The sequence below is a fragment of the Eumetopias jubatus genome, unplaced genomic scaffold (assembly GCF_037043125.1).
Source record: "Eumetopias jubatus isolate StellerSeaLion01/CBP00866 unplaced genomic scaffold, mEumJub1_p1.0 scaffold_13, whole genome shotgun sequence".
Taxonomy (NCBI): Eukaryota; Metazoa; Chordata; class Mammalia; order Carnivora; family Otariidae; genus Eumetopias; species Eumetopias jubatus.
This window is the reverse complement of record NW_028274819.1, coordinates 10,815,908-10,874,901: the sequence shown is the minus strand read 5'-3', so window position 1 is coordinate 10,874,901 and position 58,994 is coordinate 10,815,908. Positions and strand designations below refer to the sequence as shown.

At 38.4% G+C, this 58,994-nt stretch overlaps 1 protein-coding gene across 1 annotated transcript; it reads left to right on the top strand.

Annotated features, from left to right (window-relative positions):
- Positions 1–22,370: 22,370 nt before the first annotated feature.
- On the top strand, positions 22,371–38,912 carry LOC148162599 (membrane-spanning 4-domains subfamily A member 3-like). The gene is made up of 5 exons (XM_088017469.1): positions 22,371–22,415; positions 24,865–25,008; positions 27,014–27,070; positions 35,265–35,384; positions 38,784–38,912. The coding sequence occupies exons 1-5, from the start codon at positions 22,371–22,373 to the stop codon at positions 38,910–38,912; spliced, it is 495 nt and encodes a 164-aa protein (XP_087873595.1).
- Positions 38,913–58,994: the final 20,082 nt, after the last annotated feature.

The following is a 58,994-nucleotide window of genomic DNA, read 5'->3' as shown; positions in this document are numbered from 1 at the left end:
ATCATTTATTTTTTGTGGCTGGAATAATTAAAAGTAGTCTCTAAAATCATCACTCAAATAGTCAAAGACAGAAATAATGCTCTTGCCAAAAGCAAAACAAACAGCATATACACAGCAACAACAAATGCCCAAGTCTGCCAGCAAATTTCAGTCTGTGGGTTCCTAAGTCTTGACCTTCTGGAAGGAGAGGATCAATAGAGAATGGAAAGTGGCAAACAAGGAGAAGAGAGGGATCAAGAAAACTTTGAATATGAAATTGTGTTTTGTATATCACTTATAGTTACACCACAACAAATGACACTGGATAAAATAGAATTTTATGTTAATTATAATGAAGTAATAACCTACTTTAAATGTATTCTAAATTCTTTCCTAACATAGTAACCATTAAGCATAGCATTAAATTCGTAAGTTTAAATTTTATTAGTTTCACTAGAAAACTAAACATTCATGTATGTTTAGTCCAGGTGTTTAGTGTTTATGAATCTTGGTCATTAGTTTCTAAACTAAAAAAAAAAAAAAGAAAAGAAAAAAACACCAAAAGCAAATGTGTTGTTGGAAGTAGGGGGAGGAGAGTCCTGAATGGTGAGAATATTCCTATTAACATCCCTTCCAAAATGTCCACTCAAAATCCTGTGGTCTGACATAGACAGTCCTCTTCAATCAGTTTTTCAGATATGACTTGTCTGCCCAGAGAAGAGATGATTCAAGAAGTGTGGTATCTCTCAGAGTCCAAGAATTAATATTCTTATTCAAGAATAACCTGACAGAGGCCTGAGAGAGGCCTGGGTGGTTCAGTCAGTTAAGTGGCTACCTTTAGCTCGGGTGATTATCTCAGGCTCCAGGGATCGAGCCCCATGTGGGGTTCTTTGCTCAATGAGGGGTCTGCTTCTCCCTCTTCCCCTGTGCTCTCCTTCTCTCTCTGTCTCTCTCTCTCTCAGATAAATAAATAAAATCTTTTTAAAAAAAAGAAGAAGAACCTGAGAGAAGAGTAGAAAAGAAAATATGCCAAAGTCAGTAATGTTTATTTCAACCTGATTGTGTCCTTTCTCTGAGTCCTTGAATGCTATGTCTCTGAGTCCACTACCAAGTCAGAGTAGGTGTTTAACTGGGAAGATTTTGGAAAGTCATTTAGTAGAAAAATTCAATGACATAGATAGAATAAGACCACTTTTAAAAATGCATTAATGATCAATTTACTAACACTTCACTTATCTCAGGTTCATGATACAAGAGAATCCTTTTATTACATATTAAAGAAGAGAACCATCATGGCCTCAGTCCAGAATGAAAAATTTTAATGGTGAATGAAGGAAGAGCATCATCATTTTGTTCAAGCAATTTCTAGAAACACATTTTAGTAAAGTTTGTCCCAATGTTTCTTTTTCCCAGTTCTGTAAATAAAAATTAAAATGAATGACTCTGGTTATATTTTCTGTATGGGGGATGTTGAGTGTAAAGTTTTCTCCATTTGGATCTGGTTGTCTTGAGTTAAGGAATTATTTTACTTCTTTATTTCAAGAAAACCCAAGGGGCTGCTGCCCAAGGTGTGCCCAGGACCTTCCCCCAACAGGAGTCCCAAAGTGAAAAAGAGATGCATTTAGAAGACCCCATCAGATTCTGTCCAGAGGAAGAAAGAGAAAGTGAACAAATGTCTTTCAGCAATCAAAACCCCAGGTAAGACCAGAAAGGGGGCTTTCTCAGCTCCTTAAAAAGCTCTTTAAAAGAAAAATGGGAATGCAACCAGTAAAGATTTCTGTAGTCCTTGTGGCTGGTGGTGACATCAAAACTTTCCCATTTCCAAGTTTAAGTTTAATGGATCAGAATACAGGTTTAAAAAAACTCATGAGAAACCCTCAATGGATCCTTCACCCACCAAACAAGATTTCCCCAGAAACCTACTTGCTCTTGCAGATAATCTTGACCACCACACAGTTGTGTAAAACAACTGGATTTTCAAGTGGTAAAATGAAGATAAAAAATGTATACATCTGAGGAACATTAACATAAATACCTACAAAACTAAATCAACATACAAGGCATTGAGGAGATAAAGATTAGTCTGTGGTTGAGGGTTGGCTTTTTGAATCTCAACACTTGGGAAAAGGGAAGCAAAGACTTTTCACAACATTACAGAGAACACCATAAATTTGGAGGAAAATAAACGTTTGGAACAAAAACTTCTAGCTTGAAGTCATTCCCCCAGTAGAGTATTGAGCATGTTTATATTTAACATGGATATGAATTTTATGCTTCCTAGGCATTTACTTTATTAATTCATCCCTCTGTTCTTAGACTAATATACACCATGTGAGGGGCCAATTCTGTCTTGCCAGTGTCTTTCCAAAACACAAAGTCATATCTAACATCCCTTAAGCCAAAGGATCAATTAACAGAATTGTACTTTACAAGTTGCACATCTGAGTTGTGAAGAATTTGTGCTTTAACCATGATACAGAAAAGTTTCGGAGCTTAAAGACACACTGATCTCCAGGAAGAGAATGTGAGTACTTCTTTTGTTTTTGACAGGAAACAATGATTTTTCTCAAAACTGGGGGGCCAAAGAAACATTTTCCTTCATGTGGGTTGTGCTGCCTATGGAAGAGTCCAGAGTCTGTTTTTCTTAGTATTCAGGATTTACAGATCCACTGGTGATCCCAAGTGTCACAGACACTCATGACCAGATGGACTTGGGAAAAAAGCACTGATTTAGCCCATGCCCTTAAAAAGACTTTCTTCAGTCTGGAAAGAAGGTGGCAACAGCATCAAAGCTTTAATGGCTCAAACACAGTGGTTGCTACAAACACCAGATCAGAATGAAAACTTAGAGCTAGCAGTACCTTATTCTGTTTTCCAGAAATAAGTTGTAAAGAAACAGAGTTCTTAAAGCTTAGACAGAGGAATTATTGCAATGAGGCTTGCCTGAATATGAAGTAATAACATGTGCTTAAATTCCACATGAAAAAAAGAAAAAAAAAGGAGGGAGGGAGGAAGGAAGGGAGGGACGGGGGGAAGGAGGGAGGACAGAGGGAAGGAGGAATAGGGATAGGGACAGGGATAAGTCCTCCAAAGTAGTCCTAATCATAACAAGATTGAGGCAGGGAGGAAGCACAATGTTGATGGGGTAATATTTTAAATCCTGACTTAAGGGAATCATTATTTCATTAATAAGAGTAAACTTAGCATAAAGTATAAGCATCCCATAGCCTGAGTAGTCTTTTTTGGGGTCCACAATAGTGCTAAACATATTGTATTCTAAATACATTACTTCTGTGTGATTTCTCCTCAGTGAACACCTGAACTTTGCATAGCCTGCTACTAAGGAGAAGGCATGTTTCAATTATCCATATTTTTATTGAGATTGTATAAATTAGTGCCCACTGGCTTAACACCAAACCTTCTCTTAATAACAGTGTAGCCTTTAGTTTTCCAGAAGGTCCATGGAGTTATGGCATCCTTTATGCCTAATACCCTAACCATAAATCACAGGGGACCATATAGTTTTATCACAATATGAACCTTATAAAACATTTTACTGTAATTACATCACTAGATAATTCCTACCCCTTTTTTATTAAATATTTTCTTTCATCTCTACACTCCACTCTCAGTTGTCTCCCCTCACGAAGAACCACTGCCTTCTGTTTAATGTATAAGCTTTTAGTTTGTAACCATTTTTTAAAATGCATGGTGTTCTTTTGTATACATATTTTTTTAATTTTTAAGACATTTTATTTTTTTTATTAACATATAAGTTCAGGGATACAGGTCTGTGATTCATCAGTCTTACACAGTTCACAGCGCTCACCATAGCACATACCCTCCCCAGTGTCCATCACGCAGCCACCCCATCCTCCCACCCCCACCACTCCAGCAACCCTCAGTTTGATTCCTGAGATTAAGAGTCTCTTATGATTTGTCTCCCTCTCTGGGTTCATCTTGTTTCATTTTTCCCTCCCTTCGCCTATGATCTTCTGGCTTGTTTCTCAAATTCCTCATATCAGTGAGATCATATGATACTTGTCTTTCTCTGATTGACTTATTTTGCTTAGCATAATACCCTCTAGTTCCATCCACGTCATTGCAAATGGCAAGATTTCAAGTTTTTGATGGCTGCATAATATTCCATTGTATATATATATATACACAACACCTTCTTTATCCATTCATCTCTTGATGCACATCTAGTCTCTTTCCATAGTTTGGCTATTGTGGACATTGCTGCTATAAACATTGGGGTGCAGGTGCCCCTTTGGATCACTTCATTTATCTTTGGGATAAATACCCAGTAGTGCAATTGCTGGGTCATAGGGTAGCTCTATTTTCAACTTTTTGAGGAACCTCCCTACTGTTTTCCAGAGTGGCTGCCCCAGCTTGCCTTCTCGCCAACAGTGTAGGAGGGTTCCCCTTTCTCTGCATCCCCTCCAACATCTGTTGTTTCCTGACTTGTTAATTTTAGCCATTCCAACTGGTATGAGGTGGTATCTCATTGAGGTTTTGATTTGGATTTCCCTGATGCCAAGTGATGTGGAGCACTTTTTCACGTGTCTGTTGGCCATTTGGATGTCTTCTTTGCAGAAATGTCTGTTCATGTCTTCTGCCCATTTCTTGACTGGATTATTTGTTCTTTGGGTGTTGAATTTGATAAGTTCTTTATAGATTTTAGATACTAGCCCTTTATCTGATATGTCATTTGCAAATATCCTCTCCCATTCTGTCTGTTGTCTTTGGTTTTGTTGACTGTTTCTTTTGCTGTCCAAAAACTTTTTATCTTGACGAAGTTCCAATAGTTCATTTTTGCCCTTGCTTCCCTTGCCTTTGGCAATGTCTCTAGGAAGAAGTTGCTGAGGCTGAGGTCAAAGAGGTTGCTACCTGTGTTCTCCTCAAGGATTTTGATGGATTCCTGTCTCACATTTAGGACTTTCATCCATTTTGAGTCTATTTTTGTTTATAGTGTAAGGAAATGGTCCAATTTTCCCCATACCATTTTTGGAGAGACTGTCCTTTTTCCATTGGACATTCTTTCCTGCTTTGTTGAAGATTAGTTGACCATAGAGTTGAAGGTCCATTTCTGGGCTCTCTATTCTGTTCCACTGATCTATGTGTCTGTGTTTGTGCCAGTATCATACTGTCTTGATGATGACAACTTTGTAATAGATCTTGAAGTCCGGAATCGTGATGCCACCAGCTTTGCTTTTCATTTTCAACATTCCTCTGGCTATTTGGGGTCTTTTCTGGTTCCATACAAATTTTAGGATTATTTGTTCCATTTCTTTGAAGAAAGTTGATGGTATTTTGATAGGGATTGCATTAAATGTGTAGATTGCTCTAGTTAGCAAAGACATTTTCACAATATTTGTTCTTCCAATCCATGGGCATGGAACAATTTTTCCATTTCTTTGTGTTTTCCTCAATTTCTTTCAAGAGTATTCTATAGTTTTCTGAGTGCAGATCCTTTGCTTCTTTGGTTAGATTTATTCCTAGGTATCTTATGGTTTTGGGTGCAATTGTAAATGGGATCGACTCCTTAATTTCTCTTTCTTCTATCTTGTTGTTGGTGTATAGAAACGCAACTGATTTCTGTGCATTGATTTTATATCCTGACACTTTACTGAATTCCTGTATGAGTTCTAGCAGTTTTGGGGTGGAGTCTTTTGGGTTTTCCACATAAAGTATCATATCATCTGCAAAGAGTGAGAGTTTGACTTCTTCTTTGCCGATTTAGATGCCTTTTATTCCTTTTTGTTGTCTGATTGCTGAAGCTAGGACTTCTAGTACTGTGTTGAATAGCAGTGGTGAGAGTGGAGATCCTGCTGCATTCCTGACCTTAGGAGAAAAGCTCTCAGTTTTTCCCCATTGAGAATGATATTTGTTGTGGGTTTTTCATAGATGGCTTTTATGATATTGAGGTATGTACCTTCTATCCCTACACTGTGAAGAGTTTTAATCAAGAAAGGATATTGTACTTTTGTCAAATGCTTTTTCTGCATCTATTGAGAGAATCATATGGTTCTTGTTCTTTCTTTTATTAATGTATTGTATCACATTGATTTATTTGCAGATGTTGAACCAACCTTGCAGCCCAGGAATAAATCCCACTTGGTCATAGTGAATAATCCTTTTAATGTACTGTTGGATCCTATTGGCTAGAATTTTGGTGAGAATTTTTGCATCCGTGTTCATCAAGGATATTGGTCTGTGATTCTCCTTTTTGATGGGGCCTTTGTCTGGTTTTGTGATCAAGGTAATGCTGGCCTCATAAAATGAGTTTGGAAGTTTTCCTTCCATTTCTATTTTTTGGAACAGTTTCAGAAGAATAGGTATTAATTCTTTAAATGTTTGGTAGAATTCCCCTGGGAAGTCATCTGGCCCGGGGATCTTGTTTGTTGGGAGATTTTTGATGACTGCTTCAATTTCCTTAGCGGTTATGGGTCTGTTCAGGTTTTCTATTTCTTCCTGGTTCAGTTTTGGTAGTTGATACATCTCTAGAAATGCATCCATTTCTTCCAGGTAATCTAATTTGCTGGCATATAGTTGCTCATAATATGTTCTTAAAATTGTATTTCTTTGGTGTTGGTTGTGATCTCTCCTCTTTTATTCATGATTTTATTTCTTTGGGTCCTTTTTCTTTTCTTTTTGATATGTCAGGCCAGGGGTTTATCAATTTTATTTATTCTTTCAAAGAACCAATTCCTAGTTTCATTCATCTGTTCTATTGTTCTTTTGGTTTCTATTTCATTGATTTCTGCTCTGATCTTTATTATTTCTCTTCTCCTACTGGGTTTAGGCTTTATTTGCTATTCTTTCTCCAGCTCCTTTAGGTGTAGGGTTAGGTTGTGTATTTGAGACCTTTCTTGTCTCTTGAGAAAGGCTTGTATTGCTATATACTTTCCTCTTAGGACTGCCTTTGCTGCATCCCAAAGATTTTGAACATTTGTGTTGTCATTTTCATTGGTTTCCATGAATTTTTTTAAAATTCTTCTTTAATTTCCTGGTTGACCCATTCATTCTTTAGTAGGATGCTCTTTAGCCTCCATGTATTTGAGTTCTTTCCAAATTTCCTTTTGTGATTGAGTTCTAGTTTCAAAGCGCTGTGGTCTGAAAATATGCAGGGAATGACCCAATCTTTTGGTATTGGTTGAGACCTAATTTGTGACCCAGGATGTGATCTATTCTGGAGAATGGTCCATGTGCACTAGACAAGGATGTGTGTTCTGTTGCTTTGGGATGGAATGTTCTGAATATATCTGTGAAGTCCATCTGGTCCAGTGTGTCATTTAAAGCCTTTATTTCCTTGTTGATCTTTTGCTTAGAGGATCTGTCCATTTCGGTGCAGGGGAGGTGTTAAAGTCCCCCTACTGTTACTGTATTATTATCGATGTGTTTCTTTGATTTTGTTATTAATTGGCTTACATAATTGGCTGCTCCCACGTTAGGGGCATAGATATTTAAAATTGTTAGATCTTGTTGTTTAAGTATGATGTAATGTCCCTCCTCATCTCTTATTATAGTCTTGGTTTAAAATCTAATTTGTCTGTTATAAGGATTGCCACCCCAGCTTTCTTTTGATGTCCATTAGCATGGTAAATGGTTTTCCACCCCTCACTTTCAATCTGGAGGTGTCTTTGGGTCTAAAATTGAGTCTCATGCAGGCAGCATATCGATGGGTCTTGTTTTTTTTTTATCCAATCTGATACCCTGTGTCTTTTGATTTGGGCATTTAGCCCATTTACATTCAGGGTAACTATTGAAAGATATGAATTTAGTGCCATTGTATTGCCTGTAAGGTGACTGTTACTGTATATTGTCTGTGTTCCTTTCTGGTCTATGTTACTTTTAGGTTCTTTATTTGCTTAGAGGACCCCTTTCAATATTTCTTGTAGGGCTGGTTTGGTGTTTGCAAATTCTTTTAGTTTTGTTTGTCCTGGAAGGTTTTTAATCTCTCCTTCTATTTTCAATGACAGCCTAGAAGCATATAGTATTCTTGGCTGCAAATTTTTCTCATTTAGTGCTCTGAATATATCATGCCAGTCCTTTCTGGCCTGCCAGGTCTTTGTGGATAGGTCTGTTGCCAATCTAATGTTTCTACTGTCGTAGGTTACAGACCTCTTGTCCCAAGCTGCTTTCAGGATTTTGTCTTTGTCTCTGAGACTTGTGAGTTTTACTATTAGATGTTGGGGTGTTGACTTATTTTTACCAATTTTGAGCGGGGGTTCTCGGTGCCTCTTGGATTTTGATGCCTGTTTTCTTCCCCAGATTAGGGAAGTTCTCTGCTATAATTTGTTCCAATATACCTTCTGCTCCTCTCTCTCTTTCTTCTTCTTCTGGAATCCCAATTATTCTAATGTTATTTAGATATCTTATGATATCGCTTATCTCACTTTCTGCCCTCATGATCCAGTAGTTGTTTATCTCTCTTTTTCTCAGCTTCTTTTTTCTTCATCATTTGGTCTTCTATGTCACTAATTCTCTCTTCTGCCTCGTTTATCCTAGCAGTTAGAACCTCCATTTTTTATTACACCTCATTAATAGCCATTTTTATTTCGACTTGGTTAGATTTAGTTCTTTTATTTCTCCAGAAAGGGATTCTCTAGTATCTTCTATACTTTATTCAGGCCCAGCTAGTATCTTCATAATTGTCATTCTGAACTCTAGTTCCAACATCTTACTAATGTCTGTATTGTTTAGGTCCCTGGCATTCGGCACTGCCTCTTGTTCTTTTTTTTTTTTTTTTTTGAGGTGAGTTTTTCTGTCTTGTCACTTTGTTCAGAGGAGAACAGATGAATGAGAGAACAAAATACTAACAGCGTAAAAACAACCCCAGAAAAATACACACTAAACAAATCAGAAGAGACCCGAAACTGGGGAGAAAAGAAAGGGAAAAAAAGAAAAGAGAATATGATCAGGCTGGTGAAGAGAACAGAGCCACACACTAGACTTTGGGTGTATTTTGGTCTGTTAGAAGAAATCACCTCCCAAAATTTTAAAGAAAGAAAAACTTATATATATACGAAAATAAGGGTAAATAGGATGAAGGGGAGGAATATGACTGTAAAGATGAAAATTAAAGAAGATTTTTAAAAAAGGAATTGATAAAATAAGTAATTGGTTGAAAAAAGAATGAAAAAAATTTTTAAAAATGTGATCAAGCAGGAGACTATGACAATGTCATACACTAGATTTAGGACATATTTTGGTCTGTTAGAAGAAACTATCCCAAAATTTTAAAGAAAGAAAAACTTACATATATAAAAAAAATCAGGTTAAATACAATGAAGAGATAGAATATGACTGTAAAAATGAAAATTAAAAAAGATTTTTTAAAAAGGAATTGATAGATGTTGGTTGAAAAAGGAAAGAAGAAAAATTCAACTAAAAAAATAGAAAAAGAAAAAATAAAGGAAATTTAAAAAATTAACTTTGAAAGACTAAAGAATCATGGGGAAAAAGCCATGAATTCTAGTGCTGTATTCCCTTAGCGCTGGAGTTTTGCAGTTCTCATTGATGGGTAAACTTAGTCTAGGCTGGATGTTCTTGCTGATCTTCTGGGGGGAGGGGCCTGTTGCAGTGATTCTCAAATGTCTTTGCCAGAGATGGAATTGCCCCTGCGTTGCCAGGGCCGCGCTAAGTAATCTGCTCGGGTTTGCTCTCAGGAGCTTTTGTTCCCTGCAAGCTTTCCGTGCAGCTTTGGAGGACGAGAATGAAAACTGTGGCCTTCCAATCTCTGGTCCTGGAGGAGCCAAGACCTCGGGGCCCCCAGAGAAAAGCAATCAATCACTCCCATCTCCCCGGTCTCTGGCCGCACTCCGTGCCCACCTGGCCAGTGACTGAGTGTTTCTGTCTCTGGCACCCGACCCCATGTGGAGTCTCCAAACCCAGCAGATCCCCGCGGTGCACGCCTGCACCACTCCTCCTGGGGGAGGAAGGGGAGTCTCCCCGGATCTGCCCTTTGTTGGGTCCCTGCTGGAAGAGTGGGGCCGCCTGTCCTGCAGATCACAGTTTATGGCAACCCCGAGCTGAGAGCCCACTCCTCGGCTCCATCTCTGCAGCCGGCTTTCCCGCTCCAATACCTGGGAGCTCTGCTGCACTCAGGCACCCCCGGTCTTTCTGTGACCCTGAGGGTCCCAAGGCCACACTGTCCCAGCAGGGGTTCCACCCCCTGCTTAGCCACTGGATCGACTTCTCAGCGGAGCCAACTTTTAAAACGACCGATTTTGTGCTCCACTGCTCTACCACTTGCCAGAAGCGGCTGATGGAGGCTCCCTCCCCCCGCCGTCTATCTTCCCGAATATCACCTCGGATTCACTTCTCCCAACGTCCTACCTTCCAGAAAGTGGTCACTTTTCTGTTCAGAGAATTGCTGCTATTCTTTTCTTGATCTCCTGTTGAGTTTGTAGGTGTTCTGAATGGTCTGATAACTATCTAGCTGAATTCCTGGGACCAGATAAAATTTAGGTCTCCTACTCCTCTGCCATCTTGCTCCTCCGAGCTGTGTACATATATTTAAATCATGTCAATGGTATAGTGTGTGCAGGCACACACGTGTGCTTGTGCACAAACATGTGTCCTTCTCTTAGTTACTCAGCACCATATTTTAAAAATCCATCCATGTTGCCAGTAGTACATCTTAAATGCATACTACTCCATGAAATGCACCTTTACATATTCACATTCTCAGTGATGAACACCCAGGTATTTCCAATGACCTGCCTCCTAGAACAACCCTACACTGTATATTCATCAATACTTCTATTACAGAAAATTTTCTAGGAGTGAAAGGGTAATTCAATAGTTTACATATGTTTAATTTACTTAAATAGTGCAACAGGGCTCTTCTAGAAAAGCTGATACAGTATATATACTGCCACCAAGCAGAGCATGAGCAATCCTAAACTCCACATCCTCTTTCACACAACCATCCACCTTTACAATTTGGGGCAGTCTAATAGGTCTAAAGTGTTGTGTCTCATTACTTTTCAATTTGAATTTCTCTGAGTATCAAGAATTTTGACCATTTCTTTATGTGATTAGCTTTTTCATTTTTCTCATATTTTAATGGACTTGAATTCTCATTACTTGCCATATGGTTTTATTTCAGAAGTCCTTCCATACATGTAGGACACATGATATTCTCCTACATTTCTTTCTATGAACTTTAAAGTGTTATCTTGTGCATTTAGATCTCTTATCTATCTAGAATCCCTCTAATATGTGATGATAGGTAGTGATCTAATTTTATTTATCTCTATTTAGCAAGATGGTTTTCCCAACAGTATCTACTAAACAAGTCCTTCCTTGCCATTGATTTTTGTCATTATCTTTGTCATACATTAATCTCTCACATATACATCTTAATAACTAATACAGCAAGCCCACCCTTTCTTTTTCTACTTTTTTTCATTTTTTAATTAGGTTTTTTGTTTTCATTTTAGTATAGTTAACAGACAGTGTTATATAGGATAGTTTCAGGTATACAATAGAGTGATTCAACAATTCCATACTCTACTCAGTGCTCATCATGATAGGTGTACTCTTAATCCCCTTCACCTGTTTCACCCATCCCTCCACCCACCTCCCAGCTGGTAACCATCAGTTTGTTCTGTATAGTTAAGTGTCTGTTTCTTGGGGTGCCGGGGTGGCTTAGTTGGTTAAGCATCTGCCTTCGGCTCAGGTCATAAACTCAGGGTCCTGGCATCGAGCCCTGTATGGAGCTCCCTGCTCAGCGGGGAGCCTGCTTCTCCCTCTCCCTCTGCCTCCCCTCCCCCACTCACTCTCTCTCTCTCAAATAAATAAATCTTAAAAAAAAAAGTCTGTTTCTTGGTTTGTCTTTCTTTCTCTCTCTGTTTTTTCCTTTGTTCATTTGTTTTGTAAATTAAATCTTGCCATTTGCAACAACATGGATGGAGCTAGAGAGCATAATGCTAAGTGAAATAACTCAGTCAGAGAAAGACAAATACTATATGATTTCACTCATATGTTGAATTTAAGAAACAAAACAAATGACTTTATTCCACTTTTTAAAGATTTAGTATTCATGAGCCTTACTCCTTATACAAAGTTTGGAGTTAATTTATCAAGTTTCTCAGAAAATTGAACTAAAAATTTTTCATCAAATATATTAATTTTGGAAGAATTCACATCTGTGTAATATTGAGTCATCCCATCCAAGAGTGTGGAATGTCTCTCTTTTCATTCAGATCATATTAATCATTTTCTGTGTCTGTTATTTGAGTTTTAAAGTTTTCTTCATAAAGATTTTATATACACTTGGTTAAATTAATCTCTGGAAACTTTATAGCTTTTTTATTATAAATGTTGTTTTATTCTCATTACATTTTGTAGTTGGCTATTAGTGGAGTAGAAAAATGATAATGGTTTTTGTAGGCTGATTTTGGATCTGAACACCCAGATAAACTATTTTCTTAGCTCTAATAGTCTTTTCGGCAGATAATGGTCATATCCTTCATATCATTTAATCATGTTCATTCCAAACTTCACTACTTAATATTCTTTTCTTTTAGCATTGGCCAGTTCAATGATAAATAATAACAGTAATAGTGGACATCTTTGGATTCTCCCAATCTTAAAAGGAATAAGCCTCAAGTTTCCCCATATTATATAATATTTGGTGTAAGTTTAGGTTATAGTTTTCACTGTTAAATAAGTTTCCTTTAGGCTGCAAAGACATGTTTTGGTAAGGGTCTGGAGAACATTCCAGAAATATAGGAATTTATTAGATCAACTTCATTGGTAAAGGGTGCACTTATCCCTGAGTTAAAATAATGTGTTAGCTCAAGCACCTGGGAATGACTTAGTAGTCTGTCATTTACTAACTGGAGCCTGGCTTGCAAGTCAATGGCATCTGACATACTAGAACTTCCTTTGCATATGTTAGAAGAAGGAATCGGAAGATTCAGGAAAATGGGGACATACAATGGAGCTATTATATACAACAATCCATCCTAATGACATCCTCTAGGAGGTTCCAGAAGGCACCACCTTCACCAAGGTATTAAGTCATGCATTGGTGAAAAAGCAGTGGCATACTGAAGAGTTTTGAGGTGGCTATTATTCGTAAGCCAGAGACAGCAGTGGGTGATGCAGCAACAGGCTCATGTACCCTGATCTCAGTGGGAATTATGAGATCCCAAAGTGGCAGAGGGCTGTTGTTGGCCCTTAATTATCAAAGACACTGTGGGTGAAATTAGAATCCCTTCCCACACATGTTCCCCAAACTCCTTCCAATACAGATTGTTGCAGTCTTACAAGTTTTCAGTGAATAGACTAAAATCAGAGAGATGAAATTGATAAGAAGGATGTTGTCTTATGTTTCACACTAGGCTACTGTGCTGCCATTATCTTTCCAGAATCCAAACCTGCAAGTCTTGCACGTGTACTTCTTCAGTTTAACAATAAAAATATGTGTGTATACACCACTTATTGGGCATTAACTGTGTGCTAGGTTAATGCTTTACCTGCATGCATTCATTCTGTCCTTTCTTTTCTTGGAAAATTATGCATTAGGGAAGCTATTCTACCCTTAAAGAATCTATACTCTTTCTCCCCTGCATCCACCCCGGGGTATCTAAGAGTGTGCGAAGTCTAAGGCCGTTTTCCACTAAACTGTTAGATTCCAGGAAGGGTTTTTGGATATGCCCATCTTCAGACCAGTCACAGAGTTTGGACAGAAGCACCAAGTGGAAGGTGTTGATAAGCAAACGAGATTCAGGACAGCTCTGCCAGTAGCCCGCCCACTCCCTTCTCCCTCCAATCTTCTTGTACCATTCTGTCTCTGCAAGCACCTCCCATGTAGAAATTCCAGAGTCTACACTGGCTCATTCCAAAATCATTTCAAAATGTGCCGCAAGTCTCCCCAATCCGTAAAGACCACCTATATCATTATTACTTCCCACAATGACATGCCCCTCTCTTGTTAGCAGATTTTGTCATCTCTATCTCTTGTATTTTCAATTCCTTAAAGGCAAAGCTTTCAAAGGATTTATGGTTTCTATTTCTAAAAAGTTTGAATCAGTGGTATCACTCCCAGACCCTTCTTTGATTTCAGAAGACCTGTGAGGCTGTGTCTTCATTAGCTCTTCCCTGTGCCTGATACTTGTTTTTTCCAGATTTCTGAAATGCTCTAACCACTATCTTCTTTGCGTTTTTACTCAAATATCACATTTGCAGTGAGGCCTCCCCTACCAGCATCATTTAAAAATGCAACCACACACTCACACCCTCCCTCTTCTTCTTCTTTTATTGTACATCATAGCACTTTTCTTTGGTCACATACGATATATTTCACTTGTAGATCTTGTTTATTATCATCAGTCCACTGGCCTCTAGAATGTAAGTTCAACTGAGGTCAGGAGTTTTTATATATTTTCTTTCTGCTGTATTCCCAGTACCAAGAAGAGTATCAACACATGTAGGTGCATATAAATACCTGTTAATTAACTAATTAATATGCAAAGCACAACAAATCCTTACTCCTACCTATGTTTTTAATAGTCCTCCCATGCAAGCCATTTAAACTTTTTAGGCAGAGCCAGAGGATACAAGAGAATCTTTAAATAAAGGGATGGTTCTATGGTTCATTCATTCATTCATTCATTCATTAGTTCATTCATTCATACTATGAGCTAGACACAGTGCTATAGGCTGGTAACAGCTGATTGCCCAGGGTTAGGGGGAAGGAGGGATGTAGAAGATTGTTGGTGGCAGGGAGCTTCCATGATGTCGCTTCTTCAAAGGGGTGTCTCTGCAGAGTTACCAGCCAGAGGGTAGAATCAAGCATGGCCTCTTCCACCTGGATGTTCCCACATCCAAGGACAGAGTATGATGCTGACACAACCAGTTAAGGGTGGCGTCACTGTTAGCCCACTCACTACCCCACCCTCATCAGGGGAGCTTGTAGGCTCAACGGAACTGCGGGGGTCTCACCACGCCCCAGGGGTCTGCACCGGCCTCCTCGCGCAGCCTCCCCCGCAGCCGCCCTCTTGGCCACAACTGCAACGTTGGAACCACACGCACGAGGCAGGAGATGAGGGCCACAACCGAGGAAGCAGCGCCCCACCTGGCTCCCCGGGCTGAGAGGCCCCGAATTGAGGGCGCACCCTGCAGAATCACGCTCCTCTGGCCCTGTGCTCAGGGTATGACATCAGTGTAGGGAGCTTTGGCCGGGTTGCCTCTAGGACCCAGACCCGGTCACGCTGAATCAGAGGTTGCCAGGCCCTGGTTCCCTGGACTGCCTCGTCCTGGGTTCTCCCATCGCTAGGAATGTTTTACTGGTAACAATACTTGAGTTGAGAAGATCCATGCTCATCCTACGCGATTCAGCCCCATTCAGACGTCTAGGTGGCTTACCAAGCATTGCCGGGGAGAATCTTATATCACTTGAAGTAAGTAACTGCCTGAGGGAAAGATGACCCTGAATGTTTTACTGGTAACAATACTTGTGTTGAGAAGATCCATGCTCATCCTTGCGATTCAGCCCCATTCAGACGGCTAGGTGGCTTACCAAGCATTGCCGGGAGAATCTTTTATCACCTGAAGTAAGTAATGGCCTGAGGGAAAGGTGACCTTGTGAGTTGCAGCACCATTATAAACCCAGGCCTGCAGTTCTCGGCATCCCCCCAATTTGGGCTCCTAGTTTGTTTTCTCTTTTTATCCTAATGCTTCAAATCTCCACGTGAGATATTCTTGAGTCTGGATTTCAGCTATTTTGTATGATCAGTGTTTATCACCTTGAGATGTGTCTCCAGGGTCCCCAAAGGGAATTTTGTATATTCACATAGCTTAGATTGAAGTCATTCTGTTCCAGACTTTCCATCCAAATTTGATGAAAGGCTATCTGGAGTTTGAGCTTGCTTTTTAGGACTGCAGTAATAATAATATAATCATGGCTATATTTAGTGTATACCTACTACATACCAAACACTTTTCTAATTTCTTTCTCTTTAAGAAATTGACTTCATGAATGGATAAGCCCATGTATCATATACTGAGAACTATCACCTAAAATACCATGAAGTGAAAGCCAATTCAGTTATGTTTGAAGAACATGTAGAAATTTGTTTGTATTATATACTTATTCAACAATCATTGAGCTCCTAAAATGTGCCATATCCTGTGCTTAAAGTCTATAGTTAAAAGGTCAGTATGAAATAAACTTACCAAAAAAATATGGCCTATTGGTGAAACTGAAACTAATCAGAAATGGCTGGAGTGTTCTTTGAGAAATCCATTTTGTTGCAAATAGCAAGATTTTTTTCTTTTTATGACTAAATAATATTCCATTGTATATGTATATACCACATCTTCTTTACCCATTTATCTGTTGAAGGACATTTAGGTTGTTTTCCTATATTAGCTTTTGTGAGTAATGCTGAAATGAACGTGGGAGTGCAGGTAGCTCTTCAAGATAGTGATTTCATATCCTTTGGATATATACCCAGAAGTGGGATTGCGGGTCATGTGGTAGTCCTATTTTTATAATTTTTTGAGGAACTCACATACTGTTTTCCATAGAGGCTGAACTAATTTACATTCCCACCAACAATGCAAAACAGTTGCCTTTTTCCATATCCTCACCAACATTTGTTATCTCTTGTCTTTTTGATAAGAGACATACTAACAGGTGTGGTGTGTAGTTTCAATTTGCATTTCCCTGATGATTAGTGATGTTGAATATCTTTTCATATATCTGTTTGCCATTTGTATGTCTTCTTCGGAAAAATATCAGTTCAGGTCTTTGCCCATTTTTTAAATTGAGTATTTGCTTTTTGCTATTGAATTGCAAGGTTTCCATATGTATTTTGGATATTAACCCCCTACTGGATATATGGTTTCCAAATATTTTCTCCCTTTCTGTAGATTGTCTTTTAATTTCATTGATTGTTTCCTTTATTGTACAGAAATTTTTGAATTTGATGTAGTCCCACTTGTTGATTTTTGCTTTTGTTGTTTGTGCTTTTGGTGTCAGACCCAAAAAACTCATTGCCAAGACAAACATCAAGGAATATTTCCCCTATGCTTTCATCTAGAAGTGTTGCAATTTGGGGTCTTATGTTTAAACCTTTCAACCATTTTGATTTGATTTTTTTAATATGGTATAAGATAAGATGTAAGATTCTTTTACATGTGAATATTTAATTTTCCCAAAACCATTTATTGAAGAGATTATTCTTCTCCTAGTGTGTATTCCTGGCACCTTTGTCGAAATTAGTTGACCATATATACATGGATTTATTTCTAGGCTCTTTATTCTGTTCTTTTAATCTATGTGTCTGTTTTTATGCCAATGCCATAATGTTTTAATTGTTACACTTTTGTAATATAATTTGATATCATGGAGTATGATGCTGCCAGCTTTGCTTTTCTTGTTTAATATTGCTTTAGCTATTCAGAGACTTCTGTGGATCCGTACAAATTTTAGGATTGTTTTTTTCTGTTTCTGTGAAAAAAATGTCATTGGAATTTTAATAGGAATTGCACTGAATCTATAGATTGCTTTGGGCATTATGGAAATTTTAACAATATTAATTCTTATGATTCATGAATATAAGACATCTTTCCATTTATTCATGTCTTCTTAAATTTCTTTCATCAACATCTTGTAATTTGTAGTGAGTGCAGTGCACTCACCTTCTTGGTTAAATTTATTCCTAAGTATTTTTTTATGCTACTGTTAAGTGGGATTGTTTTCTTATTTTTTTTCAGGTAGTCAGTGTATACAAACACAACTGATATTTATATGTTAATTTTTAATCCTGTGACTTTCCTGAATTCATTTTCAGCTTAACGGTTTTTTGATGGAGTCTTTAGATCTTCCTATATATAAGATCATATCATCTGCAAACAGGGACGATTCTACTTCTTCCTCCTAATTCGGATATCTTTTATTTCTTTTCCTTGCCTAAGTGCTCTGACTAGGACTTCTAGTACTATGTTAAATAGAATTGATGAGGTTGGGCACCCACGTCTTATTCCTGATCTAAAAGAAAAGTTTTCAGCTTTTCACTATTAAATACGTTTGCTATGTGTTTGTCATATGTGGTCTTTATTATGTTGTGATACATTCCATCCATACCTAGTTTGTTGAGAGTTATTATCATGAAAGAATGTTGACCTTTGTCTAATGTTTTTTTGCATCAATTGAGATTTTTTTTAATCTTTCATTTGGTTAACGTGATGTATCACATTTATTGATTTTATATGTTGTATCATCCTTGCATCCCAGGGCTAAATCCCACTTGATCATGGGGTGTATTTCTTTAATGTGCTATTGAATTTGGTTTGCTAATATTTTGTTGAGGGCTTTTACATTTATGTTCATCTGGGATGAACATAATTTTCTTTTCTTATAGTGTCCTTATCTGGCTCTGGAAATAGGGAAATGCTGGCTCATAGGAAAAGTCTGGAAGTGTTCCTTCCTCTTCCCCCCCCCTTTTTTTTTTGAAAAATTTATGAAGGATTTGTATTCTTCTTTAAATGTTTGGTAAAATTAACCAGTGAAGCTATTTGGTCTTGGACTCTTTTTTGTTGGGAGGTTTTTGATTACTGATTCAATCTCCTTACTCATTAATAGTCTGTTTATATTTCCTTTTTCTTCTTGATTCAGTCTTGGTAGATTGTCTCAAGGAATTTGCCCATTTCTGAGTACCTATCTCATAGGGTTAATGAGTAGTCTTTATGAGTTAGTACATGTATAGAACATAGAAAAGTACCTGGCTAAGTAAGCACTCTGTCATTTTTAGCTTCCCTTTTTCCTTATATTTTCTAGGGTAAGCAGTTTAAACAGATACTGGTGTTTTTTTTTAATTTTTATTTTAGTAATCTCTATACCCAATGTGGGGCTCAAACTCATAACCCCAAGATCAAGAGTCACATGCTCTACCAACTGAGCCATCTAGGTGCCCCCAGATACTGTTTTTAAACATACTCAGGTTGCAAATAATCTTACTAGACCCCCCCCCCAAAAAATACATTTTCTCATTCCAAGCAAGGTTGCAGTATATGGGTTGTCAGATCCATGGATTGTTGGTGGAGTTTTAGGACCTGGTTCAGCAGCCCAAAGTTACTTGTATTTGAGCACTGGTCATCAAACTGAGTCTCTTTGGAAAGTGAATCTCTGTTACATCACAGGACATTTAGTTCCTTGCCTCTCACATTAATAAGAAAGGTTTTCAGTTTTGCCTTGCCATCACCTCCTACTTACTCCTTTATTCCACCATTACAATATACTGACCTAGCTAACTAGAATAATTGGAAATGCATGAATGCCCCCTTAAACCTTCAGTATAATGGGGTTTACATTGAATAAGTGATCATAGACTGAATCTGAGCAGTTAATTCTCTTCTGTGGGACATTTGGCTAATTGATCATCTTGAAATGTAGTGTGGACCTATCCTTAAATTAGTGATTGTTTGTAAATAACATTCAGTGCTAATCACTGCCCATCTTTTCTACCTGGGAAATGAATGAAACTTGTGGTGCTAATCAACTCTTGCCTGCCCCTTATACCAGAAATAGCCACCAGTGGACCATAGAGCTTACTCATAATATTCAAGTCCATCTTTCATATTTATTCATGTAAATATCTATATCTTTATACACTTATTTGTGCTTTACAAATGGATATCCACTTAGGAGGAGAAATGAAATACACATATGTGGGGTGCCTGGGTGGCTCAGTTGGTTAAGCCACTGCCTTCGGCTCAAGTCATAAACCCCGGGGTCCTGGGATTGAGCCCCACATCAGGCTCCCTGCTCCTCGGGGAGCCTGCTTCTCCCTCTCCCTCTGCCTGCTGCTCCCCCTGCTTGTGCTCTCTCTCTCTGTCAAATAAATAAATAAAATCTTAAAAAAAGAAAAGAAATACACATATGTATACTTACACTTTCCTACCTCTCAAATCAATGAAAAATGAAATACATCCTAACATGTTCACATTTCGTAGGCATTATAATCACCTTTATTAACACTTCAAATTTTCCCTTTTGTGTATCATGATGAATTCATGGCCTTTCATAGACAGGTCATTTTAAACCGTCATGATTTTTATTCTTTTTTGGTTATTCAAATTGTCTCAACTCAGCCAGTGAAGGCCCCATTAACCTGGTTTCTTTGTCCTTTGTGCACTATCTCTAACATTCTCAACAGTATCCTTGCTTTCTTTCAAGAAGAGGATGTCCATACACATTATGCTTTTCTACAGTAACTACCCTCCTGATTCCTTGTGAAAGAAAAGACAGAGAACCAAGTGTGGGCACTAGAGTTACATAGGAGATTAAATAGTGAGCAAAAGCTCTACTTCTTCTGTTGGGCAAATTTTGGGAACCAAGCTAGAAACACTTATTTTGGAGGGGTCTGAGTTCACATATATTCTTATGGTTTGAGACTTTATTGACTATCAAAACCCCCTGCTCTATTGATTACATCTAAATTCATGGAATCCGGCCATATTCCCTGGAAGTGAGCCCCTCTTTTGCTGTCTTTGCCAGCCATCCTTCCCCCTCATACTAAGAGTATTCTCTGCAAAATTGTAGCTGCAATCTCACTTGTCAGCTCAGGGCCACCAGAGAGATCTTTCTCCTAAAACTTTATGCCTTCAACTGCAGTGTAGAGGGATGGCTTGGTCCTGGCCTTCTTTTTTTTTTAAGATTTAATTTATTTATTTGACAGAGAGCACAAGCAGGGTGAGCAGCAGGCAGAGGGAGGAGAAGCAGACTCCCTGCTGAGCAGAGAGCCCGACATGGGGCTCAATCCCAGGACCCTGGGATCATGACCTGAGCCAAAGGCAGATGCTTAACCAACTGAGCCACCCAAGCATCCCCTGGTCTTCTCTTTTTAAGCAGTCACTCCCTCCATGTAATTTCTCTCCAACTCTCTTTTCCTTTGCTTAGCCAACACAAGGGCAAGCCACTGCATCTGCTGGAAAACAGACACCAACAGAGAAATTAAAGTTAGTCTTGAAGGACCCCCTATTCTGAATGTGATTTCTCTATCTTCCCGTAGCTTTACCAACACTTCATTTCCCAAAATTCTGTCTTCTCTCCCCACTCCTCCTCTTAATAAACCAGAGGTGTTGGTTGGTGCCAGGGTAGTAGATATAATAACCACAAAATTTCAGGCTTATGAGAACAAATATTAATTTTTCACCTCCTGGAATTTTGTTCGATGTTGCAGGTCAGCTGTGGGCCTGCTTCCATGTGTCTTCATTCTGGGATTTACACTAAAGTACAGCAAAATCCTGGGAAATGATATCCTCACAACAGAGGGAAATGATAGAAACTTAAAATACCTCATCAGGTTTGGGCTCAAGCTTGGCGTCTGTCATGTCCCTCACATTGGATCTGTCAAAGCATGGTCCAGGGTCACATCCAATATCTGCAAGGTATAGAGATATATTCCTTCCATGGAGTGGAGGGTGGACACTGAAAGTCACAAGGCAACATGTGAAGGCGTAGAACTCTATAACAGAGAAAAGGGAAACAATAATTGAGGACAATAATTCAATTGACCATAACTACTTCTCTGAACCATCCATCACCTACCAATAAGCCCTTGGAGAAGGCTACTAGGCACAACCTCTGGCAATTTTATCAACTTAAGATGCAAAATACTGCCTTTATCCCAGGTTTTTTTAGTACCTAGCCTTATATGTTCCTTATTCTGGAACATTATGAAAATTTTCACTTGATGTATATCCTCTTACACTAGTTTTAACTAAAATAAAGAAGAATTTGTCTTAAAGATTTGGCTCATAGATAGGTCTAAAAAAGCCACTAGAATCAGGGAAGTGAGAACCATTAGAATCTTAAAGTAATATTCTCCCTCCATCTCTTTACTCGAGGGGTTCCTTCACTCTTCTTTCCAAGCCCAGATTGGGACTATATTGTCTTAGTGCTAAATGTAATTTCCTGGGAAGGGAACTATGATTCAATTACAATTACAATAAGATGCCCACAACTTATCCAAGCAGCTGTGGCTAGATTGAGAGATATTCTTGTGAAGACCAAACATGGCAACCAGGATCCCAAACTTGGGTGACCCTAGGGATTTATAGGAGGAGGTAATTCTTTAAAAAGGTGAAAATAATGAGATTGGGGCACTTATAGCAAAAGATAACTAGTCAGTCTCATTTAAAGACCATGATGGCAACATAAAACCTGAGAAGTAGTTCCTGGTTTTTGACAGAAAGTTATCAGTGAGTTGACTCAATTTTCTTTCAAGGAAAGTAGTGGAAAACCAGAGGCTGCAATATTAAGTGTCTTATCTCAAAAATAATTAGTTCACCTTTTCTCTGTATTTCTCTACAGAAAAGGAGCCATTCATTCTCTACAATTTCTATACCATACCTTAATTAAAATGCCACGAAGCTATACCCTGAAATTGGAGACCAGAGCATTGGGGGTAAGAACTAAGTGCTGTTTTGGTTAATAAATGATGGGTATTGCATCTTCCTGACATAAAAGGGAAGACATTGGCCACATCTACAATCAACTCCCCCGAGGAAGTAAAGTTGATTAAAACATTCTGAGGCCATAGCTAATTGGACACAAATTATAGATCCACAAACTGTTTCTAAATAGTTCAATAGCATCACAACCTACCCAGGATTTTAACAAATACACTCTGAGACTGGTTATGAATCTCATAAGCAATGAGAAGGCCCATTTTCTGCCTTTGTTTGTAAACAGTTTGAAACAAGCTTATAGATCATAAATGAGATGGTCAGGCTCAGGCGATGGAGCCAAAACCAGAAGGGGCTGGAGACACTGGGGCTCTGTGGCCAATGGCGATTTGATAACACTGGGCTCAAAACATGCTCCCCCTATATTTAGCTCTGAGGTCATATTCCATATCAATGTTCTCCCTCTCACCTCTCTTAAACCTTAGAATGCTGTACCCTTTTGTATTAACCACTAATATTTGTGGGGGCTCAAAACACACTTCGGTATAAGCCAGCAAAATTAAAACTTGTCCTTGAAAAATTCCCAGTATAACAAATCTATGATTATCTCCAGCTGGCTGGTGTCTATTTGGCCCATTGCTAGAATGCAAGGCACAACTTAATGCGACAAAGCCTCATGTAAAGCAGGGGCAGGACACTGGGCTTTCTCTACCTCATCCCCCAGCACCATGGTGTTTTACAGCTGATTGCTTGCTCCTTGTCTCTTTATCTGGCCTGGACAGCAGTCATGGCAATGTGTGTGAGAAAGGGTAGGCCTGTCACAGGCCATCCACTGGCCTACCAGTAAGATCCGCCACCTCAGAGAGGATGAAGGGTTTAGGATCTTCTACTGAGTTCCTCCTACTAAACCCTCCTGAGTCCTCCACTGAACTCAGAGTAAGTCAGTGGATTCATGGCCCAGAAAGGGGTTGATTCTGAAGAATGTGACAATAGTGGGCAAGTTCATTTGATCCCATCCCAAATGGCCATTCCCCATGTGCCAGAACAAGTCATGAGTAACCAATAAATGCATGCTTTTTTGTTGTCTCAGTGTAAACTTCAAGGGAGAGGAGTCTCATCACCCAATAGCCACTTCTTGACTTTTCTGTGACAATTAATTTTATGGGTCAACTTACTTGGGCCACAAGGTGCCCAGATAATCGGTCATATTATTTGGGGTGTTTCTGTGAATGTGTCTTTATTTTTTAAATTTTATTTATTATGTTATGTTAATCACCATACAATACTTTATTTTTTTATTTATTTATTTTTATTGAAGTACAGTTGACACACAATGTTACATTAGTCTCAAGTGTTCAACGTAGTGACTGGACAAGTCTAGACCTTATGCTATTCTCACTGCAAATGGAGCTACCCCCTGTCACCATGCAACACTGTTATAATACCATTGACTGTATTCCCTATGCTGTACCTTTTATTCCTGTGACTTATTCATCCATAACTGGAGGCCTTTATCTCCCATTCCCTTTGGTCCATTTTGCCCATCTCCCTACCCCCTCCTGTGAAGATGTTTTTAGAGGAGATTAACGTTTAAATTAGTGAACTCTGAGTAAGGCAGATTGCCTTCCATAATGTGGATGTGCCTCATCCAATCAGGTGAAGGCCTGGCTAGAACAAAAGACTGACCTTCTCCTGCCCGCTTCGGTAGTTGCAGGCACCCTTGTGACTGGTGTGTGTCCATGGCTCTACACCATCTGGAGAATAAGGCCTGCCTCCACACAAGGCCCCTGAGAATACTCCACATAAGAATTATAGAGTCAGGGGTCATTGGAGAGTCTACCTTCATGCTTTTTTGAGCAAAGCCTAGGGCTCTGGTCCAGAGGATAGTTACAAAAGTCAGCACAGAAAATGAGACTGGACAGAGCAGTCTCCCAGACTGCTCAACTCTCAGACAAGAGAGGATGAAGAATGAAGGCAAGGTCCAAAATTACCTTTTTGGGTTAGTGGTAGAAAACAAGAACTCACCTGCCAGCCAGAGTTGATCTCACAGATCCAAAGGTATGAAGAGAGGGATGTCAAGACAGAGCCTGAGTGAGCCTCAAGGTCAATAGCCCTCCTTCGGGTCATGTGTCCTCCTGAACCAGACAAATAGGCCTCTGTTTTTTATTTAACCAGAGCCAACTGGAAAATTAGATATTAAATATCTCTGAAGATGTCCATGAAACAAAAGCACATATTCCCTGTTTAAATAAATGTGGAGACCTCACCATCCATTTGTGGCTGCCCTCTCTTTATCCATCTTGGTTCTTCCCCGACGTGTAGTTCTTTCATTGCTACTTCAGAAATACCAGGATTAGCTGGATATTGCCATGATGTTTCAGTCTCCATATTGTAATCATCCATAGTAGATTTTACTTGAGTAATAATGATGGCTCTCTCTTCTCACAGGCTGTGCAAATCATGAACGGCCTGATTTACAGTGCATTGGGGTTTCTCTGTTTTGCATTATTTCTCGAAGAAGAGGAGAGAAAACATACTGGTTATATCCCTGTCGTGGTTACACTAACTTACATATTTTGGTCATTGCCATTTGTGAGTAAACCGTGGTGCTATTGATTTTAATATATTTTTTTTTAATTTGTCCAGTAAACTGCTCAAGAAATCAAGCAATGGGTAAAGACCCAGTGTCTGGCTCTATGGAGCTCATTTTGCTATGGAAACAGCCTTAACAAAATGGTGGGTGGGGGTGGAGAGTATATACTTAGGAAAAGTCTTTTTATGTTTGTTGAATGTTTTGATGAGTTCCTTGAGAAAGTGAGGTGTGCGTGCAGATGAGATTTTGAGAGCTTGAAGAGCAATAAAGAGAGTGGCTATCTGGATAACTACAAGGCTTTTTTTTCTCTTTTTTTTTTTTCTTTTTTTTTTTTTTTCCAGAGTGAAAACCCAAAGGCCTGACTGAGCTTAATGTCTGGGGCTATAGTAGTGATTTTTAGAGAGGTTACATAAGGAAAGACAAAAGAAAAGACATAGAAGGGCAAACAGGAATTTGGGGAAATGAAACCAAGATTTCTAAAGTGGGTATTTTGAGTAACAATATTGTAATAATTCCATAGGCATAGTTGCTGAGGTGCCCAATAGGGACATGCCCAATTATAAGGCACTACACTCAGGGAAGCCCAAAGCCATGGCTTCCCACAAGTTATTATTTGCTCACAGTTATATCCAATCCAGAAGGAAATTATCCATCAGGGGTCATTATATTCATAAGCAACATGATGTAGTAACACAACTGATACTCCAATTGTATCAAGTGTCCAACTGAACAGAGCAAGAAAGTTAACCCAAAGCCAAATTTTCCCTTGGAGGAGAAAGGGTTTTATGAGCTCCTTACCCATCCTTTTGCACTCCTCAACCAAAAACAGGGCTTCAGGGAGAGAAGATTTGAATGTAATAACTTTTTGTGAAAGGGCTCTGACACATAGTAATAAGTGCTCTGGATGGGAGACATTTCCTTAGAGACTTTCCTACAGCATGAGTCCTCAAGTTGAGGGCTTTTACCAACACTAAGAAACTTCGGGAAAGAATTGTAGGTCATAAAGAGAAATGCTTTAAGCTGAAAGAGTACAATGAATCACCCATTACAAGGCCCCCAGAAAGGATCCTAGGTCCAAGATATAGAAAAGAAGCTCACAGCAGAAAGTAACCACAACTAGTAATTATTCAATTTCATACTAGGGTGTATTGGGCACCTTCCAAAAGTGCTTCAGGTCTGTTTTATACAATTGTCCCAGCAACTCCATGATTGCTATTATTGATTCCCATTTTACAGATTAGGAAACCAAGACTTAGAAAACGTACGTAACTTCTACAGAGTGACCCAGAAGTAAAGTGTCAGACTAAGGTGCTTTTGCTTCCAGGACAGGAACTCATTTTCCTGGACTGCAAGATTCCCAGTCCCCCTCAGATGAGTCATCTTTTGTTAGTGCTATGGGCAGTTGGAAGGCAGGCATAAGGTATACCACTGGGGAAAATGATTAAGTTCCTGATATATCAGAAACAACAATTCTTTCAACTGCTACCAGCAGAAGATGTTAGCACTCAGGACATGATGTTTGTGGGAGACAACCTGTCACTCTTCGGATCAAATGAGTTCTGAAACTATTTCCTTTTACAGGATTAGGGGGGAAAGTTCTTGCAAGTGAGAGCTGCCCCACTGGCTAGTAGGGATTACTTACTAATAATTTATATCATGAGCTTAATAATTGACAGCCCAAAGAAGTGAACTACTTACTGCTCATTCCTCCTAAAGTCATTGTGAGATTGCTAAGTCCCATCACCAACAAGAAAGCTCCTTAACGACCAAAGAGGTTAAAAATGTTTTCTCATCTCTGTATCAACTATAACAGAGAAATAGTGAATCCATTTTCTAGAGCGTCTACTAGTGGTTGCATCACAGAACTGAAGTAATTAAAACCTTTTTCTTCTGAGAATTCTGTGATACTTTAGATCTCAAGAATGTCATTGGCATTGCAAAAGTACTTGTTTAGGGGACTATCAACAGGAGTGGGTGTTTACAAGTGACTGTTTCTATCCCCAGTTCATCTCCTCGGGATCCACCATCATAGGAGCACAGAAGCGTCCCACAAAATACAAGGTATGTTGAAATGGTTGGGAGCAATGCCAAAGATAAAAAGATTGCCTGGCATAAACTGAGGAGAAGAAAATATTACTTCTGAGCCAGCTTTTTTGGGGTGATAAAACTTTTCCAAATATTTGGATAGGAAAGAAGTCAATTTTTACAAGGATGCACTCAGTGCATATTTTAAGTATGGATGTTGTTGAGGATGCAGTGTGAAGAACAAGGTTTATAAGGTATCAGGTGTGAGGATTTTGATGGAATAAATCATCTCAACTATCTAAAGGGGTATATATAACCAAATAAAACAGACCTGAGAAGGGAGGAAAGGCAGGTGGAGCAAGTTTAGTATATCAGTGTTTCATTATGAACGGCATAAGACAAAATAATGTGTGAAAAGAGAATTGCCTTCAGCAAACCCAGGGCTAGAGAATATCATGGGAATACAGATCAGGTATTATTAAAATACATCCAGCAGAAGAGTCACATTTTCCTTTAGAACTTCTCCCACTGTGGTTAGGATCACAGTTCTAGAGGTCCATTGCCTGAATTCAAATTCTGACCACCCTACTACTAACTGTGTGAACCTCGGGCAAGTTAACTTTTTTGCTCTGTGCTTCTCTCCTCATTTGAAAAACACGTGGCTCCGCCTTCCCTGACCTCCACCGATTGTGAGGATTAAATGAGCAAATAAACAGCAGCCCCTGGCACACAGTGAGCACTCAATAAATGTTAGCTCCACTAATCAAAACCTACCAAGGAAGACAAGGTGGCTTTCAGGGACTGGTGAAAGAAACTGAAGAAATACGGTTTCATAATTCAGTGAAAGGTCTGCCTACTTTCCCCCCACCTCCCAAAAGGATGGGGTCAAAGAGATACAGGAGGCTATTTTGCTCAGCAGCAGCTTGGTGGTTAAAACTTTAGGCATTAAGTTTTTATACCTTTTTTTTAAATATCTACCACTGTTAACATTGGTTTTTATCCTATGCTTTTGCTAAGCTTTTTAATGCATTTCCAGGGTATACATGTGACCCAAATGTTACCCAGTATTGCTTTTTCCCCAGGGATATAAGTACATCACTCCTCACAGAAACACAGACTCTTCTACCTCAGGGATATTGTCAAGGAATTTCCCAAGCTAATGTGGCTCAACTTCACAAGGAGAAATCAAATAATTATTTATCAAGTCATGAAAAAAATGCTTTGGAAAAAATGTTCTAGTGGCAACACAATATTCTGTTATACTTAGGTACCATAATGTACCTAACACACCTAATATAGGGTGCTCAAATTCCAACAATTCAATCAAAAATATTTTCTGAGTTTCAGGCACGTTCTGGGTGTGTAGAATGTATGAGTGAACACACAGACAAAGATTGATTACCCTCGTGAAGCTTATATCCTAAAAGGGGAATAAAGACAATAAACATGACAAGTAAGGAAATAATACAATGTGCTTTACAAGGTGATAACTCGCATGGGAAAAAAAGAAAAGATGAAAGGGGCTGCCACTGGGGCTGTTTAAGTAAGATTATCCAAGTAAGTCTTATTAAGTAGGAGGCATTGGAACAAAGCCAGAGGGAGAAAGTTAGCCATGCAGATAGCCTATGGAACAAGGATTCCCAGCAAAGGGATCAGCCGTTGGAAAAGCCATAGAGTGAAAGCACGTCTGGCATGTTCTGGTGAGGAGACCGCTGATCTAAAGCAGAAAAAAGAATGTAGGGTTTGTGTCTTCTGCATGAACATTTTTAAAATTATTTTTTTAAATGAAATGCATTACATAGCCCCCTTATTCAGGTCCAGATATTTGAATTCAACAACTTTTATTTTCTGAAAACATACCTTATTTATTTTCATTTCCATTAACCTGGAAAAATCCGTAGCTGCCTAGGTAAATATATACCATCTTAATCAATTCTGGTTTTTTTAAGTGTACAATTCAGTTTTTTTTTTTTTTTTTTTTTTTTAGTGTAGTCACAGATATGTGCGACTATCACCACGGTCAATTTTAGAACATTTTCAATACCCCAAGAAGTAACCATGTACCATTTAGCTACTGCTCCCCATACCACACTCCCCCATTCTCCCCAGCCCAAGGAAACCACTAACCTATGTTCTGTCACCGTAGATTTGTCTATTCTGGACATTTTATTTTAAAAGCAATCATAAAAAAGGCGATCATACAAAATGTAATTTTTTTATGAACGGCTTCTTTCACTTAGCATAATGTTTTCAAGGTTCATCGATATTGTAGTGTATTATATCAGAACTTCAGCCTTTCTATGGCTAAATAATATTCCATGGTACAGCTATGCTACATTTTGTTTATCCATTCCTGAACATTTTGGGTTGATTCCACCTTTAGCCATCATGAGTAGTGCTGTTATAAATACTTGTGTGCAACATTTTATTTGAACATATGTTTTTAATTCTTTGTAGTATATAAGGAGGAGTGGAATTACATAGTTGTATGGTAACTCTGTTCAACCATTGGAGGAAATGACAAACTAGGTTTTCAAAGTGACTACTTTGAATGGTGTCATTTTGTATTCCCACCAGCAGTGTGTGAGGCTTTCTATTTCTCCATATCCTCACCAACACGTATTACCTAACTCTGATGATAGCCATCCTAGTGGGTGGGAAGTAGCATCTCACTGTGGTATGGATATGCATAGCCCTGATGACTACTGATGTCATGCATCTTTTCATATGCTATTGACCATTTGCATGTCTTCTTTGGAGAAATGTCTGTTCAAATCTTTTGCCCGTCTTAAAATTAGTTATTAGCCTTTTTTTATTATTCAGTCATAAGAGTTTTTATGTATTCTAGATACAAGCCCTTATCAGATATATGATTTGCAAATGTTTTTCCATTCTGTGGATTGTATTTTCACTTTCTGAGTAGTGTCCTTTGAAGCCCAGAAGCTTTAATTTTGTTGAAGCTCTAACTTATCTATTTTTCTTTTGATGTTCTTGCTTTTGATGTCATGTTTAAGAGTCCATTGCAAAAACCAAAGACACAAAGATTAATGCCCGTTTTCTTATAAGCATTTTATAGTTTCAGTTCTTATATTTAGGTCTTTGATCCATTTTGAGTTAATTTTTGTTGATGATGTAATGTAAGGGCCCTATTTCATTTTTTGCATGTCAATATCCAGTTGTCCCAGCAACATTTTTGAGAAGACTATTTCTCCCCCATTACATTGTCTTGGCACCCTTGTGAGTTTGTTTCTGGACTTGGAATTCTATTTCATTGGTCTAAATGTCTATTCTTAACACCAGTACCACAAAGTTTTGATTACTTTGTAGTACAATTTGAAATCAGAAAGTGGAGTCCTTCGATTTTTGCTCTTCTTTTTCAAGATTTTCATTTACTATTCTGAGTCTCTTTCAATGTCTATGAATTTTAGGATCAGCTTATCAATTTCTGTAAGGAAAAACAGCTGGGATTCTAAGAGGGATCACACTGAATCTGCAAGTCAATTGGGGGAGTATTGATCTTAACAGTATTAAATCTTCACATCCATACGAACATGGATATATTTTCATTACTCTTTCACAAATGTTTTTTAGTTTTCAGGGTATAAGTTTTGGACTTCTTTTATTAAATTTATTCCTAAATATTTTATTCTTTTTGATGCTATTGTAAATGGAATTGTTTTCTTAATTGTATCTTCAGATGGTTCATTTCCAGTGTAAAGGAATACCATTGATTTTTGTACATCAATCTTGTCATTTTGCTGAAGTCATTTATTAGTTCTAATAGTTTCCAGTGTATTCCTTAGAATATTCTGTATAGAAGAACATGTAATCTGTGAATAGATCCTTGACCAATCTGGATGACTTTTGTTTCTTTTTATTGTCTAATGCCCTGGCTAGAACCACTAATAGAATGCTGAGTAGAAGTTATGAGAGCAAACATTCTTGTTTTTTTCTCATCTTAGGAGGAAAGCTTTCAGTGAGTATGCAGTAAGTAAGCAAACCAATAAGTATGTTTGCTATGGGTTTTTCATAGATAACCTTCCCAGGTTGAGGAAGATGCCACCTATTCTAGTTTCTTGAGTGTTTAATCATGGAAGTGTCTTGGATTTTTGTCAAATGGTTTTTCTGCATTTATTGAGATGATCATGAGTTGCTTTTTATTTTATTATGGTGTATTACATTAATTGATTTTTGGAAATTAAACTGGCCTTGCATTGGTGGAATAAATCCCATTTGGTTGTGGTGTATAATGCTTTTTATATGCTGCTGGATTAGGTTTGTTAGCATTTTGCTGAAGGTTTTTGCATCCATGTTCATAAGAGATATTTGTGTACAGTTTTGTTGTTGCTGTTGTGATGCCTTGGTCAGGTTATGGTATCAGGGTAATAGTGGCCTCATAGAATGAGTTAGGAAGTGTACCCTCCTATTCTATTTTTGGAAGAGTTTGTGAAGAATTGATATTAATTCTTCTTTAGATATATGGTAGAAGAGACCATTGAAGTCATCTGGAACTGGGCTTTTTCTTTTTCTTTTTTTTTTTTTGAGATTTTATTTATTTATTTGAGAGAGAGAGCATGAGTGAGGGGAGAGGCGGAGGGAGAGGGAGAAGCAGACTCCCCGCTGAGCAGGGAGCCCAATGTGGGGCTCTATTCCAGTACCCTGAGATCATGACCTAAGCCGAAGGCAGACGCTTACCCAACTGAGCCACCCAGGTGCCCCTGGAACTGGGTTTTTTCTTCACGGAAGGTTTTTTATTTTTAATTCAAATCTCTTAATTTATTATAGATCTATTCAGATTTTCTATTTCTTCTTGGGTCTGTTGCAATAGTTTAACCTGCTAGGAATTTGTCCATTTCCTGTGGGTTATCTAACTTGTTGCCATATCTAACAATTTTGTCCCTAGTCAACATCAACATTGTCAACAGACCTTCCTTTACTTGCTTAATCATTTCCTTTAGTTCTCTGGCCATCTTTATAATGACTACTTTGAAATCTTTGTCTAATAAAGATTACATCTGGCCACTCTCACAGTTTCTGTTGCCTGTTTTTTTTTCTGGTATATAGCTGTATATACGCTTCTGTTTCTTTGCCTGTCTCACAAATTTGTTGTTGTTGCAAACTAGGCATTTTAAATAATATATTGTAGCAACTCTGGGCACTAGTTCTCGACCCTAGGGCTTATTATTGTTTTTTTTTTAAGATTTTATTTATTTATTTGAGAGAGAGAGCAGGGGGAGCGGGAGAGGGAGAAGCAGGCTCCCCACTAAGCTGGAAGCCCAATATGGGACTGGACCCCAGGACCCTGGGATCATGACCTGAGCCGAAGGCAGAGGCTTAACTGCTTAAACGGCTAAGCCACCCAGGCATCCGTAGGGCTGTTATTGTTATTTGATTTTTTTTAAAAAGGCTGGCTGAAATAATTTAGTGAAGTCTATTTCTCCCCCTCAGTGTTAAATTCCTCCTCAGGGGCAGGTGCACAGGTATACCTTTTAGGTATACCCACAGTCACCCCAAGATGTCTACTTCTCCCCCAGAAAAATTCTCTGAGCCAGAGCTCTGGTGCTAGGATGGCAGGGGGTGGGGGGAATGGCACAGGGACAATGGAGTGCTTCTCTCTGAGTGACACCCCTACTTTAATAGCTGAGGGCTTGGAGCTGCCCCAGGTCTCTGTTTGGCTCTCATGATATAGAACCCCTACCCCATAAAAAAGGGCAGGGGTGATCAGGGCATCTAGTACTTTCACTGGCACTGCAACCAAGATCAGGCCCTCATCCCACAGGTGGGGGCTAGGCAAAAGAAGAGAGTCCCCCTCGCTTGGCTGCACTCACTGCAACTTAGCCTCAGTTGCAAGGAGCTGGAAGCAGGATTAGAAATGCTCATTAGATGACCTGCTCCTCCAAGGGAGATAGCACTAGCTAGTTCTCTGAGCGGAATCTGACGGGGAAGGATCCCTCATCAACCCAGACTGGTCTTGCACACTGGCAAGGGTGTGGATCTTGGTTCAGATACCACAGACTCCTACAGTTTTGACGGAGCTTTTGTAGATTTCTTGAATAAATGTTTCTTCATTTGTCATAGGCCATTAGGACTGTTTCCAGAAATTTTAAATGTTGGGGTTTTTTTTAGTAATTGTCACTAATTTGGCTGAGTTGATCCATGGAGTTCCTCACACTCTCATGACAAAAGCAGAACGCTTCAAAAATAGTAACATTGCATATTTAATTCAAATGCTTGACTTATATGTGGAGTATAAGAAACAGCACAGAGGATCATAGGGGAAGGGAGGGAAAACTGAATGGGAAGTCATCAGAGAGGGAGACAAATCATGAGAGACTCGTAACTATAGGAAACAAATAACTATAGGTTGCTGGAGGGGAGGTGGGTGGGGGGAATGGGGTAATTGGTGATGGGCATTAAAGAGGGCATGTGATGTGATGAGCACTGTTATATACAACTGATGAATTACTGAACTCTACATCTGAAACTGATGATGTACGATACGTTGGCTAATTGAATTTAAATTAAAAAAAAAGAAAAAAATGTTTGATTAGGATTTTTTTGGAACGTAAATGTCTTTCTATAGGTGATCCTGGTTCATAAGCCTCTCTGACCTCATAAATGGTCATAGGGCATGCAGAGACATTGTAAGTGTGTTTGCTGGTGTGTACCACAACCTATCTTTGTACTAAGGAAGAGTCTTTCTAGCCAACACATTCAGCAGTAGAGCTCTACACTTCAAAAAGATAAAATTGAAATCCTTAGCACAGCATACTAGAGTCCTCATAATCCATCCTCTGCCCACTTCTCCAGACACATTTTATCCAACTCCCCTTCATGCCCTGTGTTCCAGCCACACCGAAAGCTTCATTTCCCTGAAAACGACCTGCTTTCCTATGCTTCTGAAATTTCGTATACACTGTTCTTTCTTCCAGTTCCGCTGTGAACTGAATCTGGCTATATCAAGGGAAGATAAGATCTACTGGAAAGAAGCCAGGGTCATAGCATGTAGGATGTGAAGGATGAAGCTTAGAAAATACATGGGATCTGAGAAAGTTCCAGAAGCAGGAACAGAAAGTCCAGAAGTGTAATAGCTATGTTTTTTAGCAAGGAGAATCTGGCCATATTGTTACCTTCACTAGACATCATACCTTCTGTCTAGCACCCAAGGGTCCCACTGTCCCCACTTCATGACATCCCAGCTGCCAGTTCTAGGAATGAATTCCAGTCTTTTGTTCATCTTTAAGTTACTTGCTCAAGATTCACAACCCTTAGGAGGAGCATTTCACTGGCAATGCCCTGGATATGCCTCCTACAGATTGAAGAAAGGGAGGTAGGTCCTTTCTCTTCTGGCTGTCGAGGTAAAGTCTGATAAACTTCTTTCATAAAGACTAAACTTGATTTGATGAGCACTGGGTGTTATATGCAAATAATGAATCATTGAACATTACATCAAAAACATATAGAATGTTGTTCTATATGTTGGCTAATTGAATTTAAATTTAAAAAAAAAGACTAAACCAGTGAGGAGAGCACCTGGAATGAAAGGGGACTGCCTTCTAGACAATCAAAAATTAGTATGCCCACTTAAGTTCTTTCTTTGGTTGACCAGCATCAAATCACCTCCTTCTTCCCATTATTAAAAAAAAATCCTCTTTAAAACGTAACTATTCCTTATGCGTATATATAAAACCCTGGAGCCCCTTTTCAAAGGGGAAGAGTTTCTCTGCACAGGTCATGCAAGGTCCACAGTGCCATTCTAAAGAGAGTGGATGCTTTCTTGAGGGAAGTTGGCAACTATGGAAAGGTATTAAGTACTAAGGTGACCTGACTGGGGTAGGAATGACACTGGCAAATCCTGGACCTGAGGCTTATTCATAGCATGATGTTTATGAAATTTTATTAAATGAAACTGTTTGTCATCTTGTCTCCCCCATTTGATTGTGAGATGCTTGAGTAGAAGCCTGAGTTTATCCCTAACACAATGTTTAGCATGTTGCAGCACTGTTTAATTATTTGTTGAATAAATAAACACCTCATCTGAAAAAACTTCTTTATCTTGTTGGGTTCCAGACAAATTTGAGGCAGAGTCCTGATATCAACGTCAATAAGATTCCAGAGAATCAGATAAAAAATGTCCAGTTTGAATGTTCTAGAGTGGACAACAGACTGATTGCTTCATCAAACCCTGCTTATACTGCCCATGACCAGTTTTCTTTGTTTGTCTTTGCAGCTTATTTATAGCCTTGTTATGAACATCTTAAGTGTCTGCTTTTCTATAGTTGGTACAATAATATTAAGCATTGCATGTTTCACGTATCATGCAGACACCAACGAATACGTTTGGACACATGTAAGTACCAAGTTTAATAACAACTGGATCCAAATTTTAGATATAAATGAAAAAACTATGGTAAATGATGTATGTTGCAGTGGGCAAGGTATGGAAGAACAACGAAATTTGACCACCATCTTTGGCATAGAAATATAAAAGCAAGCTATATCTCCTCCAAATTTTTGCCATGGGAATATTTAAAAATCACTTTTAGTCCAACTAAAGAAACACTAGAAACCTCAGAGAGAGATCAGAGCTATCATTATGTGAAGATAAAGTGATAAGATCCTAGAAAACTCCAAAGACTCAGCTAAAAACTACTGAAACAAAACAGTAGGAAAGTATCTGGGTGAAAGAAAAACATAGACAATTAATACATTTTTTTTTTTTTAGAGAGGGAGGGGGAGAGAGAATCTTAGGCAGACTCCAGGCCCAGTGCAGAGCCCGAAGTGGGGCTTAATCTCATGGCCCTGAGATCATGACCTGAGCCGAAGTCAAGAGTTATACCCTTAACCATCTGAGCCATCCAGGCTTCCAATACATTTTCTTTATACTAGAAATCACCACTTAGATATTGAAGTAGAAAAAAATAATAAATAACCCAATCAAAATAACAACAAAAACTGTAAAAACATAATGAGGGCTGTAAAAAGGAACTGAATACCTTGAGAAACTACATTCTTGAATGCAAATTCACAATATCATAAAATTGCAAGATTCTGCAAATTAATACATAAATGTGATGCAATTCCGTTTAGAATCCCAACAAAGGTTTGGGAGGGAATGCAATGAAACTACTGTAAAATGTGTATGGATGGGAAAAAAAGATTGTGTGAAAAGTGCCAAGAAAGTCTGGAAGCCACATAATGGTTGGGGAGGGCCAGACAACTTGCTGCACCAGAAATGAAAATATATGAGTAGACTATTATAATAAAAAATGGCAGAGTATTTATACACTAAAAGAAAAATTGATCAAAGAACAGAGAGTTGAGAAATACATCCTATTATAGGCAAAAAAATATTATTTTATGGGAGATCAGTTTACCAGTCAATATGGAAAAGGTGAAATTTAATAAAGTAACATTAAATCAATGAGCTCTCCATTTCAAAGAAAATAGTAATGGGCTCTACTTGCCCAATGTGTAAAAAGAAATCACAGATTAAATGAATGAGCATAAAAAATAAATAGATAATAAGCACAAAAACCACCAGACAATGGCATAAAGTATAGAATTAGTACATCAGTTACAAAAGCAAAAAAAGAAAACCAAGAGGGGTGCCTGGATGGTTCAGTCTGTTAAGTGTCTGCCTTTGCTTGGCTGGGGTCACGATCCCAGGGTCCTGGGCTCCCTGCTCAGTGGGGAGTCTGCTTCTCCTTCTCCCTCTGCCCCTCCCCTCACTTGTGCTCTCTCTCTCTCTCAAATAAATAAATAAAATCTTTTGAAAAAATAAAATAAAATAATAAATAAGAAAGAAAACCAAAAATTAAATAGGAAAAAGAAATATATTTCAAGTCACAAATACTACATCTTTAATATGCTACAGGCTGAGATAAGAATAGCCTAAAGAGAGGGACCACAGCAAGGGTGAGGCCACCTCCTCAGCAGGCCCTGAGCATGGTGCCACACAGGATTATTCTCAAGCCTTGAAATCTAAACAATTGCCCTGTTGGGTTTTGGGCTTGCTTGGGGCCCATGACACCTTCTTTCCTCCTTATATCTCCCTTCTGGAATGGGAATATCTATCATATGCCTGTCCCACCAGTTATGTCTTAGAAGTAGATAGCTTGCTTGTTTCCTGGTTTTACAGGTCCCCAGATGGAGAAGAATTTTACCCTGAAATGAACAATACTATGAGTCTCATCCATAACTATTTAAGACAATTTAGATGATGAGATTTGGGGCTTTTTGATCTAATGACATTCAGGTCATTGGAGTTGATGTCAAAATGGGTCAAAACTTTTGGAGATTTCAGGATCAGGTGACTATATTTTGTACATGGGAGGGACATGAACTTAGAGGCAGGGCAGAGACAGACTGTTATGGGTTGAATTGTGTCCCCAAAAAAGATATGTCCTAACCCCCAATACCTCAGAAAGTGACAGTATTTGAGAACAGGGTCTTTGCAGATGTAATTAGCTCAGATGAGGTCATACAAGAGTAGGGTGGGCCATTGATCCAGTATAAGTAGTGTCCTTATAAGAAGAAAGAAATCTGGACAGAGACATGGAAGGAAAATGACCATATAAGCATGGTGGCAGAGGTTGTAGTTATGCTGTTACAAGCCAAGAACACTTGGCTACCAGAAGCTGAAAGAGGCAAGGAAGAATCTTCCCCTAAAGACTTTGGAAGGAGAATTCTCTTGCCAATGGCAATGCATTCTTTTTGGACTTTTACCCTCCAGAACTGTGAGACAATAAATTTCAGTTGTGTTAAGCCATGCAGATGCAATACTTTATTACAGCAGCCCTGGGAAACTAGTATAGCAGGCCAGTAAATAGCCACCCCTTTTTCTCCTTTCATGTTCTGAGCCAGCTGAGATAAGATACAAGAATCAAGCAGGTGTAGATGAAACTATCAGCTTTATTGTGATTACTATAGTTGGAGAACAAGTTTTAAATCTTTGACCAAATGAGCTTGCTGATACCTCCTTCCGTGAATTAAACTTATCTACCTAGTTACAAATAAATGATAGGTCTCCCTGTGCTGGGACCTGACAATTCTCAGAAATGGGGTCACAAATACAAACGATTCTGAAAAAAGAACCCAGAAAGGGTGAAATCACCAATTAGATAAATCTCTGCTTCTCAAATGGGGAATTTTAAGTAAGGGGCATTGAGACACACTAGAAGCCACTCTTAAAGTGGCTTTAAAAAACTCCTACTTCAGGCCATGGTAGAAATGTGGGAAGTGAGGGAGAATGGCTCCACTTAATACATGTAATAATGCCTACAACACAAAGGTCAAAAGAAAATAGAACATGCAAATTATATGTGCAGTAAATGGGAAAGCATAAAACACAAATCATGCAATCAGTCTTACCAAAAGAGAAAGTACAAAGAGAGAAAAGATGCATTCAGTGCCAAACCCTGAAGAATTCCACCCAGACCACGGTACTAAAGTAAGGTACTAAGGTAAGCTCTCTGCTCTTCAATCTTGTCACGTGTAGAAGAGAAATAAAAGTATCCAACTTGTAGGGTTGTCGCTAGAAGTAGTACTTAACAAAATGCAAGGTACATATATAAGTACTTGATAAATTTAAAATGTATTTTGTTCTTATGAAAAATACACAAAAATAATCATGGTGGTGTGAGACCAATATGATGAATGGTATTTATTCCCTTTTACTAAGATTGTTCTTGTATAATTTTTAAATGGCTAATTAATATGAGAAATGTTTCTTTTCTTTTTAATTCAGATGGCTGGTAGTATGCTTTTACAATATTTACTCTTCAGCACCATCACGGAAGTGATCTGTGCATGCATAACTATCAGATGGATTGTAGTAGCATTGAGTCATCCAGAATACAGTGAAAAGAGTGAGTAATTTTGTTTCTGGCTGGCTGATCAGGATAATACAGCTTCTGTTAAGAGCCGGGTGATGGGTATTAAGGAGGGCACATACTGCATGGAGCAGTGCGTGTTTTATGAAAACAATGAGTCATGGATCACTACATCAAAAACTAATGATGTATTGTATGGTGACTAACATAACATAATAAAATTTAAAAAAGAACCCTCTCTGCAGGGAAACACTCAAAATCCTAGAGGAGAACACAGGCAGTAACCTCTTTGCCATCAGTGTAGCAACTTCTTACTAGATATGTTTCCTGAGGCAAGGGAACAAAAGCAAAAAATAAACCATTGGGACTTCACCAAGATAAAAAGCTTCTGCACTGAGAGGGAAACAATCAATACAACTAGAAGGTAACCTATGGAATGGGAGAAGATGTTTGCAAGTGACATACCTGATAAAGGGTTAGTATCTAAAATATACAAAGAACTTAAAAAACTCAACACCCAAAAAACAAATAATCCAGTTAAAAAATGGACTGAAGACATGAATAGACATTTTTCCAAAGAAGACATACAGATGGCCAACAGATACATGAAAAGATGCTCAACATCACTCAGCATCAGGGAAATACAAATCAAAACCACAACAAGATACCACCTCACACCAGTCAGAATGGCTAAAATTAACAACACAGGAGACAACAGGTATTGGCAAGGCTGCAGAGAAGGGGGAACCCTCCTACACTGTCGGTGGGAATGCAAACTGGTACAGCCACTCTGGAAAACAGTATGGAGGTTCCTCAAAAAGTGAAAAATAGAACTACCCTATGATCCAGCAATTGCACTACTAGGAATTTACCCAAAAGATAAAAAAGTACTGATTTGAAGGGATACATGCACCTCAATGTCTTTTAGACTTGCATCACCCAGGAGATTAATAGAGGAAATACATAGACTGAAGAGGTTTCATGGGTCATACCAGCAATATGGGGACACCAAATGCTATAGACTCTGAAATTCAAATTTAGTTATAAATTTTTGTTTCCAAAGTTTGAGATCTTCATATCCCTTCAGAAAATAAAGATTTTAGGGGACACTGAAGAAAGTACTTCTGGAATAGAAAATAAGGCTCTCTAAAAATCTATTCCTCCAGGGGCACCTGGGTGGCTCAGTTGTTAAGCGTCTGCCTTCGGCTCAGGTCGTGATCCTGGGGTCCTGGGATTGGGCCCCGCATCAGGCTCCCTGCTTGGCGGGAAGCCTGCTTCTCCCTCTCCCGCTCCTTCTGTTTGTGTTCCCTCTCTCACTGTGTCTCTCTCTGTCAAATAAATAAATAAAATCATTTTTTAAAAAAATCTATTCCTCCATAAAATATATGTGAGAACACTGGCAAAAGTTGCCAAAATTAACGTTTCATAACTCTGGAAATTACTCAAAATTGGCAACAATCCAGGGAACATTTATGCAAGAAAAAACGTCTGACTCTTGGTAAGAACAGTGAGTTTTGTTATAATTTGTTATAATTTGCCCTGTTCCCATCCACCTTGCTCTATCTCCACAGTAGCCTTTAAATGAAATAACCTTGCAACCACAGTACCTGTGAGAAACACCAACCTAACAACCACAAGAGGAGGAAACCTGAGATTGGAGTTCCCCAAAAAAGCCCCATTCCCAGAACATTATGATTGATTTGGCTGGCAGCTCCCTGGCTAGCAGTTCACTGGCAAGGCCCTCCTTATTGACCTCGGAGCTCAGTAACTGTGAAAAGTTGTTCCTGGATGTTTGTCACAATAATCAGAGTGCACATACTGCATGGAGCACTGGGTGTTATATGCAAACAATGAATCATGGAACACTATATCAAAAACTAATGATGTAATGTATGGTGATTAACATAACAATAATAAAAATAAAATAAATAAAATAAATAAATTATTTAATTTCTCTAAAAAAATAATCATAATCAGTGGCATATAACATGGCCTTTGCCTAAAGCAGTGGTAAAAGTTGGGGAAAACAAGAGGCTTACCAAAAAACTTAATAGAAAAAACTGAGGAGTAAGATGTCCAATGGGGACCTTGAAACTATGGCAGTACCTGGAAATAAAGAAGTCCATGTGCATTTGCAGAGACATATGCCTGCCAAGGAAGACCTGCCAGTACTCTAATCTCCCACCGCTGGCTGACCTGAAGCAGTCTGCAAGCAGTAAATGATAGCTAAGGTAGAGTTGCAACCTGTCTTCCAAGGCCTTAAAGACTTACCCCAACACACACACACACACACACACACACACACACACACACACACACACACACACACACACAGCTTCTCAACAAAGACTGAGAAATTTCTTGGCTCAAAGCAGGTAAGGAAATCTATGTCTAATCATTTAATGACCACTAAGCTAACAGAGCAGAGATATCAATGCTCACACAGGACAAACATGAATACTCTACACAGTTAGTTCAGGAAAGCCACCAAATAGACTAATGAAAACAACAACAAAAACCAACCCCTGGGAAGATCTGATTTCCAACATTGCTACATTATATTATTTTAAATATGCAGTTTTTAACAAAAGAAATAATGAGATATGCAAAGAAACAGAAAAATATGACCTAAACACTGGGGGAGAAAAGCAATAAAAGTTGCATCAAAGGAAGCCTAGCTATTGAACTTACTGGAATAAAAAAAACTTTAAATTATCTATGATAAGTATGCTCAAAGAACTGAAGAAACCATGTCTAAAAAATCTAAAGGAAAATATGGGAGCAATGTTTTATGAGAAAGAATATCAATAAAGACATAGAAACAATTAAAAAGAATCAAGTAGAAATTCCAAAGCAGAAAAACACATAATAACTAAAATGAAAATATCACTCAAAGGGCTCAACAGAACATTTGGTCTGACAGAAGAAATGATCCACAAACTTAAAGATAGGTCAATTAAAATTATCTACTCTGTGGAACAAAATGATAACAAGTGAAGAAAAATGAATAGAGCTTCAGACACTTTTGAAACATCATCAGTCATACCAAAATGTGCATAATGGAAGTCACATAAGGGGAAGAGATAGAGAAAGAGAAAGCTACACAAAGAATTTTTGGGAAGTATATTGGATGAAAACCAAAAATTTGATGAAAAACATTACACATCCAAAAAGGATAAACTAAAAAAGATCCAAAACTAGACACATCATTAACAAAATGCCAAAAGGCAAAGATCAAGAGAAAATCTTGAAATCAGCCAAAGACAAGGAATTCATTCTGAAAAGGGAATCTTCAATAAAATTCCTCATCAGAAACCATAGAGGCCAGAAGACAGCAAGTGGGATGACATCTTCAGAGCAATGAAAGAAAAATACCATCAACCCAGAATTATATATAATACTATAACAATATTAATAATAAAATAATATTGTTAATAAATTTAAAAACAATAAAAATAATAAAAAATAAAAATGTAATTAAAGTGGTATAAAAGAAAAATAAATAAAATGGCGTGAAAGGAAACATTCATGTAACATAAGAGAGAGCAGTAATGGACAAACAGAATAACAAAGACATACAATATAGAAAACTGCAAAATATCAGACATAAACCCATCTTATTTGTAGCTACATTAAATGTATATGGACTGGACACTAATGATAAGGCAGAGATTGGCAAAATGGATTTTTAAGATGTATTCCAATTAAATGCTATATACAAGAGACACACCTTAGATTCAAAGACACAATTAGGTTGAACATAAGTATGGAAAAATATATGCCATATAACAGAAACCAAAAGAGAGGTGGAGCAGCTATAGTAATGTCAGACGAAATAGACATCAAGACAAAAGTTGTTACTAGACATGAAGGACATTTTTATAATGATTTTTTTAAGTTCGATCCACCAGGAACACATAGCAATTGTAAGCACATATGCATTAACAATAGAGTCCTGAAATACATGAAGCAAAACCTGACAGATTTGACAGGAGAAATACAAAATTTTAAAAACAACAGTTGGCAACTTCAATACTCCATATTCAATAATTTACAGGAAAATTGTGCAGAAGGGAAAGGCTATAGGAGAAATTGAATGACACTATTAACTAACTAGACCTAATAGACATCTATACAAAATTCCACCCAACGATGCAAAGTACATGTTCTTTTCAGGTGCAAATAGGTTATTCTGGTGCACAAAGATTATTCTCCAGGATAGACCGTATTTTAGGTTGTAAAACAAGTCTCAATAAATTAAAAGGATGGAAATCATACAAAATATGCTTTCTGATTATAATGGAATTAAATTAGAAATCAGTAAAAGAAGGAAATTTTAAAATATCACCAATACCAACTTGCATTCCCACAACCAGTGTAAGAGGGTTCCCCTTTCTCCACAACCTCGCCAACATTTGTTGTTTCTTGCCTTGTCAATTTTTGTCATTCTAACTGGTGTAAGGTGGTATCTCAATGTGGTTTTCATTTGAATTTCCCTGATAGCTAATGATATTGAACATTTGTTCATGTGTTTGTTAGTCATTTGTATGTCTTCTTTGGAGAAGTGTCTGTTCATGTCTTCTGCTCATTTTTTGACTTGATTATTTGTTTTGGGGGTGTTGAGTTTGAGAAGTTCTTTATAGATCTTGGATACCAGCCCTTTATCTGTAATGTCATATGCAAATATCTTCTCCCATTCCGTGGGTTGCCTCTTTTGCCTGTTTTGTTAACTGTTTCCTTTGCTGTGCAGAAGTTTTTATCTTGATGAAGTCCCAAAAGTTCATTTTCTCTTTTATTTCCCTTGCCTTTGGAGACGTGTCTTGAGAGGAGTTGCTGCAGCCAATGTCGAAGAGGTTGCTGCCTATGTTCTCCTCAGGATTTTGATGAATTCCTGTCTTGCATTGAGGTCTTTCATCCATTTAGAGTTTATCTTTGTGTATGGTGTAAGAGAATGGTCAAGTTGCATTCTTCTGTATATAGCTGTCCAATTTTCCCAGCACCATTTATTGAAGAAACTGTCTTTTATCCATTGCATTTTTTTTCCTGCTTTGTTGAAGATTAGTTGACCACAGAGTTGAGGGTCCATATCTGGGCTCTCTATTCTGTTGCATTGATCTATGTGTCTATTTTTGTGCCGGTGATCACAGCTTTGTAATATAGCTTGAAATCAGGCAACGTGATGGCCCCAGCTTTGTTCTTATTTTTCAAGATTTCCTTGGCAATTTGGGATCTTTTCTGGTTCCATACAAATTTTAAGATTGTTTGTTCCAGCACTTTGAAAAATGCCGTTGGTATTTTGATTGGGATGGCATTGAAAGTATAAATTGCTCTGGGCATCATAGACATTTTAACAATGTTTATTCTTCTGATCCCTAAGCATGGAATATTTTTCCATCTTTTTATGTCTTCTTCAATTTCTTTCATAAGTGTTCTGTAGTTTCTAGAGTATAGATCCTATACCTCTTTGGTTAGGTTTATTCCAAGGTATCTTATGGTTTTTGGTGCTATTTTAAATGGAATCTATTCCCTAATTTCTCTTTCTACAGTTACATTGTTAGTGGATAGGAGAGCAACTGATTTCTGTGCATTACTTTTGTATCCTGCCACATTACTGAATTGCTGTATGAGTTCTAGTAATTTGGGGGTGGAGGCTTTTGGGTTTTCCACATAAAGTATCATGTCATCTGCAAAGAGAGTTTTACTTCTTCTTTGCCAATCTGAATACCTTTTATTTCTTTTGTTGTCTGATTGTTTTTGCTAGGATTGTAGGAGAAGTCTACACATTCAATGCAATCTCTATCAAAATACCATCTACATTTTTCACAGAGCTGGAACAAACAATCCTAAAATGTGTATGGGACCAGAAAAAAACCTGAATACCCAGGGGAATGTTGAAAAAGAAAATCAAACCTGGGGGCATCACAATGCCTGACTTCAAGCTATATTACAAAGCTGTGATGAAGACAGCATGGTACTGGCACAAAAACAGACACATAGATCAATGGAACAGAATAGAGAGCTCATAAGTGGACCCTCAACTCTGTGGTCAATTAATCTTCGACAAAGCAGGAAAAAATATCCAATGGAAAAAAAACAGTCTCTTCAATAAATGGTGATGGGAAAATTGGACAGCCACATGTAGAAGAATGAGACTGGACCATTCTCTTACACCATACACAAAAATAAACTCAAAAATGGATGAAAGACCTCAATGTGAGACAGGAATTCAACAAAATCCTGGAGGAGAACATAGGCAGCAACCTCTTCGACCTTGGCTGCAGCAACTCCTCTCAAGACACATCTCCAAAGGCAAGGGAAATAAAAGAAAAAATGAACTTTTGGGACTTCATCAAGATAAAAACTTCTGCACAGCAAAGGAAACAGTTAACAAAACAGGCAAAAGTGGCTACCCACGGAATGGGAGAAGATATTTGCATATGACATTACAGATAAAGGGCTGGTATCCAAGATCTGTCAAGACCTTCTCAAACCCAACACCCCCAAAACAAATAATCAAGTCAAAAAATGAGCAGAAGACATGAACAGACACTTCTCCAAAGAAGACATACAAATGGCTAACAGACAAATGAACAAATGCTCAACATCACTCAGCATCAGGGAAATACAAATCAAAACCATATTGAGATACCACCTTAAACCAGTTAGAAGGGCTAAAATTAACAAGACAGGAAATAACAAATGTTGGCGTGGATGTGGAGAAAGGAGAACCTTCTTACACTGTTGGTGAGAATGCAAGCTGGTACAGCCACTCTGGAAAACTGTATGGAGGTTCCTCAAGAAGTTAAAAATAGAGTTATTCTATGACCCAGCAACTGCACTACTGGGTATTTACCCCAAAGATACAGATGTAGTGAAAAGAAGGGGCACCTGCACCCCAATGTTCATAGCAGCAACATCCACAGCCAAACTGGAAGGAGCCGAGATGTTCTTCAACAGATGAATGGATAAAGAAGATGTGGTTCATATATACAATGGAATATTACTCAGCCATCAGAAAGGATGAATACCTACCATTTACATCAACATAGATGGAACTGGAGGAGATTATGCTAAGTGAAATAAGTCAGTCAGAGAAAGACAATATCAGATGGTTTCACTCATATGTGGAAGATAAGAAATAGAGCAGAGGATCATAGGGGAAGGGAGGAAAAACTGAATGGAAAGAAATCAGAGAGGGAGTCAAACCAAGAGAGACTCTTGTCTCCAGGAAACAAACGGAGGGTTGTGGAAAGGGAGGTGGGTAGGGGGCTGGGGTAACTGGGTGATGGGTGTTAAGGAGGGCATGAGATGTGATGAGCACTGGATGTCATCCCCAACTAATAAATCATTGAATACTACACCAAAAACTAAAAACAAACAAACAAAACTATGTGGGCTGATTAATTTAAATTTTAAAAAAGAGGTAATAAAAATCTGAATAGATTCATCACAAGTTAAGAGTCTGAATTAATAATCAAAAGAAATAAAGAAAAGCCCAGTCCCAGGTGGCTACATTGTAAATTCTACTAAAAAAATTTTTAAAAGAGAGAGAGCGTGTGCACATGCATGCAAGTGGGGTGCGGTGGGGGAAGGGGCAGAGGGGAGGGAGAGAGAGAATCTTAACCAGTCTCCATCCTCAGTGCAGAGCCTGACATGAGGCTCAGTCTCACGACCCTGAGATCATGACCTGAGCCGAAATCAAGAGCAGGATGTTTAATTGACTGAGCCACCCAGTCACCCCTCTACTAAACACTTGAAGAATTAGCACTAATATTTTACAAATTGTTCCAGAAAAGAAGAGGAGAGAATACTTCCTGACTCACTCTATGAGGCTAGTTATTACCTTGATACCAAAACCAGACAAATACATCAAACAAAAGGAGAGTATAGACCAGGATCCATTATGAATATAAATGTGTAAAACCTCAAAGAAAAAAACGCTAGCAAATGGAATCCAGCAATATTACAAAAGTACCATACATCATTACCAATTAGGATTTATCTTAGGAATTCAGAGCTGGTTTAACATGAAAATCAAATGTAATACATGCTGATAAATACCATGCTCATAAAATAAGAGACAAAAAAACACATGACTATCTCAATAGGCATAGAAAAAGCATTTAACAAAATCCAACACCCTTTCATGGTTAAAAAAAAATTCAACACACTAGGAATAAAAGGGAATTTCCTCAACCTGAAAAGGGGTATTTAGTTGTGGGGGGAAAAAATCCACAATTAACATCATACTTGATGAAGAATTATTGAATCCTTTTGCTCTAAGATCTGGAACAAGACAAGGATGTCTGCTTTTGCCATTTATATTCAACATTGTACTGGAGCTTCTAGCCAGATAAATTAGGCAATAAAAAGAAATGAAAGCATCCAGGTTGGTTGGTCAAGGAAAAAGTAAAACTAACTCTTTGTAGCCAATATGATCTTGTGTATATAAAATGCTAAGAAATCCACACACAAAAAAATCTAGTAGAACTAATAAACAAGTTCAACAAGTTGGTAGGATATAAGATCAATATATGAGAAAATCAATTGTTATTTCTGTAAATGAAAGCACAATTACAATAACATCAAAAAATAAAATGCTTATATAACTTATATTCAGGAATAAATTTAACAAGAGGAGTGTAAGACCTGTCCACCACAAATTAGAACCCATTATTGAAAGAAATTAAAGAATATTTAAACAAATGGAAAAATCCCATGTTCTCAGAAGATTTAATATTAAGATGGTAATACTCCCCAAATTAAATCTGAGATTTAACACAATCCCTTCCAAGTTCTCAGCTGATTTTTTTATAAGCTTATGCTAATATTCATATGAAAGTGGAAAGGACACAAAATAGGCAAACCAATCTTTAAAAAAGAAAACAAATCACTACACACATATTAGAAAGACCAAAATCTGGAACACTGACAACACCAAATACTGGTGGGAATATGGAGCAACAGGAAGTCTCACACACTGCATTACTAGGAATGCAAAATGGTACAACCACTTTGGAAGGCAGTGGTTTTGATGGTTTCTTACAAAACTAAATATACTACCATGCAATCTAGCAATCATATCCCTTGGTGTTTACCCAAAAGAGTTGAAAACTATATTCACACAAAACCTGCACACAGATGTTTACAGAAACTTCATTCATAATTGCTAAAACTTGGAAACAACCAAGATGTCCATCGGTAGGTGAATGGACAAATAAACTGTGGTCCATCCAGACAATGAAATATTATTCAGTGCTAACAATAAATCAGCTATCAAGCCATGAAAAGACATGAAGAAACCTCAAATGCATATTACTAAGTGGAAGAAGCCAATTTGAAAAGTATACATACTGTATGATTCCAACTATACAACATCTGGAAAAGGCAAAACTATGGATATGTTTACTTTTTATGGAGTGAAAAGATCAGTGGTTGCCAAGGGGCAGGGGACATAAACAGACAGAGCACAGAGATTTTTAGTGCAGTGAAAATACTCTGCATATTATAATGATGGATATATATCATCATACATTTGTCCAAACCCATAGAATATACAACACCAAGAGTTAACCCTAGAGTAAGCTATGGACTTTGGGTGATTATGATATGTCAATCCTGATTAATCCTTTGTAACAAATGTACCATTCTGGTGACTCATGTCAATAATGTGTGGAGACAAGGGTTATATGGGAAATCTCTGTACCTTCTTCTCAATTTTGTTGCAAACCTAAAACTGCTCTACAAAAAAAAAAAAAGAAAGAAAACAAAGCTGGAATGCTCATGCTTCCCAATTTCAAAAGTTACTACAAAGCTATAGTAATCAAGACATTGCAGTACTGGCATAAGATAGATGTAAAAATCAGTGCAGTAGAATCAAGAGTCCAGAAATATATCCTGAATAAATCTGAAAAGGAAATTACAAAAACAATTCCATTTACAATAGCATCAAAATTAATAAAATACTTGGGAATTAAATTAACCAAGTAAGTGAAAGACTTATACAATGAAAAATAAAAAACACTACTGAAAAAATTTAAAAAGACATAAGTAATGGAAACATATCCCACATTCATGATGGGAAGAATTAAGATTGTTAAGATGTCAATACTGCTCAAAGAAATCTACAGATTCAATGCAATCCCTATGAAAATCTCAATGCTATTTACACAGAAATAGAAAAATCTAAAATTCATATGGAATCTCAGGTGATCCCAAATAGCCGAAACAACCTTGAAAAAGAAGAACAAAGGTGGAAGACTAACACTTCCTGATTTCAAAACTTACTACAAAGCTACAATAATCAAAACAGTGTAAGTACAGTCTTTTCAACAGATAGTACTGGGAAAACTGAGTCTCCACATGTAAGAGAATGAATTTGGATCCCTACCTCACACCATATTCAAAAATTAACACAAACTGGATCAAAGGCTTAAATGTAAGACCTGAAATAGTAAATCTCTTAGAAGAAAATATGGGGCAAAGCTCCATGACATTGGATTTGGCAATGATTTTTTGGATATGATACCAAAAGCACATGCAACAAAAGTAAAAACAGACAAATTGGACTTCGTGAAAATTAAAAATTTTGTGCATCAAAAGACAATCCCACAGAGTAAAAAGGCAACACATGGAATCAGATAAATATTTGGAAATCACATATCTGATAAGGGGTTAATATCCAGAATATAGAGAGATCAACAGAAATTAACAATTCAAAAATGGGCAAAGGACTTGAATAGACATTCCTTCAAATAAAGTATACAAATAACCAATAAGCAAAAATGCTCAACACCACTGAACATCAGGGAAATGGAAATCAGAACCACAATGAGATACCATCTTACACCCATTAGGATGGCTACTATCGAAAAATAAAAAACTAGAAAATAACAAATACTGGCTAGAATGTGGAAAAATTAGAATATTTGTGCACTCTTGGTGGGAACATAAAATGGTACGGCTGCTATGGAAAACAACATGGTTGTCCCGCAAAAATTTAAAAATAGAATTATCATAAGATCTAGCAATTCCACTTCTGGATATGTACACCAAAGAATTGAAAGCAGGGTCTCAAAGAGATATTTGTACACCCATGTGTATAGTAGCATTATTCACAATAGCTAAAATGTGGCAACCCAAGTGTCCATCAGTGGATGAATAGATAAGCAAAATGTGGTATATCCATACAATATAATATTAGTCAGCCTTAAAAAGGAAGAAAAATCTGACATGAAACAGCATTGATAAACCTTGAGGACATTATGCTGAATGAAATAAAGTAGTCACAATAAAGCAGATACTGTGTGATTCCATTCCATATGAGAGAGAGTGGTCAAAATCCTAGAGACAGAAAGGAGAATGAAGGTTGCCAGGGGCTGGAGATGGGGGAGTGGGGAGTGACTGTTTAATGGGTCTAGAGTTCCAGTTTTACAAGATGTAAGGAACCATGAAGATGGGTGTGGTGGTGATGGTCACACAACATCATATGTGTATTTAATACCACTGAACTGGGCATTTAAAAATGGTTACAATGATAAATACTATGTGTATTTTAACAGAGTTTTTTAATTGGGAAAAAATCCATCAATATAATACACTACATTAATAAAATAAAGCATAGAAACAATCACTAAATAGTGATGGAAGGAGATTGATTATAATGACTGATAATCTTATCTCCTTACCTATACGGTTTGTCTAAGTTCTTCCAAAATACGTCATTAAATTCCCCCACAAAACCTGCATATGGTTAAGTCAGCCTCAAACTCTGCTTGGAGCCAGCAGGGCAGGTTCGCAGAATTCCTGTAGGATGGTTGTAGAGGAAAGTGGTGGAAAATGAAGTTGGAGAGGCAAATTGAGGCCAGATCCTAATAGGGCTCAACCACCCTACTAAAGAATTTGGAATTTAGCCTGTAAGTACCGGGTGCTACTGAAGGGTTTCTAGCAACAGGGTTTCTTGGTCAAACTTTATGGTCATATACAGTAGATCCCCCTTATCCGTGGTTTTTCTTTCCAAAGTTTCAATTACCTTCAGTCAACCGCATCTGGAAGTGGATGACCCTCTTTCTGACGGTAGCCTAATGCTACCTCACGATGCCTACTTCATTCACCTTGCTTCATCTCATCATGTAGACTGTTCCCATTAGAATGCCTTCTGCAGTGACTCCCCCAAATCCCATAGTCTAAGCCAGACAATTCTCTGCTCCATGGTTTGTTCAGCTATTTCTCCTTCTGTCCTAGAATATGAAGTAGAGGACCCAAGAGGAATCTTAGCACTCACTACAGGCCAGCTCAAGGTCAAAGTCATTTTCTGAAGAGTAATATTTTAGTTTAATGCAGTGGTTGTAATTCACTGAAACACTGATGGGCCAGAGGTCTCTTGCACCTTAACCTCTTCCCCAGGACAGAGTGGGTGGTTTCACCTGGTCACATTCTAGGTTTACATATTTGTTTGTTTGTGATTGCTGTTGTTTTGTCTTGTTTTGACTCAGTGGCTCATGACAAGGCTCTTATTTTATGATATAATAGTGATCAGTCTGCTCTCACCCACTCACCCCAGGTCCTTCACTGTCAGAATCCAGTGTCTCCATCAAAGGACCAGCATGACTCCAGTCAAGAACAAAACATAAACTTAATTAGTGAAGAACTGTAATTTTTTTCAAGAGGGCTCATGGAAGACATGCTAATGAAGTCCTTTCTGGTACACCTTCTCCCTACTTCTTCAATAAAGGATGCAATTTGATCACAAGTTGATTCTACCCTTTTTAAAAACAATCTGAGTTAACACAGACAAATACAGCCAGCCCAGGGGACATGGGAAAGTAAAGTTGAATACCCACTTTGTCTCTGGTTGGAAGAGATTGGCCTGAGTGAAAGGACTCCTTCATCTGAGAGAAGGAAATACTCTGACTTTGGAGGCAGGCATGTTGTCAATGTAGCAACTGCAAGACTTGATTTCACTGTGCTTTTATTTCGTCACCTGTAAAACAAAAATAATAGTTCCTAGCCCACAGAGTAGATGCAAATATTAAATTATAACACATCATTAAAGGACTTAGAAGAGACCTAGTTTATGCTATGCCCTCAACAAATTATTATTTATCATTTATTAGCTCTTATCATTATATCTGTAGCATGATGATATAGAAGGCTGGATGGAATTTTTGTTTTCCAAGAATTAGTGACCAGAGTCCTCCTGTGAAAGCAGAAAATGTGTTCAACATTCTAAGTCCAAAAAAACCACTTGAGAGCTTGCTGGGGCATGCTTTTGTGGGTCACATTGTGCCCCCCAAAAAGATATGTTGGAGTCCCAGTCCCGAGTACCTCAGAATGTGACCTTATTCGGAAATAGGGTCTTTATAGAGGTAATCAAGTTAAAATGAGACCGTTAGGGTCGGCCTTATTCTAATGACAGGTGTCCTTAGGGAAAGGGGAAATTTGGACACAGAGGCACGCATACACACTGGGAAGACCACATGAAGACTCGGGGAAACATGTGAAGACAAGAGGATGTGCATCTACAAACCCAGAAATGCCAGATTGCTGGGAAATCACCAGAAGTGAGGAAAAGGTAAGGACAGATCCTTTCCTAAAGGTTTCAGAGGGAGCATGACCCTGTCAATGCCCTGATTTTGGACATCTGTCCTCCAGAACAGGGAGACAATAAAGTTCTGTTGTTCTAAGCCATCTGCTTTGGGATACTTTGTTACACTAGCCTATAAAACTAACACAGGTGCCTTTTCTCTGTACTGAGCACTATATTGCTCCCACTCCCAAACGGTGTTAAGTTTAGGAAGGTTTATCCTTTCACCTCAGCATCCCACGGTAGGAGTGTGGCATTTGCAGGGCGCTACTCTCTGAAGCTGAAGGAGGAGAGAAGCAGCTATAAGGTTTGTGGGTGTCTACAGGAAGAATCCCATTCCCAGCTGAGGGTCTTTGAGACATGGATGGAATTGGCTGAGCTGCTCCAGAGCAACTGGGGCCAGAGCTAACAACATTCAGAAAAGGCTTGGCTATGTAAGCATGCAGAGGGCCATAGACCAGCCCAGGAATTTGGAGTTTGCAAGAGGTAAAAAGAAGGACCCCACCATTGCCAGTAGTCCCCGGCATTGGGGACCCTGGAGAGAGAGGAAACCAGAAGCCCCAGGGCTCCCGACAGTTGCTCTAGCATGGAGAACAATACCTACCAAAGCACTTCCAAAAAGTGCTGCCACTGACGTCAGCAGGAAGATGAAGCCAAGCTGCAAGAGAGGCCACCTCCACCTAAAAGAACTGCTCAGAACTAAATGGCTTGTTACTATAGACAGTAGAAACCTCCATGTACCCACCTAGATTGAAGATAGAACCTCCAGAAAGAGGACCATATCCTGACATGGGATTATATGCATAGGGAGTAATGCATGTAACAAACAGGGAGGACGGTCACCTCTCCATGAGCAGTCATGGTTCAGTATCTCCTTGGTGCCATTGAGGTGGGGGTGGAGGGTGGTCCTCAGCCCTCCCACCAACCATCCTACAAGCCAATGGAGCCAAAAGACTGGCCCACCCTTGTTAGGGCAGGGAGCAAACTTGGACTCAGATGTGAAACTGAAGGCTTAAAATGGCCAATTCTGAGCCTTAAAAACTTAAATGAGGATGTTTTAATAACCAGAACTGAAACACTATAATAAGAGGCCCATCCACTGGCCTCCACTCACTGTAAGAAATCCTCATGTGTTCCAGTGTATGAATCTGAGTGCCCTTTCAGGGTCCCACTGCCCAGCCTTCACACAACAGCTTCACATTACCTTGCGTGGTCACGATTCTCTGCCCTCTCGTGAGTTCTCCTCTCCCATGAATAGGTATTCCTAAAAAATTTGGAATACATTTGTGAACTTAATTCTACTTTGTGATACCTAACACATTTTCTATCTCCTGCATTCCTGCCAGGGGGCAGTGGCCAGAGGAGGAATCAGCAGTCACACAGGCCTGCTCATTAATAATTCATGTGGGAAGAATTTAAGTGTAGTGTTGGCCACTGATCTCAAGTTCCTAAGAGTGAGGACAGTGCCTCTAAACATTTTAGCTCACATTCTGCTCACATTCTGACTAGTTATTTTTTTAACTCCATTTGCATACTTCACTGCCCCCACTGATTCCGGATGGTATGCACAGTTAAAAGCATTCATGAGTCTCTGTAGTTTTACAAACGTCCTTTAGCATCTTCCCATAAAATGTGTCTCAATTACTATTAACAGAAAAAGGTAGTCCAAAGCTAGGATAGAATTTCAGAAGTATTTTGCTGCCTGTCATGATGTTAGTTCTTGCCAATAGGCCTGCTTCCACTCATCCTGAAAAAGGCACACTGTAACCATTCTTCAGCAAAGCGAGTACCATCCCATAGTGGGATTTCTGCAAAATTCTGAGCATGTCATTTTTTGTCACAGTGAGTGAAGGAGGTGACAAGTCAATAAAAGCATTTAGAAAAGATATCCAGGAATGCTAGATTTGCTGTAATGTTCAGGACAGTCCCAGACAATAATGAATTGTCTCTCATGACTTTTTAGTGTCCCACCAGACATTCATGAAGAAGATAAACTTATTTATAATTATCTAAGACCAGAACTTAATGAACAACTTTCAGGCTTTATCCTATGTCCAAGTGCCCTGGAATGGAGCTGCCATGTACTTCGTTTTGTTGGGACTTCAGCAAGAGTGACTAACCATGTGAAATAATAGAAGAAAAGGCCAGCAACAGACACATGAAAAAGTGCTCAACATCACTCCGCATCAGGGAAATCCAAATCAAAACCTCAATGAGATACCACCTCACACCACTCAGAATGGCTAGAATTAACAAGTCAGGAAACGACAGATGTTGGCGGGGATGTGGAGAAAGGGGAACCCTCCTACACTCTTGGTCGGAAAGCAAGCTGGTGCAACTACTCTGGAAAACAGTATGGAGGTTCCTCAAACAGTTGAAAATAGAGCTACCGTACGATCCAGCAATTGCACTACTGGGTATTTACCCCAAAGATACAAATGTAGGGATCCAAAGGGGTACATGCACCCCGATGTTTATAGCAGCAATGTCCACAATAGCCAAACTGTGGAAAGAGCCAAGATGTCTATCGACAGATGAATGGATAAAGAAGAAGTGGTATATATACACAATGGAATATTATGCAGCCATCAAAAGGAATGAGATCTTGCCATTTGCAATGACGTGGATGGAACTGGAGGGTGTTATGCTGAACGAAATAAGTCAATCAGAGAAAGACATGTATCATATGACCTCGCTGATATGAGGAATTCTTAACCTCAGGAAACAAACTGAGGGTGGCTGGAGTAGTGGGGGGTGGGAGGGATGGGGTGGCTGGGTGATAGACATTGGGGAGGGTATGTGCTATGGTGAGCGCTCTGAATTGTGCAAGACTGTTGAATCACAGATCTGTATCTCTGAAACAAATAATGCAATATATGTTAAGAAAAAAAAAAGAAGAAGAAGATAGCAGGAGGGGAAGAATGAAGGGGAGTAAGTCGGAGGGGGAGACGAACCATGAGAGACGATGGACTCCGAAAAACAAACTGAGGGTTCTAGAGGGGAGGGGGTTGGGGGGATGGGTTAGCCTGGTGGTGGGTATTAAAGAGGGCACGTTCAGCGTGGAGCACTGGGTGTTATGCACAAACAATGAATCATGGAACACTACATCAAAAACTAATGTTGTATGGTGATTAACATAACAATAAAAAAATTTTTTTAAAAAAGAGAAAATAAAATTTTAAGAATGGTGTGATTAAAAGAAAAGAAGAAGAAGAAGAAGAAAAGGCCAGGCCACCTGTGGGATTTAAGTCACGAGCAGGACACTCCTGTATCAGCCTACATTTCTAACTGTCTCAAGCAAACATGTCACAGAAGAGATCTAAGACAGCTTTAACATAAAACGAATTATCAAATTGGAAAAAACACATGAAATACAGGGAGCTAATTTAATTTCGTTTAATTTTTTTAAAAACAATAAAGATTGTTCTCAAATTGGTTCATATTATGGCCATCTGTGGTGGTGAATTTTATGCATCCACTTGAGTGGGCCACTGGAGGGCAAATGATGTTTATCTGGTGAAGCATCCTCACTGGGTATGTTGTAATAGTGTTTCCAGAAGAGAATGGCATTCGAGTTGGTGAACTGCGTGAAGCAGATGGCCCTCCCTGGTGTGGGTGGGCATCATCCAATCCTCTGAGGGCTTGAATAGCATGAGAAGACCCAGGAAGGTTGAATTTGCTCTCTGCCTGACCGACTGAGCTGGGACATCAGACTTCTGCCCTTGGCACTCCTGGTCCTCAGGCCTTCAGACTCTGACTGGTGTCTACACCATCAGCCTCTGACTCTGAGACCTTCAAACTACACCCCCAGCTTCCCTGGGGCTCCAACTTGCAGACAGCAGATGACGGAACTTCTCGGCCTCCACAGTCATGTGAGCCAATAATAATCAATCTCTTTATACATATGTCTGAAATATAAAGAAATATAGACATATGCTCTGTTTCTCTGGAGAACCCTAATATACCATCCTATATGCATGTTTTAATATTTTATGACATGTGATAAAAAATCTCTCTGGTGATCCTCCCATATTGAAGTTATGTATCTGGTTTTCCCTGTTGTTTTTCAATTGCATTCTGATGTTATCTGCAGGGATCTTCCACCAAAACTTCTACAAAACCTCTTTTATAACCATTTCTTCTTTCAATCTGCCCTTGATACCCCATTGCCTTTTGAAAGCAATGGCACCCAAGATCATATGAACATTTGTCTCAACCTGTGGCAGGATCTCTCATAGTGCATACATTTCCCCATCCCATGTCATAATACAGGGAATCAACACTGTGTTTGCCCTGCTTAATGATGAAACTATTCCTCATTCTCTCTACATCAGCACTTTGTAATTGGCCTTGTCCTGGTCTGCCAACGTAGATTAACATTTTATCCCTCTTTCTTCTATCTTAAACTACAAAGTCTGTTCTTTTTTGATTCTCTTTATCACTTAGAGTAATAATTCTCATTCACACCTCTCTGCTCCTTTCTTTTTTGTGTTTGTTTTTTGCATTTCTTATATAGATGGCTTCTGATTTTCTTACTTCTCTTAAATCCAAACTTATGATTATAAAAATATTCAAGCATCTAACTGTTATGTCTTCTAATACATTCAGCCCTGAAATTTACACAATGAAATAGATATCTTATTATAAATGTTTTTGCATGCTTTATGTTACAGTGAAGGCCTTACACTGGGCTGGAAGATAGCAGGACAGTCCTGGTTTTCCCACTAACCAGCTGCACCATGGTAAGCAAGTCACTGCCTTTCTCTGTGTGTTACTTACTTCGTGTGTAAAATAAGAGGGCTACACCAAAGAATTTCTAGGTTTTCTCCCAAGTATATCACTCAAAATGTAATGTAAAGATAACATGCTGGATAAAGGACTTTACTTTCTAATTTCATGCTTTTCTTTTGACCTTTTTAGGAATTATTTTTGTAAGTTTTATGTACAGTGCTTGCTCTTCTGTGGCCTTATCTAAGCTCGCTTTTTAGCTAGTGTTATTACATAGTACTGGTGAGCAGTCTTTGACTTTCAAGGAAGCATTGTTCATCACCTTGGTTATGCAGTAATTTCCCTCTCCATAATATAAACACTATGTTTCCCGGCTGTAGGTGAATCATTCCAGTAATGTTTGCTTATGCAGAATTCAACATAGATGGAAGTATTAGAAGCCACAGTTACATCTGGACTCCCCAGATACCACTGAGTATTTAACAGTAGACATTTCCTGTACATATGTACAAAGAAGGAACTGATCTACAGGAAGGAGAACATTCTAAGCACATCTCTGGGAATTAACAGGGCAAGAGAAAGCCCATCCTTGTGTTCTAGAACATGAAAATTGACTTAGCTCTATATCCCGATATTTGAGATTGAATTTCATGCAATAAAACTGCACTCCATAACTAAAAAAAAAAAAAAAAATACTACAGTCACCTGTATGTGTCTGTCTTTTTTTAAATTATTTTTATGACTACAAAGTATTAGTGTGTTGTCAATTTGCAAATGTTTGATTTTTATAACTAGGAGAGAACCTGAGGTCATCACTATTAGATTGTCTCTTTCTCTTATCAAAAAAATTTTTTAGGCAAAGAAGGCTTTATGCTTTTAAAAATGGAATCCTATTTAAACTTTTATTCCATACAGTATTTATACATTTTAAAAAATATTTATTTGGGTTGCCTGGGTGGCTCAGTCGGTTAAGTGCCTGCCTTCAGCTCAGGTCATGATCCCAGGGTCCTAGGATTGAGTCCTGCATCAGGCTCCTTGTTTGGTGGGGAGCCTGCTTCTCCCTCTGCCTGCCCTATCTCCTGCTTGTGTGTTCTCTTTCTCTCTGACAGATAAATAAGTAAAATCTTTTTTAAAAATAAAAATTATTTATTTGAGAGAGAGAGAGCTCATGCATGGGGGGTAGGGGTAGAGGGAGACAGAGAAAGAGTCTTAAGCAGACTTAAGCAGACTCGCTAAGCATGGAACCTGACACAGGGCTGGATCTCAGGACCCTGAGATCACAACCTAAGGCGAAACCAAGAGTCGAACCCTTAACCAACTAAGCCACCCAGACACCCCTAGATACTAGTTTATTTTACAATTTCCAAGTGTAATCTTTACTTTCAAACCACAGCTTTATTACTTGGTGTTTCACTTGGGAAGTTTCTTTTCTAACTATAAAATCATTTAAGATTGAGTTATCTGACAACAATTTTTCTAACCTATTTAGCATATTTGTACAAATTCTGAAGTGTAATTCACGATTTGGCTCTCTTTGTAAACAGTGACTACAAAGTCTGTATTTTAATTTTATCCCGGCCTAGAGAGATTTTCTTAAATATTTTTTTTTCCTTTTTCTTCTTAGGGGTTTTTGAAATCCTCTAACCTTTTTTGTATAGAAGGGCTAAATAATTTCTCAAAGCCAATCTAAATGGAGCTCCAGTGTCTTGAGAGACTTTACACCTGGACTCTGTAATGCCCTCCAAGGATGGTCCATCAATCCCTTCAAAGGAAACCTTCTAAAGGAGATGTTTCCTTCATCACCCTTCATAAA

Excerpts from the sequence above, each read along its gene's own strand:
- LOC148162599 (XM_088017469.1), top strand. The coding sequence starts at position 22,371 with ATGCCACGAAGCTATACCCTGAAATTGGAGACCAGAGCATTGGGG. Across the intron at positions 25,009-27,013 it reads TATTTTGGTCATTGCCATTT|TTCATCTCCTCGGGATCCAC; the intron begins GTGAGTAAACCG and ends TTCTATCCCCAG. Across the intron at positions 35,385-38,783 it reads ACGAATACGTTTGGACACAT|ATGGCTGGTAGTATGCTTTT; the intron begins GTAAGTACCAAG and ends TTTTTAATTCAG.